The sequence below is a fragment of the Gymnoscopelus microlampas genome (genome assembly GCF_963454915.1).
Source record: "Gymnoscopelus microlampas genome assembly, chromosome: 8".
Lineage (NCBI taxonomy): Eukaryota > Metazoa > Chordata > Actinopteri > Myctophiformes > Myctophidae > Gymnoscopelus > Gymnoscopelus microlampas.
This window is the reverse complement of record NC_139945.1, coordinates 51603944-51676032: the sequence shown is the minus strand read 5'-3', so window position 1 is coordinate 51676032 and position 72089 is coordinate 51603944. Positions and strand designations below refer to the sequence as shown.

At 42.5% G+C, this 72089-nt stretch overlaps 4 protein-coding genes across 4 annotated transcripts; 2 read left to right on the top strand and 2 right to left on the bottom strand.

The window, feature by feature from the left end:
- Positions 1-578: 578 nt before the first annotated feature.
- On the bottom strand, positions 579-5919 carry LOC311050634 (amino acid transporter heavy chain SLC3A2; the record flags this gene model as incomplete). The annotated part of the gene is made up of 7 exons (XM_084064720.1): positions 579-968; positions 1919-2026; positions 3634-3829; positions 4194-4249; positions 4363-4440; positions 4821-4963; positions 5529-5919. The coding sequence occupies 7 exons, from the start codon at positions 5917-5919 to the stop codon at positions 579-581; spliced, it is 1362 nt and encodes a 453-aa protein (XP_083920846.1).
- A 6780-nt stretch (positions 5920-12699) lies between these two features.
- On the bottom strand, positions 12700-21698 carry ppm1na (protein phosphatase, Mg2+/Mn2+ dependent, 1Na (putative); the record flags this gene model as incomplete). Its single annotated transcript, XM_084064719.1, has 7 exons — positions 12700-12808; positions 13848-13852; positions 14258-14321; positions 14440-14554; positions 14737-14854; positions 17924-18495; positions 21293-21698. 7 exons carry the CDS (start codon positions 21696-21698, stop codon positions 12700-12702), a joined length of 1389 nt encoding a protein of 462 aa, XP_083920845.1.
- Positions 21699-25505: 3807 nt separating this feature from the next.
- rtn2a (reticulon 2a) lies at positions 25506-53830 on the top strand. Its single transcript, XM_084064343.1, has 10 exons — positions 25506-25551; positions 26992-27045; positions 28286-28861; positions 34578-34865; positions 43008-43215; positions 46209-46347; positions 51236-51305; positions 51479-51525; positions 51610-51668; positions 52051-53830. The coding sequence occupies exons 1-10, from the start codon at positions 25521-25523 to the stop codon at positions 52124-52126; spliced, it is 1548 nt and encodes a 515-aa protein (XP_083920469.1). The 5' UTR covers positions 25506-25520; the 3' UTR covers positions 52127-53830.
- A 2637-nt stretch (positions 53831-56467) lies between these two features.
- Positions 56468-64977, top strand: rhoub (ras homolog family member Ub). The gene is made up of 3 exons (XM_084063811.1): positions 56468-56928; positions 59311-59369; positions 62461-64977. The coding sequence occupies exons 1-3, from the start codon at positions 56697-56699 to the stop codon at positions 62914-62916; spliced, it is 747 nt and encodes a 248-aa protein (XP_083919937.1). The 5' UTR covers positions 56468-56696; the 3' UTR covers positions 62917-64977.
- Positions 64978-72089: the final 7112 nt, after the last annotated feature.

The window sequence follows — 72089 nt, the reverse complement described above, 5'->3', positions numbered from 1 at the left end:
GGGAAAAAGGAAGCACAAAAAAGAACATTGATGCATTATTCTGAACTACAGCACCCCCTGCTGCTTAAGTCTAGAACTTACTGTCAGAATCTGGACATGAACAGGTCTCTGAAGCTACTGTCATCAACACTGATTATTAATGTGTGAGAATAGTCGCAGAATAGTCGTTTTCTTGACCACTGCGCTGGTTCTTTTGATTCTCATTCACACATCCCAACTACAGTACATTTAGTTAAATTCACACTAATCTCCGTCCGATTATTTAGCCACAAGATATACAGTATACTACTGTAAGATTCAACATAAAGTTCTCTCTCCCCCACCACCCTTTACCCTCTACACCAAATGTCATCATTGAATGTTCTCCCAGAATAGTGTTCATGTGGTTAAAACTAAATAAAATACACAAATGACTGTACCAACCCAACTTAACATAATATTGATTTTATTATTTTCCTAGACAGTTGAATCTTTAGAATGTGATCCATTATTAAAATGTGTACATTTTCGTGGCTCACGTCTCATTCTGTTATAGAACTGTTATTCAGCACCTGTTATCTCAACACAGAGCAACAGCTCTAGGAGTAACTTCCCGTCTCAAATAGTTTAATGACTATTGCCTCTTGGGGTTGTACTGTCAGTGTGTCCAACGAGGTGGATCCCAAACGGTCCATCCCCGTACTGGCCACAAACACCCCGCCTTCTGGAAGACTGGGTGCCCAGGCTGGGTCCAGGGCATGGGGCGTGGAGTCCAAGTTGAGCAGAACCACGAAATGGACGCAACCCCAGGAGCGTAGGAAGGCCAGAATGGGGGGAGACGAGAGAGTGGAGTTGGAGGACGTCGAGAGGCCGGTGGTGTTGAAGGGGAGAAACGTGAAGCTTCCAGAGAGCAGGGCTTCCTCTCTGGCTCTTGAGCGACTGAGGGAGTTGAAGAGAGCCAAAGCAGAATACCTCGCCTTTTCCTCGTCCTGAAGGATGGATGGCAGAATGTAAATACAGCCGCACTTAATAGCTCGTCTCCATTAGTCGTGGTGACCCAGCCGTGGGCTAGTTGGCTAACCCGAGAACTCCAAGATATAAATGATCCTGTCTGGTCTACCTCAAACGAACCCAACAAAAACTGAATGACTGTTTTGTTCTCACAATTTGCTTGCTTTGTCAACCTATACAATTTTTTTTTTTTACAAAATTACAGGATTTTGTCTGTCAATTTTAACATAAAACCAGCTTAGACAAATATGCGAGACAATTCGGACTCAGTCACGTTCTTAGACTATAAATGCTACTGGCTGTGAGCCAGAGTAGAGTAATCAACTAGACAGACAGCTCATAACTTTATCACTTACTTTATCACTTACCACATAGAAACTCGATGTTTCATGCTGCTGTGACCAGTCCATTTTCACTGTTACATTCTGTATGGCAGAACATCTTCATTTGGTCAATTCAAAAGTTTATAAAAAATGTACTATAGTCATTAACCACTTAAAACCCTCCCATATAGTTGGCCCGACTAGGGGCCTATAATTAGCCCACTACTTTTTCCCTCTACACCACAAGCTCACAACATATCACGTTGTGAGCCTTTAGATCTGCCATTTCTGCGGAATGTTCGTTTACTATGACATCCCCAGAATAGGAACACTAAGGTTCATGTGGTTAAATCAATATAGTACAGCAACGATTCTCAACTGGGCCATGGTGAGCATAATTGCAAGAGGAACCCCGAATATCTTCTTTAAAACCTTGAAAAAAGGTTTTAATTGTGATACCGATAAATAGGAACTTAAAGTATATTATGTTAGTTCCATTGCTCCAAGCCTGAAGATGCACGCAGCCCACCAAGTGTGTTCAGGTGGGTGGGCCGCGACAGCTTTCAAGATTTTCAAGTGGGCCCTGAACCACTGTAATACAGTACCTGTGTAGGAGTGAGTTCCTCTCCATATTGGACTGCAGGTGATCCTGGTAGGGTCATTAACAACACTAGCAGTAGTTTCTGCAGATCATGGGAAGCTTTACCACCAACCTACCAAGCACACAATTCATACAAAAATATATAAAAACCCATAGAACCAATGATAACCGCTCATATCAGTCATGTAGGTTAATCAAATGATCAAGAAGCAGGTTCTTAAAAATCAACACGAAAAAAAATCTAATCGTTTTTTTTATAATCGCCTAAATCGATTAGTCTGATTAACCACATAGCCCTGTATGGTACTTCGCTGTACGTGTGCAAAAAGAGTGATAATAGCTGATCTACAAGCTCACACCGCATCAAGACACGTTGTGAGCTTGTAGATAGCCATTTTTGCTTTTTGATTTTAAAAAATCATCCATTAATTGTAATTAAAGGCAAAGGTTTGAAATTATTGTGATATTGATTTGAAGTCATATCGCCCAGCCCTATATGGAGCAAAAAAACCTGTAGGCTTGTGACAGACGAGACATTTTTAATTTGATAAATTAAAACGATTGGTAATCGATTCCTATTTTGGGCATGTTATTATAGGCGAAGATTTTCAAAAAACGTTTTTCTTTCTCCAAAATAGTGAAAATAGCCAATCTACAGGCTATTTTCATGCTTTTGCACGAAGCTGCAACGTGTTATAAAATAGAGCTTGGTTAATCGATTGATAAATAAAAATCACACCCAGTGTGAAGTGGGCGCTGTGTGGTCATCACAACATGATTTACTTTAAAAAATATATATATATACATAGGCCTACTATATTAATTTTAGGATCATTTATCAAAAAAATATATATATTCTGTTTTGCATTTCTAGTGTGAAGTAGGTGGTGTGTGGTCATCACAACATGACTCACTTAAGAAAAAGGATAAATGACTTTTTTTTAAGTCCATACTGCTATTCATAGGGCTGCACATGTGTCATGTGTTTCGCTAGCCAATCACAGTCCTGAATTTGCAAAGTCAGCCAATCACATTACAGTTAGTGGTGATGACACTAGCTGTAATGTGATTGGCTGACTTTGCAAAAGTATCGATTTGTACTAACAATGGAAGGGTTAGGGGTAAACAATGCGTTGTAGACTATTGGCCAATCACGGTGCAGGATTGGTCAGTGTCCAAAACTCACTTATAGGGGGCGGCTACACCGCCCCAAAAAATCACACCCAGTGTGAAGTGGGCGGTGTGTGGTCATCACAACATGACTCACTTAAAAAAAAGGATAAATTACTTTTTTTTTAAGTCCATACTGCTATTCATAGGGCTGCACATGTGTCATGTGTTTCGCTAGCCAATCACAGTCCTGAATTTGCAAAGTCAGCCAATCACATTACAGCTAGTGGTGATGACACTAGCTGTAATGTGATTGGCTGACTTTGCAAAAGTATAGATTTGCATTGACTGTGGAAGGGTTAGGGTTGTAGACTGCGTTGTAGACTATTGGCCAATCACAGTGCAGGATTGGTCAGTGTCCAAAACTCACTTATAGGGGGCGGTTACACCGCCCCAAAAATTATATAAAAAAACCTGCTACTCCATTATTCAATTAATCGAAATAGTATCGAAAATAATCGATAGTTCAAGCCCTGAATAAAAGTAAGTGATTATCCCTATAATGGAACATAAGTACATAGGAGTCCCCATGGAGAGACAACAGCTTACTGTCCAACTGGGCCATATATCTCCTTTAAATGTTTGCAAGTGTGTCTCAATAGCAGCAGCAACTTCCTGTGCAGACAGGATGTGGGGCGTGGGTGGCAGGATGGCTCTCATGACCACCTCCACCAATGTGGTGTTGATGGAGCTGGAGGTGTTGAGAGCAGGCAGAACATCCCCCGTCTGCTTAACCACCACTATTCTGAGGAGACATTGGAATAGAAATAAATCACTGTAATTATATTTAATCAACATGTCTGACATACTGTACATCAGACTTAAAATGACTTCAAATCAGTCTCACGATTATTTCGAACTTTTGCCTAGATTACGATTAAAAAAAAAGCGAAAATAGCCGAACTACAAGCCCACAACCTTTCACATTGCAACACGTTGTGAACTTTTAGACCAGCAATTTTCTAAATTTTCATACGACGAGGTATAATAGAGGGTTAAATAAAACATTATACAAGAAATCTATTCACTTGTTTTCATGTTGAAGAAAGCTGATCGGTTTCTATATATTTTCAGTTAATTTCCCTGCCCTAGATCCATCCATACATTACCTTTCCTCATCTTGGGTGCTGAACTCATTGATCACAAGTCTCCAGTCCATTAGAACCTGAAAGACAAACTTTCGTTTTTAATCGTGAAATAATTATTTACAGTATCACTATCAAGGTAAATTACACAACTGAAGATGCAAACCATTTGCAGCCACCATGGACTTCTCACCTGTTCTGAATACGCTGCATCCGTGTCACAGACTGAAAACCCTGCAATTCCCTGCTCCAGCCAGAACCGAAGTGCATACTGTAGTGTCAAATGTACACACACCATTTAGTAATTTAGCAGACGTTCTTATCCAGAGTGACGTAACAGTGCAAGATCAGAGTAAATGGCATGAACCCTAGTCAACAAACGACAGGGACCCATTGTTAATTTCACCAGCAAATTTAGTGAATTTCCGTGAATCATCCCGACCCGTTTTACCTGTACTGTGTCCGAGTGCTCGGAAGGCACATCTGTGTGATTTCCTGCAGCATCCTGAGCTCCAAATAGATCTAGCTGACATAAGTCTAACACTATTTTGAGCCCTGTGAATCAGTAAAATGACCAGTTAAAACATACACACAGGTCAGCCAGACAAAAGCATGTACGTATGTCAGAAGATGAGGCTTCAACTTACCTACTTTGTTGCTCTCTGTGACCAGATGTTGGATCTCAGGCAATGTCCCTACACTTTCATCGATCATTGTGAGTTCTGGATGGGACACTCCCTTATGAAATAGACCCTGCAGGATTAGGGCCCCTATTCCCAGGGACTTCAGATAGCCTAGATGATCACACACCACTAGAATCACACCAAACACAAATTGCATTCATTGAAGGTGCAAAGTGATATTTTGTGTTAACATAAGTGTTAAATAGCTCTATATTCCCATAGTTATCATAGCTATAGAGTGGTTGTTCAGTAACTGGGGTCTCCCAGCTATAGTGAAGAGAAAATGGCACTGTAACAGGCAGATTCACGTTTTGGCCTATTATAGGCCAAAACGTGAATCTGCCTGTTACAGCGTCACCATCAGGCTGATTTGAAAAATGTAGGGTGGCATTTCTTCCTTGGCCTAGTGGGGATGTGCGTACAAAGTTTCACAGAAATCCGAGGCTGCGTTCATGACTACAGTATTTACTAATGGACCGAATGCCCCCGCCTCCCAGTTAAAAATCACTAAATCATAAAAAAAACGATAGAAAGCAATACATGTTTTTTTTTTTAACACTCATCTTTTAATCATTACAAACTAATAAAATAACCCAAACAAAGTCGTCCTTTAAGTTGTGTATTATTGCAATGAATGACTCAACTGGGCCTGGAACACATCAAAGCTATAATTTACCACTGATCCCGCCTGGTCCGTCTTTTTGGGCGTCCAGAAACAGGGCAGGTTGCAGTCGGTAGAAAAGGGATTTCTGCCACCACTGCAGAGGCGCAGCAATCGGCCTTGGGCTTTGTATAATGATGGCTATGGAGGTGCCAAGCATGGCCAGCCACAACAGCCAGAAGAGCAACACCAGGCGTGAACGAATCCTCCTCCATCCTGGCCCCCCTGCAACGACCTCCAGCTCCTCCTTGGACAAGGGCCTCCATCGAACCGGTTCCGAATCGGGCTCCTCCTCCTCCGGGATCAGCAATGGGGCCGACTCTGCCACGCCCACGCTGCCCAACAGGCCGGGTCCTGCGCCCGCAGTCACACTGCCATAACCTGGGTCTCCGGCGTTCAGGGGCATTTTGCGTGGCTACGGACAGACAGACATTTATCGATCCCATGGGGGAAATCCAGTCACCAGAGGCAGCACAGCAGTTAAGTTAAAGATATAGTAAGAAAGGTACAGCAAGAATATATGGGAACAAGGGATCAGGAGAAGAATACCATCACAAAAGGCACCATTCAGGGGTCAGCCACCTTTTTGACATGAATGCCTTTTTTTTTTTTTTTCTAGTCTGTAGCCCTGGTTACACATATCAACATTCCATTTAGTTATGACACCACATCAAAATTAAATAGTTCCAACAGATTTTGATTTTCCATATTCATAACAATCCTGATTTTTTTCTTCTTCTTTTGAAATATTTTCCTTCACATCAGGACATTGGAATGATTAGACAAACTCAGCCATCCCTCCCCAGGCAGAGTTTGAATGAATGTAGAAATATGAGCAGGATGCAATTTTCACACTGATGTGAGGGGACTTAATTTAACTGATGATAAAAAAAATCTAAAAAGATATATTTTATTTAAAAAGAAAAGTCCTCTCTCAAACACTAAGAGGAGCCAGTGATCACCCTCCCCTGCCCTGTGCCAATGTTGGCATGCCTAAGGTTGCCTACACCTAGTTTACAATAGGCCTATATACACAATACCCTGCACTATGCAGAACAAAAACAAGTCTGACTTCAGTAGTATCCCACCCAAAGCACAATCTAGCAGTGGTGGAAAAGGTACTCACATTTTTTACTCAAGTAAAAGTATCAATACTGCAATGTATAAATACATCGTCCAGAATTCAAAATTTACTTAAGTAAAAGTACTGGTATCAATATGTAGGCTACCAAAGTACCAAAAGTAGAAAGTAGCCTACTCATTATGCAGAATGTCCCATTTCACAAGTTTTTCAAAAATAGCAGATCTACAAGCTCACACACAATGTAGCGCAAAGCGACGTGTGCTTGTGAATCTGATATTTTCACTAGTTTGGGTGCTGGCCTGCCGGGCAAACATCTAATTTCTCTTTTGACTGTTGAGCTAAAACGTTTGGGAACCACTGGTCTACATATAAAAGCGCACTCCTGCATGCTTGTACCCAAAATAGCCAATCTAAAGCATTGGTTCTCAATGTGGGGTCCGGGGACCCCCAGGGGTCCTTGAGGGAGTTCCAGGGGGTCCCCAGCTAAATGATAGATTAGGCACCAAATGGACCCTTATGGGTCCATTTGGTGCATTTGTACACTCTCAGAGTTAAAGGTAGGGTAAGTGATATTTTTGGGTTAAAACAAAAAGTATTTTGTTAAAAGGTTAAAGCACTATATTCTGATAGTAATCATTGCTATAGAGTGTTTGTTCAGTAACAGGAGTCTCCCTGTCTCTCCAGCTCTTTAATAAACAGAAAATACATTTTCCGGTAGGTGTCAAAATCTCAGCCAATCAGGAGAAAGTACCCATTTTAAGCTTCATTTTTATAGTGTTCCAGTTCCAATTTTGCCTGCTCATTTCTTAGTGTCATCACTTCCAATTTCACTTGTTTAATCTATATCCTGATTGAGTTCTCTATCCTGATTGGATAAAATTGGAAATGAAACTGAAACGAAATTGCATTTTCTGTTTTATAAAGAACCGGAGAGATAAGGAGACTCCTTTTACTGAACAAACACTCTATAGCAATGAGTACTATCAGAATATAGAGCTATTTAACACTTATTTTAACCAAAGCAAATCACTTACCCTACCTTTAAATGGACATAGATTTTACAATATAAATTGCGGTCCAAGTGATAGAAATGCCATTAAATGGGGGTCTGTAGCCCTAATGCATGTCAAACTGGGGGTCCTTGAAATTAAAATGGTTGAGAATCACTGCTAGAGCCGTAAAAAAAAGTCTTATCTTATGGGGGTCCCTGGCATATCTTTTGAAATGGGGGTCCGCGGGCTAATAAGTGTCAATTTGGGGGTCCTTGACAAGTTGACATGAAAAAGTTTGAGAACCACTGATCTAGAGAATCTACAAGCTCACAAGTCACAAAGTAGGCCATGTTGGTGCATGACAACAGCACTCAACCCCACTTCGAACAGGCTGCACATACACCCGCAGCCACCATTAAATCCACATTGATTGATGGTTATTATTTAAAGCTTTCTCGGCTAATTATTATCCAAACCGTTACCGTATTACCCACGCTTGTTTTGGCGAGCAGAGCCTCGGCCTCAGATTGCTCCATATTGAATGAATGAATGCTGCTCAGCCTCTTTCCACAACTGACACAGCTTTGTGTTCAGAAAGATGTTTCTACCAATTAAGCTCAACCTGGACTGTAGAAGGCTAGCAGCTGTTTGGAATTAATCAATTAACGGACTCAGCTCGGCCTCAGAGTGCTGGGGTAAGACAGTGGTTTTCAAACCCTTTTCATATCAAGGTCCATTATTTATTCTGCATTTGAGCTACGGACCACCATTTGATGAGATTTTAGACTCTCAGATCCAAAACTTTGAATATGTTCTCGTTCTTCTGGATACGATTTTGTCGTGTTGATGTGGTATCATCATAGGAGAGTAGCCATGGGGTTCACATGACGCTTGTATACAAGCGGCATGGTGCCGAGTCCCCCTGGTTTATTAGTGGTGTTCGATTTTTGTTACATTGTTGCCAACTCTCACATGTACATAAACGTTCAAATTTCAAATATAAAGTGCTTACCCCCGAGCCACGGATGTTACAAGGCGACCCGGACCGCGATAGGTACCCGTATCTCCCGTATTGTTCAATAAAAAGCATTTTAATCCATTCGCCGGCCATTTTCTCCAAATTGTCTCCGATACGTTCAAGCATGCGACACTAATGGTTGGGAGGTGTATTGCACTCTGATACATTACATTAAAAAAAAAAAGAAATGGCCGGCGATGGGATTAAAATGCTTTTTATTTAACAATACGGGAGATACGGGTACTTATCGCGGTCCGGATCGCCTTGTAACATCCGTGGCTCGGGGGTAAGCACTTTATATTTGAAATCTGAACGTTTATGTACATGTGAGAGAGTTGGCAATGTAAAGAATTATATTGAACACCGCTATAAACCGGGGGGACTCGGCACCATGACAGTCATGTTTCAGGGCTACATAGGAGAGATAACAGGCAAACGTTGATCAAAATAACAATTCTTCTACATCCTCTAATTGTGTAGACTTCTTGTAGTCATGCAGTCATGCAGATGTTTAACACTAATTTAACTCTTGAGAGCGTAACGGGTCCATTTGGTTTCATTTTTACGCTCTCGAGAGTTAGAGATCTATAAGGGTCCATTTGGTTACCAACTCTCCATCATTTAGCTGGGGACCACCTGGAACCCGCTCAAGGACCACTGGTGGTCCCCGGACCACTGGTTGAGAAACAGTGGGGTAAGATGATCATGAGCTACCTTCACATTTTGCATTATCCAGTGGTGGAAGTAAAATATGTGAGTAGGCCTACTGGGAGCGTGTCTATGTTGCCAAGCTGTTCCCCGCTTTACCTAACCCTAACCCTATAACCCTAACCTTAGTGGGGGAACATAGAACCCGGGGAACATAGGGATGACCCCAGCCTACTCACATATTTTACTTAAGTAAAAGTTGCATTACCACATTATAAAAATATACTCTGTTACAAGTAAAAGGCCTGTGTTCAACATGTTACTTGAGTAAAAGTACAAAACTATTGCCATCAAAATATACTTAAAGTATCAAAAGTAAAAGTGCTAAAATGTTTGCAAATAGCAGATCTACAAGCTAAAAGTGGTTAATGTATGTTTTATAATAATGTATATCTGCAAAGTAATTAGTTAAAAGTTTTCAAATAATTGTAGTGGAATAATAGTATAATATTTGCCTCTGAGATGTAGTGCAGTAGAACATTGGAACCACTCCAGTAAAGTAGAAAATACCTCAACATTTTACTTAAGTACAGTACTTGAGTAAATATACTTAGTTACTTTACACCACTGTGTAAGATGATCATAAGCCACTTTTTACATTTTGCAATATCACCGCCAGAATAATACAAGGTCCGATAAAATAATGTAACTTTACAATAGGGCTACAATAGCTACTTCAGGTTATGTGCACCTTATGTTGTGTAGTTAGGCCACTGTCAGCAATGTCCTTATGTGCATGACATTTTTAACCCAGCTGTTTTTAACCTTTTGGGATTGATTTTATGCTTTTGGCTATTATGCAACACTGTGAGACTCCCTGTGAATGAAACTTGCTATACAAATACAATACATTAGTATTATTATTAGGCTATTATAATAATAATAATTAATGTTATTATTAGGCCTATTATTATTATAAACAGTGCGGTAAATTGAGTGTTCAAGAATCTTATTCTACAATCTCCCATTCATATCTTCAGCAAATTCTTTAAAAATAATTGTACACCTATAAGGCTTTATTTGATGCTTATCGTTTATGAAGAGAGACAAACTGTCTTTTGTTAATTTTGACAACATCTTTTTTTTATCTTACTTATCTCCATCTGAACAAATAAATGGTATACAGCATTTATACCACCACATCTGATTATAACTTCAAGTTGTAACTTGCATACACACTACATCTGATTGTGTGACCTTACAATTACTGCTCCCCCAAAACATATAAGGATCATGATCAGAAGCAGTAAAATCACACAGGGGAAAACACACAAAAGAAGACATTTTGGCTCTAGTTCATTCACTATGTACACTTGCATAATGTGCTTGGCAAATACCCCGACAACTCTATGATTTAACCATCACGTGGCTGCTGTAATGTTAAGATCAACCTATACTTGGAACTGCACATGTTTTTGGATTTCTTGAGACATGGGGTGGCTCATCATAAGCCTAACTTATACTAAATCAACCCCCTCTGTGAGCCAGATTCTTGGCTCATGGATGTGATTTGGAACATCTCACAGGCTGTGAGCCACTTGGCTCAATCCTCCTGAAAATTCTAGTGGCTCACGCTGTGTCATTAATGACTCACAGCTTTGACAGTGAGCCGATTTATTGAGGATAAATGCCCAGAGCTATTAGACATGAGCCCTAGCTTGTCTTGGCTCGACCTAAACTGTCCCCCCCAGATTGTTTTCAAAGACTATATAACTTTGAACAAGATCTCTCTAAATGGTGGTCATTTGGGTCATTGTACTATCCGGATACATGGAGGAAAAACACATTGTTACCTCTCAGTTTAACAGATGTGTCGAGCCATGCGCAATAAGGCAGACAGGGGAACGCCTACAGTATATGTATAGTCTGCATAATGTTTAAACACATGCACATCAAATGACTCACCTGAAAATGCAGCAGCTCCTCTTTGCAGTCTCTTTCCTTCCTCTCAAGTCCTTCTGTCTTATTTTCCCGTGTCCACTTTCCACTTTCACTACATGTATTCTAATGTCTTCCAGAGATGTTTATTTGAAGTGTCTTGCTTCTCTTAGTGGTTGGGATTGAGAAGGTGAGAAGGACATGCTGTCCAATGACAGCTTTGCTGGATCAATTAATACAGAGGTGCTGAGTCTCACCACAGCCTGGCAACACATTCTACAAGACCTGTGACCTCAAAATGGACAAGCGAGCCTGCTTTCCAGGTCTTGGCACGGCTACAAGGAAATGTGGCTGCATCTCATTTGTTATTGTCACTTTTAATAACTTTGACAGTACAGGAACATCGAGGAATTGTTTATTGTTTATTATTGTGGATTAAATGGATGAATTATGCCGTTCATAGATTTTCTTCTATAAAATGTTCATGTCCCAAAAGAATGTCTCACAGCTTTTGATGTCACTGCACACACTTTGAAAATTAAATCCTGCTCTACAGTTAATTGAGAGTTACATCTCTCAATTTTATTTCTTACACCGAGTTGTATTTATTTAGCGCTTTTAACACCCAAGATACATTTTTCCAAGTGTTTAGAAATGAGCAAAAACTACTATAATACAATGTCAAGAAAATAATATACCATAGTCATTACCTTTCCATGTCAGAAAGGGTAAGATCATTGCATTTTATACAGGGATCACCTTCTGTCACAGAACAGATCAAATAGTCCACAAGGTTGCACAAACCTGTCACCTGAGTCAGTTGACATGACAACAGCTAGAGCTCAGTGCAGTTCAACATCACACTTCCTCTCTAAACGGAATGTTTAATGAGGTATGTGTGTGTGCTAATTCCGAGTTCTCTACCTCCCTCTCTGGTCTATCTTTATGGCATATGCTCTGCTGTATAGCTTGCATAACATGCCACTGCTATCTATATCCCTTTAGTTCCATCACAGGACTGTGCAAACTAATTATTTACTGTCAGATACTGGGTTCCATTGTTAGTCTTTCTGGGGTGATGCACGTGTGATGTACATGTGGAGCTCATAACTTTACCCCATGCCTTTTACACCTTTTATACTAAAAGTCATATTTTAGTCACGTAGATTTGATTTCATTTGATTTTTTTCCTTCTCTTTCTAGAGCTATGATAACATTTTGTTTTGTGAATTGAGCTGCCTTGAACAGAAGCCAGAAGCCTTGATCCATCGGTATCTATCTACCCAGGCACTGTAAGGTTAGTGAAAACACTTCTGCCATTATAAAAAGACAATTTTGGAAGCCGTCACCCCCTTGTTCTCACTGCATGACTGTTATTTACCTTTTGAGAAACCAAAGTGCAGATTTACAGTTGATGTCCATGTTGTGCAAGAAAATATTACACCAAGTTTACTTTCCAGGCGAAATGCCACCCCAACTCTACAGCTTTTTCTTCTCCATCAATAGCTAGTTCCTCAGCTGAAGAGTCGAGTCCCTTTTGTTCAAGATGGTCAACATGGTGTTGGTTTCCAAGGCCACGACTTTAGGTAGAATCCTCTTCAGATACTCCAGTGTCCTGAAATGCCACAGTGATATAACCCCCTTAATCCCAATTCATAATTCGTCACACGTCGAATATAGCCGACCTACAAACTCACAACGCACCGCGGATGTGACGCATTGTGAGCTTGTAGGTCTGCTATTTTGTGTGTGTGACGGAGCATAAATTAGGCTTTGCTGACCTCCAGAGTTTGTATGTCTAAATTTCTACTCCCAATAATGTGCTAACCACATGAATTCTAGAGTTCCTTTTTCTGGAGAGAACATTTGGTGATAATAGTAGATCTACAGTACAAGCTCACAAAGTGTTGCAAGATCCGCAATTTTCTGCAAAGATATTTAATGTAAAGTGAAAACAGGAAGGGACCTAGTATAGAGCCGACTCTGGTCAAGTATATATTCATAGCTTCAGCCATATACTATTATGCATACATATTGCCCATTTTCCCATTATTGCCTTTATTTTCAGATTTTGCACAATGTCTATCTTGTCCAAAATCATTAAAATGATACTGAACTTATGTATGTACCGTATGTATGCACAAACAGATTAATAAGTGAGTAAACATTGGTTAAACCGCACTATGCGGTTAAGAAATAATGGACATTTTAATTAAATTTGTAAATCAACCTCTTCCTTAGGGACTATTTATGACATACATAGGCCATGACTGTATCACTGTCGTGCCAATAATGACAGTAATCCTCTTGTGTAATATTGCTTAATGAAAGCAGGATGATAATGTCACTTTGACTAAGCATTACATTTGGAGTGGTACATTATCTAGCTCAGGCAAGTCTCTCTCTCTGCAAGTTGATTTTCATACCACACTGATATTAATGGACTCCAGTGGCTTATTTGAAAATGAAATAAACTGTGGTATATTGTTTAGAAAATGAAATCTAACCTGCAACTACATAACTGTAGTTGCAGGTTTCCAGAAGGTGGAATACCCATTTCCTGTTCCGGTTCAGTTTCCCATAGCTGCGCTTGATTGGCTCGGCAGCAGATTTAAACCAGAACCCGGTTCAAATCTCTACCGAGCCGATCAAACTGAAACTGTGGAACAGAAACAAGACAGGAGACTGGTATGCCACCTTCTGAAAACCTGGGACTACAGATATGCACAAAGCCTATTTCAGAACTTCCAGAACACTTCAGAAGTGAAGTGCACATTAACCACTTAGACCATATACTTAGTTGACCGGATTCCTCCAGGGGTCTGTATACTAGGCCCGCTCAATTTTACCCTCCACAACAAATCTCTTTGCCAGAAATAGCTAATCTACAAGATCTCAACCCGTCACAACGAGAGGCACTGTGAACTTGTAGATCTGACATTTAAACCGAATGTTTGCCTCTAGAATAGGGACGCTAGGGTTCATGTGGTCAAATGAAAAGGAGCAAAAGTCCTACCATCTGGGGAACAAAATCATTACATGCAGTGAATTATATGGGGCTTACCATCAGCTCTTGAGCACTGGGAGACATGGCATATTTCTGATATGCAGCGATGATACAGTCTCGCCTGCAAAGACAGAAACAAAGGCAGATGGTCAGCGGAATTTGTTTCGATTTTTAGAGCCATGTGGCTTTAACTAGAGTTGTACAGACTACAAATCCCTTCTGAGGTGTTTTAGGCTCACTTGCTAGTAACGCCGCCCCCTGGTGGCAATCCTGGTATATCCTCTGAGGTCAGGAATTTAATCACATACAACAGATCAGGTTCTTCGTTTCTAGACTTCAGCAGCTGGACAATCTCTATGGAGACAAATAGTGAACACAACAACGTAATGAATCAGGGAGATGGCATTGACCTCATGGTTTAGTACGTTTACAGGGCTTTTGTTTTAGTAAAAAACACTTAGATTATGCTTATTCATATTATTTAATAGTTGTCATGTTACTGCAATGGTTTAATTTACTCTTCAGTAGCAAATCACCTTCCACTTTGAGATCAATCCGTTGTTCTAACTCGGCCTCTTGTTGCAGTGCCTCCTGTGACACCTGGGGGGCGCCAGGGAAACGTACAATGATCATACTCATGTTGTCCACACTTCCCTATGGAGAGGGAAAATGGAGACAAGATTGCAGACTTATTAGAGTTCTTATGCTGCAGATGATGATACATTATATTTATTTCAATGGTTTGCTGGTGATGGTCTCATTCACTGATTAATTGATTGATTGATTGATTGATTGAATACTTTATTTGCCAGACATGCAGATGCTAGATGTACAGTGATGCAACAAAATTAGTTGAAGTTATTATGACTTTACAGTAAGGTGATAATTTATTTGATTATGGTTTTGTCAATTCACAATTGAATGATGGCTTGATGATATGTTGCAGAACTAATTGATAAACACTATTGATAAACAATTTGATAATAAATATCTTGTGAAAATGCATTTGTAAGGCTACTGTACAGATTTTGCGGCAGGCAAACTAAATATTGAATATTGATGTCGCAAAGGAATAAGGCCCACAAGGTCTGCGTATAAATACTCCTAAAATCCTGATTAAAATCCTGTTAATTTAATTCAGAGAGATCGAGATGGGCCCATACAGGCACATTTTTACACACTCAATTACTACTCAGGATTTTCAAAACCTCTTCTCAGACGGTGGGTAATGCCTGTCCATCTGGTGTGTAGTCAACACACACATGCGGGCTAATCCAAGTCAGTAGCCAGCTACAGTACATAGGCCTCCCTCTCTTAATACACCTATTAATAGTGCAGGCTATTCTCTCCTGTACTTTACAGGGCATGCTGGTCCAGTCTTAAGACATGCTATGTTGGTACTAACCAACGTAAGAAGACCTGCAGGAAAAATCCACTTACATAACAGTGAAGTAACACATAACCCAGGAGACTCCAGTTAGATAACAGTTAAATACTATTCATGGTCTACTGCCCCTTTTCTCTTGACATACATCTATCTAGCCATTCATAATTCCATTCATTTGGAGCACTGCTGTTTGTGTTGCTGCTAAATCCATTGAACCCTAACCCCTAACCCTAAGGTAAGTGAGGAACATAGAACCTGGGGAACATAGGGATGACCCCATTTTGGAATAGTGGAAGGATTTAGAGTCAGCTAAGGCCACAGTGCCAATATGTATATGTGGTTGGACTAAACTAAACCCCATCCTAATGGAGAATACAGCCTATCTTAAGAATGTACATGTAATGTCAGTGGGTCCATCCATCCAATACTGTACTTTACTCACAAACAACATATCTAACCATAACAACATATCTATATCCCATAAGGACCACTTCACCCATTTTCAACATAACTTTATATATTTGCTCCTCACTAATGCTTATTAAAAGATGACACCATTTTTGTCTATTAGGTCTGTGTCTCAGAGGAGGAGGGCTGTGGACGGTTCAGAAACCCTACTACCAGTGACATCATCAGTAGGCAGGTTTGGTCATTTCAAACAATATTTAAAACTATTTTCTATTATAGCAAGAACAATGGCCTCTATTTCAGCATGCTAACTTTCCAGGAAGAGGAAAGGCTGTAATTTCTATTAGCTTGGAATCCAAATTGATGATGTCACTGGTAAGCAGGTTTCTGAACTGTCCACAGCCCGGTTCTGAGACACAGAGAGAGTGACAGAAATTGTGGCATTTTATAATGAGCATTAGTGAGGCCGAATTATATAAAGTCAGGTTGAAAATGGGTGAAGTGGTCCTTCAACTTAAATTCCATGGCAATCCATTCCAGACAGTTAATCTCATAATGTAATTGTCACATTTGGCAGCTTGACATGAACTTTGCTGTGGGCACGTAGATGCCGTGACTTGATTTCTAGCGCCACCCTCAGGTAAAACTTTACAATGTATCAATAGGCTCTATGCACAGCAGCCACATTGGAAAGAAATTGGGCTTCTTCTTACTTCCTTCACAGGTGTTACCAATGACACTAATGAAGGCTCTGTTCCATTTAGTGTAGCACGGTGGTTCTCAGACTTTTTAATTTCAAGGACCCCCATAACTCTGAGAGTGTACAAATGGAACCAAATGGACCCGGGAGGGTCCATTTCGTTCCATTTGTACACTCTCAGAGTTACACCCTCTCAAGGAACCATGAGGGTCCCTGGACCACACTTTGAGACGCACTAGTAATTCTAGTGAGCCAACATGCACAATATCAGCACCCTGACTCGTGTTTGACCAGAATGGAACAGAGCCTTCATTAGTATCATTGGTAACACCTGTGAAGGAAGTCAGAAGAGGCCCAATTTTTCTCCAAAACGGCTGCTGTGCTATTGTTCATTCAGGACATTTGATCAGTTGTGGGCCCCTGCAGGATTTGTTCGGTTCTCGCTTAACCCTGCCCCCTTTGTGGGGCTTCTATTAGTGTAGCTTTGCCCCCATTTTCCTCCTTAGCCAATGTTAGACAGTTAATCACTTTTGAGCTGCTTGTTATTCAACAAAAACCTCTAGCAATTAACCAAAATGGAAGTACCCTGCTAGTGTGGCTTTTAGACTAGTTTTGTTGTTGTTTTTGTGTCTGGAAATGACGCTTCTTGGAAGACCATATAGACTTATACAATATTTAGAGTCGTGTAACATCATAAATAGTCCACCATGTGTTCTTATAAACCAAAACCTAATCAGCAATTAAAACATGATATACTTAATTGACCGCAGTCCCCTGTGGGTCTACTGTATACCTTTTGTCCCTAAAAAATAGCCGATCTACAAGCTCACAGTTACAGCACAGAGCAATACATTTCTACAACAAACCCATCATTTGGCGCTTAGGGAACAGCCACTAAATAATAATACAAGAAGACCTCACTGTTGTAGGAGAAACAAATGAAAAATGTAAATGCAAACTGTAGCAGGAATGTTCCATTCATCCACTTCCTTCCTGCCATCAGTAGAAATGACCTCTTATGAGTGTCTGAACAGTGTCATGGCCCTGAAGGCAATACGATTCCCCCAATGAGATACCACCCCCTCCTGTAGGTTCGAGCAGCACAGGCGAAATTGGAGAGGAGAATTTTTTGATAAAAACTAAACTATATGGTGTGCTGTGCATTGAACTAATTCTTATATTTTGAATTGTACACCAATATTCTTGAACAATCCTGCTGATCTCTCACCTTATAGAGGCAGAGGTCAATGACCTGTGCACAGATCTCTCTCAGGTCATCGCAGACCTGCATACGGCTACGCACAAACGCACACAGTGCCTCGTTGCTGATGGCGTCCCACACGCCGTCGCACGCCACGATCAGGAACTCGTCCTCCGTGTTCCTCTGCAGCTCGTACACCTCTGGCTCCGGCGACACCAGCTGTTCCGTCTGAGACCTCCATTCTACCTCCTTGAAGTCAAAGTCCCCCAGGGACCTGGACACGGCCAGAGAACCGTTGACTCTCTGCAGGGTCACCTGGCCCCCGGCGTTCTGGATGCGCTCCTTCTCTATGGGGTTGAAAGGCTTGTGGTCCTCCGTGTAGAAGACGACCTGGCCGTTACGGCAGAGGAAGGTCCGGGAATCTCCACAGTTGATGAAGTAGATGTAACGAGGCGAAATCATGACTGCCGTTGCCGTAGAGCCACTGCGGTCCCAGTTGTCACGGCGAGTGAGCTCGTGCATATGGCGATCGATGGCCAGGAACCCCTCGTGGATACCTTCCTTCACCTCCTCTCGGTCCTCCTCCACTTTCACACCACCTGCACACAGTAAAATACTCATGAACCCCTAGTGACCCTATTCTGCAGATCCACAACCTCGCAAGTAACACAAAGCATTGTGAGCTTGTCGATAGGCTCTATGCACAGCAGCCATTTTGGAGAAAAATTGGGCCTCTTCTTACTTCCTTCACAGGTGTTACCAATGATACTAATGAAGGCTCTGTTCTATTCTGGTCAGGGTGCTGATATTGTGCATGTTGGCTCACTAGAAACACTCCATTTTGGTTCCCAAATGGCCCCTTATGGTGGGTGTGTAACTCTGAGAGTGTACAAATGGAACGAAATGGACCCGTAAGGGTCCATTTGGTTCCATTTGTACACTCTCAGAGTTATGGGGGGTCCTTGAAAATAAGACAACCACTATGCCACACTAAATGGAACAGAGCCTTAATTAGTATCATTGGTAACACCTGTGACGGAAGTAAGGAAGGGGCCCAATTCATTCCCAATATGGCTGCTGTGCATAGAGCCTATTATACAACCCTGGGGGAACACCGGTCAACGAAGTATACTGCTTAGAGAGAGTGTAAAAATGGATTGTTAGGTTTTGGGTTAGATTTATTTTCCTGCGCCAACATTCCAGAGCAATGGAGAGTGTGGAAAAGAGGTGAAGAAACGAGTGCAAGCAGGTTGGAACGGGTGGAGAAAAGTGTCAGGTGTGATATGTGATAGAAAAGTATCAGCAAGAATGGAAGGAAAGGTGAACAAGACGGTGGTGAGACTATGTTGGTCAGGAATCCACAACTATGTTGGTCAGGAAAGCACAGCTGGAGGTAGCAGAGACTAAAATGTTGAGGTTCTCTCTGGGAGTAACAGGGATGGATAGGATCAGGAACGAGTACATCAGAGAGACGGCGCATGTTAGATGTTTTGGAGATAAAGCCAGAGAGGCCAGACTGAGATGGTTTGGACATGTACAGTACAGAGGAGGGATAGTGAGTAGGATCGGTAGGAGGATGCTGAGGTTGGAAATGCCAGGCAGGAGGCCTAGAGGAAGACCAAAGAGGAGGTTTATGCATGTAGTGAAAGAGGACATGAAGTTAGTTGGTGTGAAAGAAGGAGAGAAGAGGAGGCAGAGGACAGGGTAAGATGGATGCAGATGATTCGCTGTGGCTACCCCTGAAGGGAACAGCCGAAAGGAAAAGAAGAAGTCCCTGTCACTGCCCACCCCTTATGTTGTTTTTGGGATGGATGTAGACGACCATGTTTGTGTTTATTAGAGTGCCCGCCAAACCAGAGACACCGCGCACCACCCCCTCAGATCTTTTTTAAATCTATTTTTAAATGTTGCATTTATCTTTATTATAATATATACATTCTCAGGTCACTAATAGCTAACTTATCCATTCAGGACTTCTACCCTCAGTAATACGTGGATTCTAGACATCTGTTTAGGGTTTAACTGTTGTGGCTTGATCCAAAGCCTTTTCACTCTCACTGTGCTGCCTGCTTTAAATCGGGAATGTTTCATGTTATCCATGGTTGGTTATCCTTGTTCTATTACTAATACATTGCAAATTGGAAGGTGTTTTTACATCTTGTAGCTTTCCAATCTGTAGACATCAGATATAAAAACAAATCTTCCCTTAAACTTGTAGAACAAGCTGTTTTTCTACTCTGCCCTGGGCCTTAATCCACTACTGTCAGGTACTTTGTGTTCATTAGACTTCAGTAGACTGAAGTAACTAGTCTTACGTGATGACCTGCCCCATTGAACTCACAATCATCTCGTTAGGGAAGCAACACGTCTTAACTAGAAAAAGTGCTCCTCGGAGCACAGGTCTCCGCCAGGTCAGTTTTGGGCCAGCAATGTTTGGAATTCGCCAATCAGGATGGAATATGAAAAATCAGACAGATCCGTCTTGATAGCTTGACTATAGAGATAATGTGTACCAATTTGCGTGATGTTTGGACACAATTTGTAGGAGTAATATTAGATTTTTTTTGCAAAAATCAGCCTCCTGGTGGCACTATAATAGGGCATTTGTTCCTCAACGTAGTGCGAATGTGCGTGCAAAGTTTCACCGCAATCGGACACTGCGTTCATGATTTGCGACATTTTGTTCAAAACGGGGCACTCCTGTAAACTTTAGATGCCAATGTTAGCCAATAAGGATGGAATATGAATAATTAGACTATAGAGATACTGTACCTGTGTACCAATTTGCGTGATGTTTGGACAAAATCCGTAGGAGTACTGTCAAAAAATGTGTTTTGTGTATAGCAAAGATCGGCCTCCTGGTGGCGCTATTTGGGGCAAAGGTTCTGCTCTGGCATCCAGGGAGTGTGTGTGCACAGTTTTGCTGCCATCATGCCAACGGTGGCGGAGATTAGCTGTTCACAGACGGACACACACACACACACACACACACACGGACACACACACACAAACACACACACACACACACACACGGACGGACGGACGGACAGGGTGCAAAACATAGTCTCGGACATGCCTTAGGCCTGGTGGACACTGAACAGACTTAACTTGAACTTTGTTGGAAATGTATGCATTGAAAATGTACCCACATAGAATGCTATGAAGATGATTATCATTCAATTAATGAAATAAATTCTAAGAGAACAGTTAAAAATTCACCCTATTAAGGCTAACTTACATTGCACGATGGCATTGCTCAACCAGGATGTATTCAGATGTAATTGTGACCAGTACCTGTATTCAGGATGTTAGTAATTGTGACCAGTACCTGTATTCAGGATGTTAGTAATTGTGACCAGTACCTGTATTCAGGATGTTAGTAATTGTGACCAGTACCTGTATTTAGGATGTAATCCAGCAGGTATCTAGAGCAGTATTGTGCTACTGTGTTGCCAGCATGTCCATCAAAGACAGCGAAGTAGCTCCACTCCGCCAGCTCTCCTTTCAGCCGGGGCATGCAGGTGTGAGCATCCTCCATCTGAGCCCTCCATCCCTGCATGCTCGTCACGGCGTAGCTCACCCCCGTCGGGGAGCCCCCCTCCGCCGTGTGCTTTTCCAAGATGGGACGGTCCAGGTACGGGCTCGGCATAGAGTCCTCGTCCCAGACATCCTCCTCGTCTCCACTCTCCTTTTCCCTGGTCCCCCCTTTGAAAAAAAACGTGAGCCTCTTCTCCGTCTCTCTCGCCAGCTGGCGGAGGAAGGAGGGCATCTCCACGTTACTCGCCCGCCTGGCAGTCCTCATCGCCCCGCGGAGTCGGCGTTCAAGCTTTTTGCCTGACCTGGCCGCAGCGTGTCTCCGCCTGGTGACTCGCTTCCGGCCCTTTGTCTTCCGCAGGAGGTCCAGTGCAACAGTTTAGCTGTGCTACTGCAAAGGGGTGAGGGACTAAGTAGAGAAATCTGATTTATGCTTATATGGAAAATTGGGTCGGTCCACTTCCAGAAAGTATCAAATTCATCTTCAAATACATCTTCATCTTTCTCAACTATTAGGAGAATCTAAAAATCCATGTATAGCATGTATTAGATGACACAATGTTCGGTGTCTTCTCCTCTCTTTCTTCTTCAGTGTGCGTATACGTCTGTCCCTCGTCTCCCTCCCTCTTTCCTCTGTCTGTCCTCATGATGCCCTGGTGCTTCTATTGGTCCATCTATTTCTGTTGATCTATCCCTCCTCTAACCCCTCCCAAGCTCATTGTGGATTAGCTGTGGATGCCCTACCACATGGATTATGAGCAGGTCAGAATTTCATAACAGTTTGCTGAATTCCTTTCATCCATGGTAGTACAGTACACCTTACTCTATTGTGCCTAATAATGTATCTGTACGACATTATAAAAACAATATTATGTCTAAGTAATTATTCATTATGGATCAATCTATCTTCCACTCAGGCCACCAGGCCTCTCTATCTGTGTATATACACACAAACTCACAAATTGTCTCTCCAGTCATGCAGTTCACTTGGTAACAGTTGATCTTTTGCCGTTCCGTTAGGACTGCTCTGTTTCTTAAGCTCATTAGCCACTTTGTATTTGTAGGCCTTGGTCTGGTTTAGTTGCAGTAATTATGTAACTGAAGTGCTAAATGTGCAGTAAGTAAGAGTTGTTCTTATGACAAACTTAATGGTTGTTTGTATGAGATCAATTCAACCCGAGGGTCCCTATACCCTATACCCCCCAAAATAGGGATGCCAGGTTGAAAGTCCTAAAGAATGGATGTATATATTTTCTGTCACCACAAGTTGGCCCACTACACACTGCCCCCCACCATCAGTCATCCCTGTGACTCCCATCATCCATTATGAGAAAGGAGCCTATGAGACAGACAGGGTATTTGCATTATTTAAAGATGATGTCTGTTGCAGCCTCTCTACAGTATGTTACACTTTTTTTTGCTGCAGTTCATTGTGTTAGACCATCAGATAGACATGGATTATTATTATCTCTTATCATTATTTATGAATATCTACTTTATTTCTGATAGAAAGAAAGGAAAAGCAGGAGAGAGAGATGGTATAACATGCAGCAAAGAGGGTCGGTCGGATTTGAACCCAGACCAGCTTTGGGAAGGACAGAGTTGTTTATGTGGTATAATTAGTATAATTTATATGGTGCAGATTTTCTATTTTCATTCATGTTTTGTGATCATAGGATATTATAGTTCTTTCTGCATTTTCCCTTGTATATTTGAACTAGTTAGTGTAGAGACAAGGCTAGACCATGGTATGGACTGAGAATGAAAGGGAGGAGGCTTTTTAACACAGTGTGAGTTGCAGGGTGGGACACTGGGGCGGTCTTTATGGCAGGTTTGTGCTCCGCGCCAAAAAAATAGCTGATCTAAAAGCTCACAGCGCATCACAACCAGGCTTTAGGCCGTGGTTCTCAAAATGTGGGGCCTGACCCTGTGGGGCAAACTTTGGAAGTCAGTCATAGGCACTTGGAATGGGATCTGAAAAATCTAACTCATACATCTTGATCACATGACCCCAGAAATAATGTGTACCGGTTTGTGTGAGTTTTGGGAAGAATCTGTAGGAGGAGTAGAAAAATGTGTGCTTTGAAGAAAACGCAAAATGTCCAGGGCTTATATGGAGAATACATAGAATCCAAGGAAAAAATATATATTTATATTGTACGAGCTACGGTTCAAGAGTCATTGGCCGAAACATTAATTGGGCTGTTGTAGCGCCACTGTGAGGCCGACGTGAAAACTTTAAAGTTCTTCCTTGGCCTACTGTGAGTTTCACGGGAGCTGCGTTCCTGATTTGTCATTTTGTGGAAAACAAGACAGTAAAACGGTAGGAATCATCAGGAGCATGGTCTTGGGGGTGACTGAAACGGGTGCAAAACAACGTGCATTTGTAAGACTTTGTTTCAACGGCATCTCCCGGTGATAACGAGGTCAACGTATAAGATGCTGATGTGAAACCATTTGAGGAAGAGAGAGGTGGACACATGAAGGATCCACAACATGATGTCTAATGCATTGGTTCTCAAAGTGGGGTCCGAGGACCCCCAGGGGTACTTGAGGAGGTTCCAGGGGGTCCCCAGCTAAATGATGGACAGGGACCAAATGGACCCTTATGGGTCTGTAACTCTGAGAGTGTACAAATGGAACCAAATGGACCCGTTAGGGTCCATTTGGTTCCATTTGTACACTCTCAGAGTTAAATTAACATTGATTTTACAATATGAATTGGGGTCCCAGAGACATACATGCCATTAAATGGGGGTCCGTAGCCTAATGCATGTCAAACTGGGGGTCCTTGAAATTAAAATGGTTGAAATCACTGCTAGAGAGGGGGTCCGCGGTCTAATAAGTGTCTATTTGGGAGTCCTTGGCACGAACAAGTTTGAGAACCACTGGTCTAATGAATGGAGGACAACACACACACACACACACACACACACACACACACACACACACACACACACACACACACACACACACACACACTTTGTATTACTATACTTTCGAAGACATTAACATTAGGACTGTGATTTTGTGAGCACCATTTAAAAGACAATTTGTAACACCTTAACCCTAAAGTCGTAAATAGCCGATCTACAAGCCCACAACGCGTTGTGAGGTTGTAGATCTACTATTTTCGGTGCGCGACACAGGCACACAAATAAGTATGAATCAGACCCCTAAACCTAACCTGTAAAGCCTATAACCTAACCTGAAATCTTTTTTTCACTATAGAACAAACACCACCGGAAAATGATCCTCACAATGTCTATTTCTCAAAATCTTCTATACTTAGCGCACACACACACACACACACACACACAGGTTTGTATTACTATACTTGTGAGGACATCAACGCTTTAGGACAGCCATTTTATGAATGTCATTTAGAAAATATATATTTTGCCATTTTTAACCGTAAGCCTAAAGCCGAAAAACAGCAGATCTATAAGCCCGCGACGCGTTGTCAACTTATAGATCGGCTGTTTTTCGGTGCATGACACTGGCGCGCAACTAAGTATGAATCATGTTTAACTCTAATTCCAATCCCTAAACCTAACCTCTAAATGTCTAATCCTGACCTGAATGTTTTTCAAATTGAAAAGGTATCTCTAAAAATGATTTTTTTTAAACTATAAAACAACCATTTGTCTTGTGAGGACCAGGAAAACGGTCCTCACAATGTATATTTCTTCAAATTCTACTATACTTGGTCCTCGCAAGTATAGTAATACACACACACACACACACACACACACACTCCTTTGCCCCTGTTGTCATTTCCCTGCAGCTATGATGATGTTATCCTAGAGAGAGACAGAGGGAGAGAGGAGAAAGAGGAGAGCAGTGGAGGGAGGAAGAGGAGAGGAGGGGAGGGGCTGCCGAGCAACAGAGAGGCGGGGTGGGCACATAGTAGATGAGGGAGGGTGGAAGGAAGGAAGGGGACTCGGGGACCAGAGAGAGAGAGAGAGAGAGAGAGGGAGAGAGAGGGGGGAGGTAGTGAGAGAAATCCACCGTCCGGAGGAGAGAGAGAGCCGGCAAGGGAAAGTGGGGGCTTCCAGATTGGCTGAGCCCAGCGATGCCTTGATGGAGCATGGGCCAGGTTTTAGGATTCTCCCACTGCCGTGAGTCTGTCTGTTTGTTTGTCTATCTGTCTGTCTGTCTGCCTGCCTGCCTGTCTGCCGGCCGGTCTGTCTGTCTGTCTGTCATGTCTGTTTGTCTGTCTGTCTATCTGCTCACCTGAACGAGTTGTGTATTTTTAGATCTGTCTGCAGCATCCTCATGTATATATTTCTGCTGAGCATCCTTTTCTTGCTAGCTGAGCTAGAGGCATCGTATGTGTGCTACAGTCCCTCTGCTGCTCTCTCTTAAACACATGGTGGAAGGGGCTGTATGCGGCGCCGTAGTGGAACTGCAGTTGTTGTCGTTTCCATTGAGCTGCAGATGTGTGTGTGTGTGTGTGTGGGGGGGGGGGGGGGGGGGGTTACAGTCATGTTAGGCCAAGATTGGTAGTGTATTGCTGCTTTTGTGTGAAGTATTAAAGGCTACAAATATATATGACATCAAATATGAAAGCACAGATACTAGTTTTTGTTTGTCTGTGTGTTTGTATGGTTTCTGTAGTCATTATGTTGATGTAGTAGCTCCCCTCATGCTGGCTGCTACACTGTAGCTAATGTAGTGAAGGCCTTTACTCATATGGCAGCATAGTGAAGCTGTTTCCATATGCAGTTAAATACGATTTTAATAATTTATGCTGGACTATCTGTGCTGTAGGTCAATTTATTGATCAACCTTTTGGAATGGGATTACATGAAATATACCCGTTAATGTATGAAACCAAAGAACAGCTGTCTCCCATAGAGCAGTCTATCAATCTGTCCACAGCTCATGAGGGTTAGGGGGTTTCCCTGTTCCCCCTCTCTTTGCATGCCTGTTCTTTCAGAGTCACTATTAATCTTGACATGTTAATTAGATGCCGAGTACCAGCAATGTCATGTCATTTTTTTCATGTAATTTATAGTCCTATAGGTATCCTTTTGTTATGTAACAGTGGTGTAAAGTAACTAAGTACATTTACTCAAGTACTGTACCTAAGTACAATTTTGAGGTATTTTAACTTTACTTTAAATATTGTTCTTTTACTCCACTACAATTATTTGAAAACTTTAGTTAGTTACTTTGTAGATTACTTCAGCCCTATATGCATTTTGGCCATTTGAAAATAGCAGATCTACAAGCTCACAATGTGAGCTCACTGTGAGCTATTTTCAAAAGATTCTTGTACATTTTATACATTTGAAAACTTGCAAAATGGGACATTCTGCATAATGACTACTTTTACTTTTGTACTTTAAGTATATTTTGATACCAATACATTTGTGCTTTTACTCAAGTAAATTTTGAATTCCAGACTTTTACTTGTAACAGAGTATTCTACATTGCAGTATTGATACTTTTACTTAAGTAAAACATTTGAGTACTTTTTCCACTACTGCCTGCAAATAGACTTTGACTGCATTTTACCGAGCTCATATTGAAGTCAAGCTTTTGTTTTCTTCCAGAGGAGTATGGCTCTGTAGCTTCCACGCCAGACTCCACACCTCCCTGCACTGATGGTAAGAGTACTTAAAAGCACTTAAATCACAATTAAACTTTTGTAGAGGTTTGGGTTGTGTAAATCCCGGATTACAGCTTCTAATGTTTATATGAAACAAAAAAAAGAGTTTGAATGCCCCTGCTTGAGGACAGATCCTGGCATAAAGCAAGTAGCCTCTGGAACCAGTGGTTCCCGAGCCATGGGATTGAACCACGACCTTCCGGTGTCAGGACGGACGCTCTAACCACAGGGCCACTGAGCTGACCTGGCATGCATCTACACAGTATATTGAAGTTGATGATGTATTGTTATGTTGAGGTGGATTTGCGTCATTTGTTGCCTTTTTTATTACATTTTGTATAATTGTTTGATGTTAGGAAAGGAAGTGCTTATCAAAGACAGTTTTATCTTTTGATGCTTCACCTGTTTGTACTGTCACTCAGCTCTCTCACACACACACACACACACACACACACACACACACACACACACACACACACACACAGGTGTGCTTTCATCTCCTACACACCTGTTCATCAGAGATCAAACCAAACTAATCCTTTTGGGAACTCATGCTACAAAGCTAACGCTATTAACCACATGAACTGAACTACTAGTGTCCCTAATCTGGGGTGAACATTTGGCAAAAGTATACCAAATTGTATATAGTATCTACAAGCTCACAAAGTGTTGCGACGCGTTGTGACTTCTGAGCTTGTTATTTTCTGTAGAGGGAAAAAAAGGACGGTCCTAGCATAGAGCCCTGGAGACTCTGGTCAACAAAGTATACAGGGTTTAAGTTGTGTAATGTACAGGTAAAGAAAAATAAAGGTTTCTAATGCAACTTAGAAATGTGTTTGTTTTGTTTTCCGCCCCAATTTGCTTGGTGCATTAGCTTGTTTATGTTCAAATTGTGGTTCTATCTCTCTCTGTCTCTCTAGTGAGTATATCGTCTTTGTCAGGTGGAAACCTGACAAACTTTTCAGGATAAAAAAAAAAACTGCCAAATTAGAAGATGTACAAGCTCAAAACGTGTCGCTCCGCACCGCATTTTGAGCTTGTAGATGTGCTACTTTAGATACTTTTGTGTATCTAAAACACGTGTGACACTGTAGTATGATCAAGTAGGGCACTAATTTACGAAAAAACACAAAAAGTTAGAATATGGAGATACTGTAAGATGTTACTGCCCGACTGTAGCTATATTCTGTGAGGCAAAATGATAATGGGGTTTTCCAATTGTTGTCACATTGGTCCAGGTGGAAACGACGAGTCTGAGCTGTACGAGTTGCAGACCGCCAGAGAGTGGTCTGATGACGGAGACCAAGACGACGACGACGATGAAGGTCTGGCTTCATCTCCGTCTTCCTGGTTCACGCCCCGTCAGAACTCCCTGGAGCTGACCTTCTCCTACATCGCCATCGCCGAGGCCGAGGCGGTGGGAACCTCGCGGCAGCTCCGCGATCGACGCCGGGGCGGCGCCCGAGCGAGCCGCGCCTCCCCCTTGATCCGCGCGGACACCCTGGAAACGCTCTTGGACCTGCCCGACGTGGAGTGGAACCCCCACGCCTTCCTCAGTCGAGACGAGGAAGAGGAGGCGGCGCGGAGGAGAGAGCAAGAGCGATCGGAGGAGAGGACGGCGGCGTGGGAGGTGGAGCGTCACGGACAGCCCGTGACCGGTACTCCTCCCCTACACCCTGAACTAGAACCCCACCAGGCCAATGAAGAGATCCAAAGAGAGGAGACGGACAGCTCTCGGCCTCCGTCGCCTCCCCAAACCCCCCATCCGTCCGCCGCGTCCCCCCAGGAACACGGACCCTCACAGAGCCTCCAGGGTGAGAGAAACGGGGCAAGTCACAGGGAAACTTGGGTGATTATTATCCAGGGGTCAGAAAGGTCTGGATAGGCTCTATTCACAGCAGCCATATTATGAAGACATTCACGGGTGTTACCAATGATACTAATGAAGGCTCTGTTCCATTCTGGTCAAACAGAGTCAGGGAGGGTGCTGATATTGTGCATGTTGGCTCACTGGAAACACTCTGTTACACCAGTGGGTCTAAAGTTGGGGTCCAGGGACCCTCATGGACTTCCAAATGGCCCCTTACAGGTGTGTAACTCTGAGAGTGTACAAATGCCATTTGTACACTCTCAGAGTTATGGGGCTCGTGGAAACCACTGTGCTAGACTAAACGGAACAGAGCCTTCATTAGTATCATTGGTAACACCTGTGAAGGAAGTGATAATATGGCTGCTGTGCATAGAGCCTATTGCTGTTGTTCATGCAGGAATATATTGGGAGGGGCTTAATTCTAGTCCTCTGTGTGTGTCACCATGCTTTCCGGGCCTCGATATGACTGGGTGCAGAGTGTGAGTGTCACCTCGGGGGCGGGCGGGCACAAACCTAATGTGCTTTGACAGATTAACTGACCTTGACTGACAACTGGGCACACGGCTGAATTAGAACAGTGGTTCTCAAAGTGAGGTCCAGGGAACCCCCGGGGTCCTCGTGGGGGTTCCAGGGGGTCCCCAGCAAAATGAGGAAAGATTTTCGGCTATTGAAAATAACAACAACATTTTAGAATAATGTTGACAAATCTAATGGGTGTCCCTGGCATACAATCTTTTCAAATGTCTGCAGCCAAATACATATCCATTTGGTGGTCCTTCCCATGAAAATATAATGAGCGCACACAGAGAGAGAGAGAGAGAACGACCGGAGTTGGTCACTGCTGTCATTTCATTTTCTAATAAACATTCATATAAGGCCAGAGAGAGAGAATGAGAGAGAGAACCACCAGAGTTTCTTAATCAAGCTCTCGGTTTTATCTTTGGCCACTGACCGTGTGTCAACAGCTGTTGCTGGTCAGGTTGTCTGCCCGCTCGGTATGCTACATCGCGATCGCGAACCTATTTGTTTCACACGCTACTTCCATCTGGGACCCCGGTAGCAGAATCGATGCAATCCCTTTTTTTAAGCTACTTGGCAAGTGATTGGATGGGACCGACAAAATAACTACTGCTGGCGCAGCTACTATACGTCATGTAGACACGTCAATATGATTGGTTGATAGACGGTGATAGACAGACGTCTATCACCGTCTATCAACCAATCATATTGACGTGTCTACATGACGTATAGTAGCTGCGCCAGCAGTAGTTCTTTTGTATACTATTCAACCATGATGAATCGTGAAAGAACGACAACGCAATAAGCGCTTCTCGATGGCGTCACATCCACGTCTCGCCAAGATCCCGCCCCTAGCAGCCGCTGATTGGTTAGCACCAGCCGTGGTGCGGAGTAGCTCTACTCTCTGAGCGAGCCCAGATGGAGGTTGTATTGTCAACCTGTGAAGTCAATACCGCCCCCATCTGGCGGAGTCAGGTTAAAATTGAATGGTTTGTTGACTCAAGTGCTGATTTTCCAGGTTTCCAGTTCTATAACTTCCATAGACTGATGTGGAATTATTTAGGGGAACTACTCCTCTGTGTGTCCAGTGACGCGACGCGTTGTTAGCTTGTAGATCTGTTCTCCAAAATTGTGACGTAAATGACGTCGGACCACTTCCGGTGCTAGTCTGGAATATTATTGCATAATAATGGAGTTTCATACAAACTGTGCATCGTGCAAGTACATTGACGGTGCGGAAAGCAGCTAGCCCGATAGGCTCTATTCACAGCAGCCATATTATGAAGACATTCACAGGTGTTACCAATTATACTAATGAAGGCTCTGTTCCATTCTGGTCAAACAGAGTCAGGGTGCTGATATTTTTTATGTTGGCCCACTGGACTCTGTTACACCAGTGGGTCTACAGTTGGGGTCCAGGGACCCTCATGGGCTTCCAAATGGCCCCTTACAGGTGTGTAACTCTGAGAGTGCACAAATGGAACCAAATGGACCCGTAAGGGTCCATTTGGTTCCATTTGTGCACTCTCAGAGTTATGGGGGTCGTGGAAATCCACTGTGCTACACTAAATGGAACAGAGCCTTCATTAGTATCATTGGTAACACCTGTGAAGGGCGGTGATAATATGGCTGCTGTGCATAGAGCCTATAGACCATATTCACACGGCGGCCATATTGGAATTTAACATTGAAAGTGCCGCCACCCGGGGTGGCTACTTTCATTGACTTCATAGAAACATGGCCGCCGTGTGAATATGGTCTATAGCCGGAATACTGAGCAATATGTGTGCAAGATGTGGAGTTATTTGGAGCACGCGTTTGCTCTGAGACCCCGGACAACGCTGACTCTGAACTCCATGGGTGTCGTCCTCGATTAGGGTAGAAGGATACTGTGTGTGTGTGTGTGTGTGTGTGTGTGTGTGTGTGTGTGTGTGTGTGTGTGTGTGTGTGTGTGTGTGTGTGTGTGTGTGTGTGTGTGTGTGTGTGTGTGTGTGTGTGTGTGTGTGTGTGTGTGTGTGTGTGTGTGTGTGTGTGTGTGTGTGTGTGTGTGTGAGAGAGAGACGGACTCTCACACTCTGACTGTCAGGGTTAGATCATCATCTGTAAGGATGAGATCATTCCTCCTTTGCTATACTGCTGATCAGGTCTGTTAGGAAACCAGACAGGGAAATTACGTCTGGTGTCTGTTACCTATAAACCATGGTGGAAAGTAACTAAGTCAGGGGCGTCACGGCCATTCACTGTGCGTACGACGCGACACCCTCACTCTCACAGATCCGTGATTTCATACCCCCCCAATTTTTTTTTTATAATAAATCGGTAAAATCAGGCAAAAATAAGTATTAAATAACCTAACCCTAACGCTAAAACCGAAATAATGTAACCAAAACACGAAAAAAACTAACAAAATCTGCCCAAAAAATGCAAAATTTTGACAGTTACAAATGTTTTTCACGATTTTTCAAAAACAGCAGATCTACAAGCTCATAGCGCGGCACTCGGTGCCGCGCTATGAGCTTGTATATCTGCTATTTTTGAATAGCTAAAGTGTAAAGTAAGGGGTGTAGTCCACCGAAAGTCCATCCCCGGCCCCCACCTTCTGAGAGTCCGTGACGTCCCTGAACTAAATACATTTACTGAAGTATTGCACTTGAGTATTTCCATTGTATTAATATACATTCTGTTATACTTCTGTTAACTCCACTACATCTCAGAGGCAAAGATTGCACTTTTATCTCCACTGCAATTATTTGACAGCTTTAGTTACTAGTCACTTTGCAGACGTAGATTATTAATACAAAACATACATTAACTGATAAGTGATGCATTATTATAGATTAAGCTACCCAGCAACACACGAGTAATTAAAATCTGCCTCGCCTCAACCAGCTGTAACAGTGAGGAACTCATTAATGCATTACTAATTACATTCCAAATGGGCCGTTATGCATGAGTGCTTCTATGTCTGGTGCTGCCAGTACATTTTGATGCCAATAGGCTCTATGCACAGCAGCCATATTGGAAAGAATATTGGGCTTCTTACTTCCTTCACAGGTGTTACCAATAATACTAATGAAGGCTCTGTTCCATTCTGGTCTCAAAGTGTGGTCCAGGGACCCTCATGGTTCCTTGAGGGGGTTCCAAATGGCCTCTTACGGGTGTGTAACTCTGAGAGGGTCCATTTGGTTCCATTTGTACACTCTCAGAGTTATGGGAGTCCTTGAAATTAAAAAGTTTGAGAACCACTGTGCTACACTAAATGGAACAGAGCCTTCATTAGTATCATCGGTAACGCCCAATTTCCTTCCAATATGGCTGCTGTGCATATAGCCTATTACTTTTGTACTTTTAAAAATGTGGAATACAGGACTTTTACGACTTTAACAGAGACTTTGTTGTATTGCTACTTTTTCTTAAGCGAGTACTTCTTCCACCACTGCCTATGTGGCAGTGGTGGAAGTACTTAGAGTGGTATATCTAAGTATTTGAAGACCAAGAAATGTCTTTGTTTTCTATTAACACATTGACCATGAGGGTAAAGTGCAGACCGTCAGTTTTGTTCAGCTATAGCAACATTTATAACGAGTGATATAATACCTTATAAGCGCATTACAGTGCGTTATAAATGCGCTTATAATGCATTTTAGACCCGACCATAATACAGTCTTACTGTTTATTGTTCTATAGAAACCATTATGCTGCGTTCACACTGTGCAGCTAGACACAACACGCTTGTTGACGTCAAGCATGCAAAACATAATGAAGGAAAGTATAAAGCCTGGGGTTAAAAACAACATGGAACTGACTGATGGAAATCATTTGTTTTCCCCCATTACATGCAGGAATAGGGTCTATGCACAGCAGCCATATTGGAAAGAAATTGGGCCTCTTCATACTTCCTTCACAGGTGTTACCATTGATACTAATGAAGGCTCTGTTCCATTCTGGTCAGGGTGCTGATATCTGCATGTTGGCTCACTAGAAACACTCCATTTTGGTTCCCAAATGGCCCCCTATGGTGGGTGTGTAACTCTGAGAGTGTACAAATGGAACCAAATGGACCCGTAAGGGTCCATTTGGTTCCACTCTCAGAGTTATGGGGGTCCTTGAAAATAAGACAACCACTATGCCACACTAAATGGAACAGAGCCTTAATTAGTATCATTGGTAACACCTGTGAAGGAAGTAAGGAAGGGGCCCAATTCATTCCCAATATGTCTGCTGTGCATAGAGCCTATTGTGTGAAGGGAGAAGGTGAGTGGAAATGGTTAAACAACACTTGGAGATGTTGTTGCGTATAGCTGCAAACACCAGGCGTCACTTTGTATCTTCATGTCACTTGCTTCCATTGAAAATGGAAGCCTGTGGTTTTGTAGCTGCCATGCGTGAACACAGAATTAACAAGCAACTGTCCCTCTTCAGAGACCCCCCCTTGCATCCTCAGGATGCTCAGACAGATGCATATGGACGGATTGATTTTAGGCATCACTACTGTATGGTATGTTCTGATAATTGAGCGTATTGTCTATTTCTCTGCCTTTTGCAGAGCAATACCAAGTATGTCCCTGCAAATACTTATACTTATATTTCTATTATACACACACACACACACACACTCACACTCACACTCTCTCACACACACACACACACACACACACACACACACACACACACACACACACACACACACACACACACACACACACACACACACACACACACACACACACACACACACACACACACACACACACTTTGTAGATTTTGAGTATTACAAAACATTACCCACTTCAGCCCTATATACATTTTGGCCATTTGAAAATAGCCGATCTACGAGCTTGTAGATCTGCTATTTTCAAAAGATTTTTTACATATTTTTTGAAAAAAAATATTTGAAAACTTGAAATGGGACATTCGGCATGAATGAGTACTTTTACTTTTGCACTTTAAGTATATCTTGATACGAATACTTTTGTACTTTTACTCAAGTAAATTTAGATTTACGGACGTTTACTTGTAACAGAGTATTTCCACATTGCAGTATTGATACTTTTACTTTAAGTAAAGACATTTAGTACTTTTTTTACACCACTGACTGTAGGTCTGAACATCTGCCCTAATCTGACTCCTGTGTCCTTTAGTATTGGGTCAGACCGAGCCTGCTCAGCCAGATGAAGCCAGTGGCAGCAGTTGCCCAGCAGCCGTCGCAGCCACGCCGCCCACCGAGCCGGAGTCTCCCGTTGCCACGGAAACCATTTCGGTCACACTGCTCACATCCGCGCGACCGAGAGGCGGAGGCAGTGGAGACACAGCGTCCGCTTCCTGCGTCGTCGCCACTGGTCAAAACACTCAGGAAGAGCTGGTCAGCGACCACTGGTTCTCAGCCCTGAATCTACCAGAGGATCCAGCCTTATGCGTCCATATAGCAGGTACAGTCCTTATTATTGCACAAATATCATGGAAGTATGTTAGAAGAAGCCTTCGGGCCAGGGGTTCCCCAGTATACGTCCGCAAGTTGCCCATTTTGGGCAATTTGGGACCCGTTTTTATATCCCATATTTTGTATTTTATTTTTACCTTTACTACAATACCCCACTCCCCAGTTTGTTTGTTTTTTCTTTTTTTTTTACTCTTTCTAACATTTTTTCATACATACCTATTCCTTTTAACCACTTACAGTGTATTAGACTCTCTATGCTACCGTCATTAAAACAGACCTTGTTGCGCTCTGTTGTCCCTCTACACCTGAATCTTAACCGAAAATAGCCGATCTACAAGCTCACAATGTGTCGCATTGCAAGCTTGTAGATCTGCTATTTTCGGCAATTGTCCCCCTCCCAGAATAGGGATGCTATGGCTCAAGGGTTTAACTCTGTCCTGTGTCCTGTGTAATGCTTCTTATCAATCAACCGTAATCAATTCTTGGGCTAAAAGAAATATCGGGTTTCACAAACGCCCTGGCCACACACCAGTGCGTTGGCCCCCAGAATAGATCTTCTCTGGAAGCCCAGAGTATTCCATTATGTCTCCATGGTAACATGCCCATGGGATTGTATGAGTGATGGGCTAATCGTAGGAAGAATATTCCTGGCCTGGCTGGTAACTAGGATTTATAGCATAAATGCAGACTTCGTCTTCGTTTGCCATATAGGAAGCAAGGCAGGTGTCTGTGTGTTTGTCCAATGTGCATTGTCCAAGCACACAGCACTCTAATAAGTGCTAGAGACAGAGAGAGAGAGAGACATAGAGAGACATAGAGAGAGAGAGAGAGAGAGAGAGAGAGAGAGCGAGAGAGAGAGCGAGAGAGAGAAACATGACCCGGGGAGTTGAAATCCATCCTGTCTTCCAATTTGGTGCCAACACTTGAAGTGGAATGTCACTCACTGTTCTTATTTTAGTGGCCCAGGGTTGGATGCACATTCCAGCCTCAGTTTGTAGTGATTTATGTGTGGTCTGGTTGGTGACAGGGAGTCAGGGTGGATTGAGTAACTAGTAAACTCAAGTGAATACAGTTTAATGTATGTTGGGCAAGTTAGTACTTTAAAATAGTAACTTGGTCACTTTACGAGTTACTGCTCTCAAAAGGTAATGGCATTCCTTTACTAGTAACTGCATTATAAAAGTAACTATTTACGTTGCTAGTTACTTTTGCGTTACCTTTTTTTCTTCAATATTAAAGGAGACACACCATGATTTTCACTTTTTTTTTTTGGGGCTCCCCAGTGTCTCTTGTACCCCAAAAAATATTTTCTTTTAACATTCAGTCATTCATTCTCATTTCAGAGATTTTCAGAATGGGCGTGTCTGAACAGGCCATTCTCAGAATGGCATGTTTGCTTACATCACGAAACTTTCTGCCCATGTATTTTGACAGACAGAATTGCTCAGTAGCACCCCTCTGCCCAACAGGACGTTTTGGTATTGCAGCTGAAAGTGCTTTATAAGCCTGAGAGAATTGACTTGGGATGAGTATATCTGAGTGTTGATTTAGGCTCAAACCTTTTGAAAATGGTTTGAGGGACATACACCATATGATATTAAATATCAAATATTTTTTTTTAATTCATGGTGTGTCTCCTTTAATGTATTTTTTGTGTGTGAACTCCACTTTCATCTATTTGTAGCTCATTGTGATGAAAAGTAGTAGATATAGGAAGCATGTCTTCAAAGCAAAGCAAAGCAAAGTTTGTTGTTTACCCAGGGTGTTGGACTAAGTGCGGAACTTATTTACAGCCAGACCCTGCATGGAAGCCTTGCTCAAGGGCTATTCAGCGGTGATTCATGATTGATGTGATGAATTGGGGAATCGAACTAGGGACCTTCCGGTATCAAGGCCGCCCCTCTAACCACTAGGCCACCGCTGCCACAACAGCATACCTTGAACACATCTTTCTGCAGCAGATGGGCTCAACATGATCGGGAACGTGCCTCCATGTTAAATCCATCGATTCATTTTGCCAGACTGTCGGAACTTCAGATATCTGTAGAATACCAGGACTACCTTTACACTTTTTATATGATAACGAATGTAAATCACTGCTGTTTGTTTATTAACAGTTAAACCAGAATTCTCTGTTAATAAACAAACAGCAGTGATTTACGTTTGGACATTGATGTTATGTGAAGTACACAACATGGTCACATATTTTGGTAGGTCACCAATTTCATTGCAACACTGCTATGGTGGAGGACAGAGGACGGTGGAGGCAAGGAGGTAGAAATTTGAGTTTTTGAATTTGGCCACTACATCCCATAGCCTAGAGGGATGATTGCTCTGCAATGGGCTAGATGGTTGTTAGGCCAAGCAAGGATAGACTGTATCTCATAGCCTGGAGGGACGATTGGTCTGTAATTGTTTAGTCTGTTATTACAGTAGGCCCAATGGTGTAACTTCATCATTTGATCAGACAGACAGACAGACAGACAGACAGTCATATGCATCGAGTATCGGGCTGGGCCAGCCTAAAACCACACGAGTAGTAATAGTATCTAAAAGAAAGGCTTAAAATACAATTGAGCATACTGTAGTTAACTCCTTGAACACCTTGGTAGTAGCATCCTCTGCCCCCCCTCCCCCACCCCTCCTCTTTCTGTAAATATGCCTTTTGATGCTACTGAGTTTTCTACCAATATGTAATTGTATTGTATGTATTATATGTGTTATATGTATTACTGATGAGTTGAGTAAACAAGTCCCCTGGGGCTTTGACTGTACTAGCTGTACTGTTAACAAACTTGTTCATAAAGTATTCAATCAATCAATCGATGCAAACCAACCACATAATAAATATAGTTCAACCTGGCAGTATAGAAATAAAGAAGTAAAGAAAGAAAGGAGATATGCACCCTCTAAATTTGTATAGTAGAACTACTACTCATATACATCCATAGGTTCCATAAAGAGCAGAAAAGAGAGAGCAAAAAAAGAAGAAACAAAAACAAAAATGGCGATATATATGATACACAGACTTACAAAACAGGCTAGGGAAACAGATTTTGTTCCTCATTAAGTCCTTTTAAGTAAATCTACTACTGAATATAAGTGAGGATAATGCCAGCATGGAAGTAGAATTGTCACTCTACTTCCATCAGGAAGTAGAGTATTGTTTGATATCATCACTGACGTCCTTGGATGCTCGTTTCTGGCTTTGGGAGAGACTTTATCCAAGATCAAAGGAATACTGCCCATGAGTGATTGATTGATTGATTGATGTACTTTATTTAGTAAGACATGAGAACAGTACATGACAGTACATGGAAGTACAAATTCGCAATACAAGGTATACTAAACTGGATAGCTCAGTTAAGCACGTAGCTTGTTTGATGCCTTATTTCAGAGTTTAGCTTTAAAGCATTCTGATGCAGTCAATTTTATTGTCTATTTTTTGTAGTGAATGGTATTGTTGCCAGTGATGTATTCATTTCTTAAGCTTGAATAGTTGTATTTATTTATATGTTTAGCCTTTGTTAGTGTTGAAAGGGGGGGGGGGGGGGGGGCTGGGACGGGTGGCGCGGTCCGGACTGGATTATTTTCAGCTGTCAATCCTTGTGGACTGCTGACAGAGCAAGGGAGAGCCAAAAACAGCTCAGACACGGGCAGCTCAGCGGGCCAGTGACACAGGCAGAGAGAGAGAGAGCGTGACTGTGTGTGTGGGGGTAAACACTGGAGCACAGACCACCAAGATGGCCAGTAAAGGTGAGACTCTGGGCTTAAAAGAGATATTAAGGAGATTATTTGAGACAGTGGTGTCGAACATGAGGCGCTTGTATTCAACATACACTCGCTGTCGGCGCTGGCTGGTGAGAGCAGAAGGGCAGTGATCGATGTCACTAAGACTGAGGCTATAGCAACCAGGGGTGTAACCGCACTTCTGTGGTAGTGGATTGTTATACTGTAGCTTTGGGCCTTTGTTGTGGTCTAATAGTATTGTCTGGCAGTCTTAACCCTAGCATCCCTATTATCGGGCGAACATTCGGACGAAAATGGCAGATCTACAAGCGTTTTGAGCTTGTAGATAGGCTATTTTCGACAAAGAGAATTGGTGTAGAGGGAAGGAAAGTACTAGTTTGGACCACTGGGAGACACCGGTCAACAAAGTATGTAGGGTTTAAGTGGATAAGGGACTGTTTGCAGAAGTGTGAGGGATTTCCTCTCATTTGTAAAGTCCCTGGAAATATAGCATCTTCAGCCAGCTAGAGGTGTGTTTGTTTGTTTTCAATTTAGTAGACTACGTGTGTCTTGTGTACAACTGTGGTGTAATTGGCCGTTGATGTGTGTTTTGATATGCTGTTGTGAGACTGCTGTAGTAGCCTGTTAGTGTAATGAGTTGACCAGCTGGTTTCTCGCATTTTCGCGCTTCCTCTTTGGGTTGTGGAATTGACACAACAGTAGAGAAGTACTGAAGAGTGTCCTACTAGTTATGTTAGCTCCTCATTGCATCCGATTAGGCTCTATATGCACAGCAGCCATATTGGACAGAAATTGGGCCCCTTCCTTGCTTCCTTCACAGGTGTTACCAATGATACTAATGAAGGCTCTGTTCCAGTTAGTGTAGCACAGTGGTTCTCAGACTTTATAATTTCAAGGACCCCCATAACTCTGAGAGTGTACAAATGGAACCAAATGGACCCGGGAGGGTCCATTTGGCAGAGTTACACCCTCTCAAGGAACCATGAGGGTCCCTGGACCACACTTTGAGACCCACTAGTATTTCTAGTGAGCCAACATGCACAATATCAGCACCCTGACTCTGTTTGACCAGAATGGAACAGAGCCTTCATCGGTATCATTGGTAACACCTGTGAAGGAAGTAAGAAGAGGCCCAATTTTTCTCCAAAAGGGCTGCTGTGCATAGAGCCTATTGGCCGACTGGTGTTTTGGTGGAGGAAATAGGTGTTTGTTCTGTACTGAGGCAATGTCTGTCAATTAACCCTCAGGATCTTTCAGTGAGTGTATAGAGGATTATATTACAGATGTAGCCATTGTAGACAGCAGTGGCATTGCAGAGCTGCTACACTGTTGTTCTGCCTCCAAGACGATTTGCTTAGAAAATCCTGCAGTGCCAATTCAGCATAAACGGAGGGGGGAGGATATCTCTACAGTACACAACAAATGTTAACGTGAAAACAAATTAACCATTTTTACACTCTCTGGACTAGATTAACACACTGGGATGTTGTTGTGTACAATGTCTACCTCAGTAGATCCAAATGTAACTGTATACAAATGTATGCTTTGTTTTCTGTCTTTTATTTTGTTATATTGAATCCAAGAGTGTCCTACTTTTGAATATTTGTATTGAATAACTCCTGACATGTGTGGGCCAGTGTTTTGAAATGACAGCAACACAAACAAATACCCATCCAATCAGCATGCAGGATACTGCGTGTGTGCATTGCATCCTATCGTGACAATGGACAGGTGTGTGCCAGAGACGTGACACTAGGGTATGAATAGAATGTTTATAAATAGGGCACCTGCTGGTAGGAATCTCTTGTCAGTGACCACCCCCCCCCCCCCCCCCCCCCCCCCCACCTGTCAGTGCTGAAACTAAGGCCTGTACAGACACGCTGAATAACAATGACCACAGACAGACAAATGCCTGCCCGCCATTATTGGACAGCACCGCATTCACAACAATAGACATACAGACTGTAATAAGAGAAACCAGCACCACTGTCATCGTGTGCCATAATTACATGCCATATCATTAGGTATAAGGCTGGGTGGGTGTTTGTACTATGGGAGGCTATTGTTTGGAGATAACGTTGGGCTGAGTCACGCATGTCTCAATGAAAGCTATCCGGTCATTTACATTACAATATATAATGACAGTTATGGCTGGGCAATATATTGATTTTATATATGATATTGTGACATAGTTATTGTCTGGGAATTTGGACTTCATAATACTGTGATACTGATATGGCAAAAGTGTTTTTTTCCTGGTTTTAATTACAATTAATTAATTATCTTATTCTGTCAAACATTTTCAAAAGTAAAAATCGCTTATAAACAACCTCACAACACATCGCATCTCTACGCATAGTGAGATTGTAGAGCTGCTATTTTTACAGTTTTTTTTACATTTCTGGCGGGTGGGGGGTGGAATTATATTATTGTCACAATACGATTTAATCATTATCATCATATTATCGATATTGAGGTATTGGGTCAAAACATATAATGATATTTTATTTGGTCCATACTCCCGAGCCATAATGATGTTACATAGTGAGTTATTCATGATTGTCGATGAGGAAAATCATTCTAGATTAGACTAGGACTGTAACTATCAATTTCTTTTGTTTGTGTTTTGCAATTATTCTATCGATTACTTTTTCGATTAATCGGACAATGGAGAAGTGCGTTTTTAAAATATTAAAAACTATATTCATATTTGATTAACCGGACCCCTACATTCTAGATTGTCCTTTATTAACATGCTAGCAGTGGCTGGAGAGAGCAGGCTATAGACACCACCTTGGAAGTTGGTTCTATGACATTCCTGGTGGCCACAGCTACAGTTATTGGGTGACAGAAAGTGAAGCCAGCCCGGGGCGTGGACGAGGAGGAGGTTGCAGAGGAAAGACTATGAAGTCTGGCAGCAGGTGTTACAAGATGTAACATTTAAATGAGTCCCTCCTCCTCCTCTAAGCCCCCCCCCTTCCACCCTTCTTTCAGGGGTCTATATTTAGTTCATGCCCAACACTCTCCACGGCCACCAGCCTGCGTCAGTCTGTAGCCTAGAAATCCCTCTCCCTCATAACTTGCGTGTCATTGACCTATGATGACCTCCGTTTGATCGCTATTGATGGCCTTACTTACTTTCACTTTGACAGCTTCAGTACCGCCCCAACACACACACACACACACACACACACACACACACACACACACACACACACACACACACACACGTTTGTATTACTATACTTGATGTGAGGACATCAATGTTTTAGAATGGTGATTTTATGAATGGCATTTTTTTTATACAAATGTTTGGCATTTGACTTTTTTTTTCTTACATTTTTTTTATCCCGCGATTTGACAGTGGCACATCTACAAGCTCACAACATGCGTTGCGTCGCGAGCTTGTAGAACTCTTAACATTTAAATGTCTAACCCTAAACCATTCCCTAACCTGAATTTTCCTAATTGTAAGCCCAACTCGGGCTTTGACCATAAAACAACAGTTTCTCTTGTGAGGACCAGGAAAATGGTCCTCACAATGACTATATCTCAAATACTATACTTCAGGGCATTTGTCATTTACATACTGTAGTATATAGTAATACAAGCACACACACACACACACACACACACACACACACACACACACACACACACACACACACACACATACGAAATGTCCCCCTAATCTGCCTGTTTTAAAGTTGTGTCCGTTGATACCATTTGTTTGGTAGTCAAGGTGATTGATTGTGAATTAGTCTGTATGCAGAATGAAACCAACGCAGTCCAAACAGACACACATAAATCACATCAATCACATCGTTGCTGTCGGGTAGAAACCTTGTCTGGCCAAAACTGTTACTTTCCAGTAAATGGAAAAAAGAACGAATAAAATCCAATGCAGTTTGTATTTAGTCGCAAGCTCTTATTAATACTTTTCATTGATGAAATATCTTATATTTCTTACATTCTACACAGCTGGTTTACAAGCAGATCTATAAACGACTTTGTAGATGGCAATTCTTTCACCACTTTTGCGTGACATTGACATAACAAAGTATTTAATAGGGAACTCATGTATGAAATATATAGATGCAAGTTCTATGCCCAACAGTGACAATGTTGGGCATACTGTAGGTCAAGGTGACTGATTGAGAATAAGCCTATGAGGAATTAAACTGACACTGTCCAAACAACCACACAGTAATAGTATTACATCAATCCTGTCCTTTTCTTTCTTTGACTGATCTTTCCGTGTGTGACACAGCTTTCAGTGTTGATCTGTGTGCCCTTTGTGTTGGCTTTTTATTCCTCTCTCAACCTTTTCAATTCCTTGCCACTCCTCCGCACCCCTCCCCCGATTCTGTCCCTCTTTCAGTGATGGATCTGATCTATTGGAAGGACACGGAGCGCTCAGGAATGGTGCTGACAGGGCTGGTAGTGGGCTTATTGTCGTTATTCCAGCTCAGCATCATCACCGTGGTCTCCACAGTGTCCCTGGCTGTCGTGTGTCTCACCATCTCAGTGCGCATCTACTACCAACTCCTCCACGCACTCAGCTGGGGTGACGGAGAACACCCCTTCAAGTAAGAGAGCACACCTGTATTTGATTTATAATCTCCAGCAGGAGATCATGTTTTCACCCCTGTGTGCGTTCGTGCGTGCGTGCGTGCGTGCGTGCGCGTCTGTCTGTCTGTCTGTCTGTCTGTCTGTCTGTCTGTCTGTCTGTCTGTCTGTCTGTTGCATGGACCTAAATTCTAAAATATGTTTTAAAGGCTAAAATATAATTTAGATGCCAGGTCATTGTTGACCTGGCATCCTATACAGTGTGTATAGTTTCAATGTACAGATCATTTATTTATTTTTTGAGGTGAGTGTAATGATTATAATTTTGCAGTAATAACTTTTATCTCAAGGTATTTTAAGGCAGTTGGTACAAATAAACAGATCAGCCAAATAGTCCGGTACACAACATTATACAATCAAAAACTAGCAATACAAACAAATAATAAAAACATAATAACCATTAAATTCACATATACGTGTCTAAAGGATCAAGTGATACCAATAATTTAAAATCAACTTATGAATACAGGAATTACTTCAGTAAGAAGTTAGAACACAGCCATTATGGAGCAGATGGAGGGCAAGTAAGTAAAGTGTACATGAGTGTGTAAGCACTCATGATGAACCCCAGGAAGAATAGCCATGCTTAGGCAAGTGCTAATGGGGATCCATAATAAAGTAAAGTTAAGCTCTGTGTGTGTGTGTGTGTGTGTGTGTGTGTGTGTGTGTGTGTGTGTGTGTGTGTGTGTGTGTGTGTGTGTGTGTGTGTGTGTGTGTGTGTGTGTGTGTGTGTGTGTGTGTGTGTGTGTGTGTGTGTGTGTGTGTGTGCGTGCGTGCGTGCGTGCGTGCGTGCGTGCGTGCGTGCGTGCGTGAGACTGGAGAGTGAGAACAGAGCAAGGTGACTTTCATCCAAACCCATCCATTCACAACACATGAACCATTCATTCAGCTCAGTGACAAGGTGCTCCGTTGCTAAACTTTTTATTATTCTTCTGTTTGCCTGTTGGAGAGGCACTTTAAAGTTGTAATTCACCTTGAGCATATTATTACTTATAATAAATAATGATCATATCAATAGAATGTATTGTGACTGAAGCTGGATATGAGCCTATTGGCGCCGTAACGTGACGCTGAGAGATGTATATCAAAGTCATAACAGCTCCTCCAGAGAGTCTTGTTAATAAGAACAGGCTGCATCATGTTGCCACATACAGCACAGATCTCTGGGTCGACTTTAGGACATTTGGGACTTATTTAAGACTCATCATGTGTCTTTTCTTGTGTAAAATATAACTGTGTCAACAGTTTTAAAGTCAAAAGTGTTTCTTATTTTACACGATTAGCCTGCCATTAACAGTAATAAATGCCAAGGTTGTTGTGTCACGATCCATCGGTAATCCAGGATAATTGTTTAGAATGAACAAAGACAAAAAATAACCATAAGAGTGTAAGGATACTGACTCTGTGATACTGTGTGTGTGTGTGTGTGTGTGTGTGTGTGTGTGTGTGTGTGTGTGTGTGTGTGTGTGTGTGTGTGTGTGTGTGTGTGTGTGTGTGTGTGTGTGTACACTGTATGAAACATTATCAAAATAATACATTTTCTGAAAGTTCAACATTTCACATAGCCTTAACATTCTCATAATTAATACAGTAAGTGTTTTGTGTGTTAGCTTATGTTGCCTTGGAAACATAATGCAGGGAATGAATTGAGACAAGACACTTTAACCCTGACGTGTCATTATAGGCAAAACAAATCAAATCTTGTAGATCAGCTATTCACAACACATTATACAATGGAAAATAGAAAAAATAAATGTCATACATTTTCATTTTGTATTACAGACAATGGTTTGTTTGTAATGTCATACATTTTAATTTATGAAAAAAATATATAAGATGAAATATGGAGGTTTCCACCCGACAGTAACAATATTTTGTTTCATAGCCTTATATTGGAGAGCACTTACTCACATCCAGACTCCAGAGTGGGAGGAACTGTGTGAAATATAGGTGCACCTGATGAAGCTCAAAAGTTAAATGTGTTGTGCTTTAAAGCCATGAGGCATTGAAGTAAGTCGGTCCATTTGCACATTTTTGACAACGAGTGTGCTGTCAACCCCTTTTTTTTAGGGTTACTTTAATGCGGTTAATTCGGTTAATTTGGTACAAAAAAATGTACTCCATGCAGTGTAGATGTCGGAGGTTTTTTCTTTTTCTTTTTTTGTGATGAGTTTGTGAAGGGTGCTCGTCATTTCTCCTGGGTGCTTTAGCCCTGAGGCACCCACAGTATCGGCGGTCACGGTCTAACTACTTCTCCAGAGTTCGAGACCGCCATGGGCATAACACCAGAGAGAGCTCCTCTGACCTTGCTTGTTGAATTCTACGCAAACATGGGGAACAATGCATTCTACTGTACTGCCACCAAAACTGTGGAATGCCCTACCAACAGCCATGAAACTTCTTGATACCCCAACCAAATTTAAATCTGACCTAATTGAACTTAGATAAATGTATCCCCTACTTGCTTGCCCCAGAGATGCGAACAATGCACTCCCTGAGGGAGCACCACTGAAGTAGCCCTGTGTGACTGAGTCTGCCCCCCCTTTCTTCTGTAAATATACTGTATTTATTGTTTCTTTTTGTATTGTTGTTGATATGTAATATATGTCTGTCATGATGATGAATTGGTGATGAAATGGATGACCCCCCCCCACCCAAGACATTAGTGGTTTGGCAAACGCTTTGTGGCTCAACTGATTAACATACAACTACCTGCACAGTGAAAATTATGCATCTCTCTGTAAATGGCCTAGCGTAAATGAATCAAGTTGACAAAGACAGCTGAAAGTCCATGACCCCTCAATGACTAAACTGATTATGCCATTGTCAACAGTGAGCAAAGGATGATTTATGGGAGTGTTGTGGAGAAAAAATACACAGAAGTGAATCAGCATAAGACAGACAAAGAAAGAAATGTTGTTGATCATTGAAAATACTGTCTCTCTCTACCCAGAGCATACCTGGACCTGGATATGAATCTGAGTGGAGAACAGGCTGTGAACTACACACGGAAATCCATTGTTATGTTCCTGTCTGCCCTCGACACTCTGAAGAAACTCATCTTTGTTGGAAATGTCTTTGACTCCCTAAAGGTAACCCAACTATATGTTTGTGCTTGATTCAAGTTTCAGCTTATTGTTTATAGATCTTCTATTTTCACCAAATGTTCGCCCCAGAATACTTACGCTAAGCTTCAAGTGGTTTTAAGACTCACCTTGTGTCCCTGTTCCATCTCTCAAGACAAACTACAGACTCTGTAAGACTGTTGACTGGATGAGACTACATCCAGTCTCATACTTACAGGACTTTGGCCTGTCTGTGGGGATTGGCCTCTATCTCTCTCCTCTCTCCCTCTCTCTCCTTACTGCAGACATCTCTCTATTCCTCCCTCCCTATCCATTGCCCGTCATCTAGCATAACCCATCATCCCAGCTCCCTTGTTAGGCGCTCACTGCAGTATTGCTGTGCTGTTAGTTGCCATCATTACTTTATCTTACAAATGAACACTCCTCTTAGACTTTAGACTTAGGAAACTTCAATGTCCTCCGGGAGGCAATTTTCTGGCACAGCACAGAACACTATAGTCACATTAAAAGCACATCAAATAAACAAAAACGACAATAATCCAATATAATCTGTAGCACCCATCATAAATATCATCTCAGTCGGGACACTCATTTAACCCCTTAGGCCGTGATCCATCGTGAGCTTGTAGATTTGACTTTTCTAAATGACAACAATAATCTCACCTATTGGTACAATGAAAACACTTGTATTCAAAATAAGTGAATTTACTGCTGTAGTTTGGGCTTTCTTCTCTGCGGTGCATGTGAATGCCTCTATAACCATTGAGGCAATTCACAGAGGACGAGACATGTGATATCACATGCACCGCATGAGTCTCTCTCTGGCCTAAATGAGCCGGTTGCATGTTTCCTAGCATGTCACTCTCGTAACACTACACTGGTCGCACATGTGCAGTACTTTTAACACTCCCTTGACTGACATTATAATGTCAAAATGTTTTTTCTGCTTTATGTACACTTGTATTAAATCTTTTATGATATATTATAGCCTACTGTAGGTGTCAGTCAGGGTCTTTTGGTACAAAGAAAACAATTAAGTGGATTTTGTGTCTTAATGCAGCAATACTATTAGTACTGTATACCGGTATATAGTATTTGTACTACATACTGTATACATTATACAGTTTATGATCAAATACAATAACACAGATATATTGGCTAGGTCCGTCATGGTTCCCAACCTTTTCGGGATCAGGGCCCACTTAAAAAGCATTTTCAGAGCATTTTTATTTTAATGATCAATCAATTGTGTTCCAGCTTGGATCAATGGAACTAACATAGTATCCTACTATAATTCTAGCAACCTCTGTCTGTAGTGGGAGGAGGTGAAGCTACCCGGTTCTCCTCAGTGGCTGGACCAATTGCTCTGATTTTGCACACAGCCATTGACCATTACCATCTGAACTTAACTGTGGAGCCCGTTTTTCAATTTCATCAAATCTCTAGCGTTTATGTGTCAAACAATGTCGCCTCCCGGGTTGCCAGATCATGTGCGCATATCCCCCCACGGATGCGTCGACCGGGTATGGTCTAGTACTTTAAGTTCCTATATCAGTATCATAATGACAATTAATGTTTCAAGGTTTTAAAGAAAGAAACGCCATGCCTTTTTTTTTATATGTTTGCATAATGTTTTGCATGAATAGTTGGAAGTAAATCTTTACTTGAAATGATCCTTAAAAATGTAAGTTAGTCATGGAAGTATTGAGTTTGATAAACCTCTAAACAATAGGACCATCTTTAGTAATTGGCTTATAATGAAACAAAGATTGTGCTGGGGACACATTTGCACTTGGGAAAGCCATCCCTAGAATTCTTTATTTGATGTTATTAAGGGTTCCCATTAGCTGGTGCCAGCAACCAGCTAGTCTTCCTGAGGTCCACACAAAAAGCATACAAAAACAATTAGTACAGTTGCAAATACAAAATGATTAAATGTCACACAATACATCAGGGGTGGGCAACTTTGTAGATGGTGAGGGCCACAAAATGTCCTCAATCACTCTGGGGGGCCGCATTGTGTCTCCCCCCCCCCCCCCCCCCCCCGTTGGCAAAACGGTCCGGGGGCGGTGGGCCGGTTCGGAGTAGTACCCCATTACTCAAAAGGCCAATAATAGTCACATATGTGATAAATAAGGGATATTAACTATTATTATTTGTTATAACTTTGTTTTTATTTAGCATTTAGTAATGCTTCTATCAACTTACTACTAGCCGCATGCGGCCCGCGGGCTGCCAGTTGCCCATCCCTGCAATACATAATGAAACTAACAAATAAGATAGCTGAAATGACATGTGAGCAAAGAAAGAAAAAAAAAGAACTAACAAAAAAAATTCTTTATGGTGTTAAATACAATTTAAGATTATTTTTTAAAGTAAATTTACAGTAAATGCAGCAGAGGTTTCGAGGCAGGTTATTCCAAAGAGTCAATGATCTATAGATAAAAGACCTCCTCAAAGTGTTGGTTTTTGGACCAGGTAATTCAAGCTGCCCATTACAGGAACCTGTAGTGTAATGATCATGCACAGTATTACTATAAACAATCTATGTATGTATAAAAACAGGAGTTTTACAGCTCATGACTGACTTGAACAGCACAAGTGTATTAAAAGACAACCTATTCTCAACTGTAAGCCAAGAGAGGCAGGCATGCATACGGCTCACATTAGACCTTAGTGAGCAGCCCAGTACCAACCGTGCTGCCCTGTTCTGGACAACCTGGAGCTTCTCGAGGTCACCACTGGCAGCAGATGACCACATCGTAGAGCAATAGTCAAGATGACATAAAACTATGTCTTTGAACTATCTGACATAAAAGGCGACGGGCAACAAAAGAAGCACATTTCCTGGAAATACCAATTGCTCTTCCCATTTTCAAAACAATATCCTCCTATAATTCTACAAACCTCTGTCTGTCTGTCTGTAGTGCGTGGTGTCATGGAAAGCTGCCCGGTTCTCCTCAGTGACTGGAGCAATTGCTCTGCACACAGCCATTGACTGTTACCATCTGAACTTAACTGCGAAGCCTGTTTCTCAATTGCATCAAATCTGAGCGTATTATTAGCGTTTATGTGTCAAACAATGGGAGCTAACGTTGACAGGTTTCGCGCGAGAAACAAGCAGCAAAGTCTATGAAAACAATAACCCCACGTTTGCAACTACTTTCGCCTGCGCCCTTCACCGGGTATGGTCTAGTAATTAATGATGAGACCAAGACAGAGTGCAATCAAGCATCACTCCAAGGAGTTTAGTACTTTCACCTTGTTGAACTGCCAAATTACACAAGTTTAAATTAAGCTTTGGGCTTGTAGATAATAACCTGTGCCTTGTTCCCAGCACAATAAAATTAGTCTTGGAGATGTTAAGGACAAGTCTATTACATATTACCCAGTCATGCACAACTTTAAGTTCTCTTCTCAAAACTTCAGTAAGTACATTGCATGATGGTGCAGCGTAATACAATGTGGAATCATCCGCATAAAAACTGTTGTGGCACATTTGGTAGCCCAAGATAGGTCATTAGTAAATACTGAGAAGAGCAAAGGTCCTAGGCAACTTCCTTGTGGAACGCCACACTTTAGACCTCTGCTACTGGACAGGCTGCCATTTAGATACACCTTCTGTGATCTGGAGGACAAATAACTTAGTATCAACTTTAAAGCAGAAGAGTTAAAACCATAACATTTAAGTCTCTCAACCTGTAGAGAATGGTCCAGCACCATCTAAAATCTAGCAACACAGCTCCCACCAGCATAGAGTTATCTATAGCTTTAAGCCAATCATCAGTCATCTGTATCAAAGCAGTAGAAGTAGAGTGACCAGCTCTATAGGCATGATGAGAATCTGTTGCAAGCTTGTTTGATACAAAATGAGTTTGAATTTGTGAATGCACCAAGTTTTCCATGATTTTGCTAAAAACAGGTAAAATACAGGTCTAGAATTCCGCCCAGCTTTGGTATCCTTAGGTAGAGGAATAACCTTAGCCTCCTTCCACATCTTTGGACATAGGCCCACATCCAAACATCTATTAATAATATGATAGATAGGAGATGCTATCTATGTCTAGCCTAGAAGACACTTGCGACATCCTCACAGCATCACAGGTTGGGAATCGCTGGGACAGATACCTGCTGTATACTAATAATGTGCAAAGAAATGTGTATATATATATTTATTTTAGCATGTATGTGTGTTATAATTAATAGCAGCAGTGTGTGACATAGCATATTAAATGTTATTCGAGTCATGACTCAACGTGCGTTTCGACATCATCTCCAGTCTAATCCCCTTAAGTCTCAGGACCTTCTGGTCTCACTCCTGATTCCTGATCTGGATGGTATTTGACATGATACACAAGTGGCTCTCTGCGGAGAGACAGGCGATAAGGTCAGGTCCCTTTGCATCCAAGAGATGGGTGTCCTGTGTCAGAGCAGTATTCTGTGGTTGAAGGGATATACTGTGTCACATACACACATACCCCTTGCAGTAAACACATTTTTGTAGCTACACTACACAAACCTCTGTTCCTAATCATGGTGAATCTGGATATTATTATGCCTATTTTGATCTGGGCCTTTATATGGTATCTGGAACCTAGTAGCTATTGTGCAGACACCACAGAAATAATAACTCATGGCCGTTCCCACAACCTGTTGCCAAGTATCTGGCTCTTTGTTACTCTGCTTCTGCAAATGTTCTGCTTTCTATAAACCAGTGACATTAAAACCCACACAGAACAATGGGGGGCATGAGTGCATATTCACCCTTTTCCAAGGCTAGAGAGAGCTCCCATCGCCAGCCGGGCCAACAACCACTGCTTTGAAGTGCTGTTATAGGCTGCTAATCAGAATAATGATAACTACTTCTTCTTCTTCCTCCTCCTTCTCCGCTTAGTTCCTGGCTCTGATGTACCTGATGACATTCTTGGGGAAACTGTTCAATGGCCTTACTCTGGCCATCATCGGTGAGAAACTCACACGCAGACATGAAAACAAAACATATGGAACCCATTGATTTATTGACTGCTTGTCATGTAGCGTTCAACTCAAATGATAAATCTAGTTTTAGATGACCAGCAAATTTCATGCAATAAATTGCGATCCAGTGCTAATAAAACACTCTTTCTTTACTCCCCAGGTATGATCGCTCTCTTCTCTCTGCCACTTTACTACAGACAACGCCAGGTAAACTGCTGTCACCTCGACTGCACTAATGCCTTCGTGTTCACAAGTGTGCCTGTTATCTTTACATCTTGTCTTGTATTACAGGAACAGGTGGACAGTGTCTTGGCAAAAATCCAGGCCCAGGTTGACAACATCTTGGACATGTAAGTGTGGCGCCATCTTCTGGCACAATAGTTCCATCAATTGAGTTCCACTGGACTTTTTCCACTGAAGCAACTTTGCTAAACTGTAGTCCTGGGTTCCCAGAAAGTGGCATACCCGTTTTCTGTTCCGGTCCATTTTTACCATAGCTTTGTTTAATTGGTTCTGTAGCACTTTTTAATTGGAAACACACATGAGGCCTCATATTCGTTTCGGGTTCAAATTGTTGCCGAAACAATCAAACAAAGTTAGGGGAAACTGAACAGGAAACTGGTATGCCAGATCCATGAAACTCAGGACTATAGTTGCGTACAGAGCGTATTTCTGTTCATCAATTTTGATATAACGACCAGTCATACAGTATGTCTCTCTCTCTTTCTCCAGTCTCCAGAGACTGGCCCATGGTGGCAGCCGCCCCCCTGACCCAACCCCTGGTGGAGCCAAACCCGAATCCGAGTAAAAGCAAAGACAAGCACGTTAACAGAGGAGCGCGGAGAGCGGAGAAAGATACCGGAGTTGCAGGCTGTCACTCAGATGTCTTACCCAGCAGTCTGTGCTCACAGAGCTCCAAAGAACAGAGCTCATGAGACTGGGGGAGGGAAGGGAGATTACTTACAGGGTTTTACGACGGGACTTAAACACGGTACTGTACACTGTAAATGTACGCATACGGAACAGGAGGTCGGGGATGAGCAGGGTCTTAATGCAATGAAACCAAGGCATGTGTGTCACGGACGAGAGGTGTGCTGCCATCATGAGAAAGAGACATTCTAAAGTGGAAGATTTTAAAACCACAGCTGTGATATATATACATATATACTGTATCCTTGTAAATTATGAACACAATGGTTTTACTGTTTACTGAAGCTTGTGAAGAAGTGGCTTAGATGATGGGCAGCTGCAATCCAAATGAGGTAGTGTGCCCCGGATGGGAACCTTCGCAGGGTGCCTGAAAACAGGGAAGTATTTTAGTCTATAATCAATGCAGTGATTTACGGCTGGAATGGAGTTCAGGTGTCCCCAACAGGTCATCTTCACCATCATCATCCCTGTGGCAAAAAGGAACGGTCAATGACAAGCTAGGGGGTCACCATTATCCACGGCAGCATCACATTTGCAATCAGAATGCATGTGTTCAAAGCATTGTATGTGAATGCACACTCATCTTCATGACTGCTTGTAAGTGTGTGTGTGTGTGTGTGTGTGTGTGCGTGTGTGCGTGTGTGCGTGTGTGCGTGTGTGTGTGTGTGTGTGTGTGTGTGTGAGAGAGAGAGACATTTGACATCCAGCTTTCTGAACTGAAACTGTTCCCTTACAAGCTATTAAAATCACATCTGTTCTTTAATTTACAAACATTGGTTGTTTTTGTCTGTGCATTCATTCTGTGGTTTCTGAAGTGTTCTGGCTCTAGTTATCTCATTGTCATTTCACCATGCTGCTCATAGCTGCAGACTGACCCTTGTTCTGGGGACCTACGTCTAGCCTGAAGAAACACTGAAGCCTGAGTTATACGTGGCTGCACCATGTCACGCACCGAAGATAGACGATTTACAAGCTAACAATATGTCGCACTGACATTGTAGATTGGCTATTTTCGGTGTGTGACACCGGCACACAACTGAGTATAAATCACCCTTAATTTATACTCCATAATATGACTAAACATCCAGAGAGAATGAAAAGTGAAAGAGTTGAAGGCTTGGAAGTTGACCTCAACTATTCTATGGATGCTTTAAAAAAGTCCTCACCAAAATGTGTCTCTCCCCTATGCCTTATTATTGTTTGATTTGTGTTCAGCGACTGAAGCCTTGTTATGTTAACAGATACAGTCTTATAGGATATGACACCAGAACAATATTATGCGTTCTCTGCTGCCTGGTAATGTAAGCTTTAGGCTACCCTACAGTAGCATTTTTTTGAACTAACATACATACATTTCTCAACAGTTCTCCACTGAGTAGAGGTAGTGCTGCAAAGTGTAAAAGGACGTTTAGGGTTCTTTATTTTAGGAGTGGTACTGAAGAAGAAACAATCAAATGAAGGATTAAGCAAAATGCTTAAAAGTGACAGTCCTGATTTACAGCATTACATGTGTTTTGTATTCTGGAAAATAACGTGTTTACCCAAACTTTAAATTTTGCAATAATAAAGAGACCTTGACAAACTAACATTTCTAAAATAATGTGTATGTTTAAATAGATTGAGGTAGATCAGGCCACTACTTTAAGTTTCCACAAGGAGGAGACAAAGACCTAGCCATAACATTTGTCTTTCCTGATCCCAGTCAAATGATAGGCCCTATTCACAGCAGCCATATTATGAAGACATTCACAGGTGTTACCAATGATACTAATGAAGGCTCTGTTTCATTCTGGTCAAACAGTCAGGGTGCTGATATTGTGCATGTTGGCCCACTGGTAATTGCTACTTAAAAGTAAAGGAAAGAAATCTGAGTAACTTTTCAGTTTCTGCTTGCTGCAGTTGCTGGGCTGTACCTTGAGCAGTGGTGGAAAGTAACTATGTACATTTACGTGCAACGCCTACGTGAGCTTGTAGATCTGCTACTTTCAAAAGATTTTTTTGACATTTTAGACATTTGAAAACTTGTGAAATGGGACATTCTGCGTAATTAAGTACTTTTACTGTTGGTCCTTTAAGCATAGTTTAATGGCAATACTTTTGTACTTTTACTCAAGTACATTTTGAATAGCAGACTTTCACTTGTAGCCTAACAGAGTATGTCTACATTGCAGAGCTGGCGAAAACTTCTGGGAACTCAGATTAACATTGCAGTAGCCTATTGATACTTTTACTTAAGTAAAAAATGTGAGTATTTTTTTCCACCACTGACCTTGAGTGTGCACTGAGCCATGGTGTTTGAAAGGTTATCACTTTATGAGTCATATTCATGACAGCTGAGCAGAGAACAAGTCTAGACCTGTCCTCCTTATACAATATTATGAATAGGCTCTATGCACAGCAGCCATATTGGGAATGAATTGGGCCCCTTCCTTACTTCCTTCACAGGTGTTACCAATGATACTAATTAAGGCTCTGTTCCATTTAGTGTGGCATAGTGGTTGTCTTATTTTCAAGGACCCCCGTAACTCTGAGAGTGTACAAATGGAACCAAATGGACCCTTACGGGTCCATTTGGTTCCATTTGTACACTCTCAGAGTTACACACCCACCATAGGGGGCCATTTGGGAACCAAAATGGAGTGTTTCTAGTGAGCCAACATGCAGATATCAGCACCCTGACCGGAATGGAAGAGAGCCTTCATTAGTATCCATAGAGTAGACCATATTCACACGGCGGCCATATTGCCATTAAGTCAATGAAATGCCACCCCAGTTGCCACAGCAATGCAATGTTAAATTCCAAAATGGCCGCCGTGTGACTATGGACTATGGTAACACCTGTGAAGGAAGTAAGAAGAGGCCCAATTTCTTTCCAATATGGCTGCTGTGCATAGACCCTATACAGTAACATGCAGAGATAATACAGCCTATAACTCACCTTATCAAGTATAGCTGACTTTAGGGTGAATTTGGTTCAGGTTACTGCATGTATTGTGTTTATAGGTGCCAAAGTGGAGCAGAAGATTATATTATATTATATTATATTATATTATATTATATTATATTATATTATATTATATTATATTATATTGTATTATATTATATAAACAGAAAGTGATTCTGGCTGAGATAGGCAATAAGACAGGGTGAAGCCATAAGCAGCAGTAGGAGCAGTCTAGTTAGAGTTAGGTCATCTAGAGTTAGATATAAATAAAGGCAGATCAAATATGACTTAGGAAATTACGAAAAATCACTTTCTGCCTAAGTAATTTTAAGACAGGGTGAAGCAGCAGTGTTAAGAGAGTAAAGTCACAGTTAGGCAGATATAAATAAAGGCAGATAAAATATGTCTTTGACAAAAAAAGCACTCACTTAGGCAGAACATACCTTAAAATATGACTTTAGCCAATTATAATATGCTAAGAGGCTATAAAGATAATGTAAGTTGTGTGTGTTGGGTGGGATGGAGGAGGAGTAGCTGTAGAATACAACCCTCGTAGACGTATTTATGATTCTGACGTTTTCAATCTACGAGAGTTGTAGGGTTCACGCCCCATGGAGACATGGACTTTCTGCACTTTACCCCGCAGATACTCCAAACGTGTACAAATTGAAAATAAAGGTGCTTACCCCCAGCCCCAAATGTTAACTGTCTCTACGTGGTAGTAGTTTAATGTAATAATGCATATCTTTCAATAAACAAGTGTTTTAATGCCATCTGTGGCCGAACGCCATTTTTTCACACTCGTTGTATCCTGTTTACATTGAGTATAATTCCGGGTTTCACCGGATGCGCCCCTTCACTACCGCCCACTGGGAACTTCCGACAGAATCGGCCACAGACGGCATTAAAACACTTTTTTATTGAAAGATATGGATTATTACATGAAACTACTACCGCGTAGAGACAGTTAACATTTGGGGCCTGGGGGTAAGCACCTTTAATTTCAATGTGTACACGTTTGGAGTATCTGCGGGGCATAGTGCAGAAAGTCCCTGTGTCCGTGGGGCGTGAACCCTACAACTCTCGTAGATTGAAAACGTCAGAATCATAAATACGTCTACGAGGGTTGTACTAGAGGAGGAGGGAGAGGGGGAGGGGGGTGCATAAAGCATGAGGTCCCGCCCTCAGGGCGGGACCTCATGCTTTATGTACCCCCCACCTCGTCGGCGCCCTGTCGTATGCCATAGAGCTCAGAACAGTGTTCGGTCCTCGGAATGGTTATGTGCTACAGAGGGACCAGGAACGCTGCGGACGGGAGGATCACATCTCCAGGTTTAAACGGGTCCTATACATGGTGGGTCTACACACTTTGATGATCTGACGCACCGGGGGTCATCATCATTATAGAACATTATTATTCTCATAGTGGGTCCTTATCATTGCGCCTATATAACCTGTGCCCTGGGTGGCTGGGGACTCGTTGCATTCTCCAAGTCTCCACTCCATGGATTACAGCGGTAAGCCCATCATGGCTCCACCGGTCCCCCCGCACAACCCCCACCACCACCAGACCCCCCTCAACCTCAACCTCAAGCCGGGACAGACGCCTCACGAGCGGCTGCTGAAGTGCGTCCTCCTCGGCGACGGGGCGGTGGGGAAAACCAGCCTGGTGGTCAGCTACACCACCAATGGATACCCCACCAGATACGTCCCCACTGCGTTTGATGACTTCTCAGGTAAGGCGATATAAAGTCTAAAACATGGCATATATGCTATACGTTTACATAATCAATTCTAAATAAAAAACTAACTATTTTAACTTAAGTTTAAAGAACGCTGAATGGGCAACATCATTCATACATAGCCTTAGAATGAACATAATTGTTCTTTTTACATTCATAGACAAAAAAATAACAATAATAATAATGAAAGACATGTTTTATTGCATGTATTAGGCCTACTACCTCAAAGCGTTATCTTTTTTTTTTCTTGTTATGTTACTATTCTTTATTATTGTTGTTGCTCCTTCAATGTTGAGGAACTAAAACAAAAACTATTTTACTCTTGTGTAGGCTACTTGTATAGCCTATATAACATGTAACAAAACAATCTTGAATCTCTTCTTTACCTGTTGCATTCTCAGCAATCTTACTGACTGTCATGCATTAGAACAGATGTATGTGTGTGTGTGCGCCCACCCAATCTGCAGAACCTACCATTATTCTACTGTTATGACAGTGTGTTTAGATTTCTTATCAACTGTCCACATTTGGGATTAATTGACACACCGTGTCATCCCTGTTGGAGCCCAGTTTCCATTTGGCATCATTCCATTTTCCAAGTACTACTTTGTCCCAGCAAGCTTTCCACCATGTATATTTCAGTACAAAAGGGAGAGAGAGAGGGAGAGAGAGAGGTTTGTTTAGAATGATCTGTGTTGGCAACTGATGGAAAATCCCATAGATGGGCCTTAGCCTATCACTTTTATCACTGATGGACTTCAGCCTTTACATGTGTAGGAACTCCCTGCAAACAGTAATCTGAGCAAAACGTCCTGTTTGTGCAACTCTACAGTCATGATGATTGGGTTATCAAAAGGACATTGTATGCCCAACAGTAAAAGACACTGGAAAAAATAAAGTGTCTTTAAAAAGTTATTTACTGTTTACTTTAAGATATAGACTAGTAAAACCTCTATCCTGTGAGTAGACCTGTAAACAAATGCCAGTGGTACCTGTGTGTATTGAGTCTTTCTCAAACTGCTGACATTGTATTGATGTGCAGTAAAACCGACAGTTTCATAGACCCCTAAAACATATTAATTAGCACCCACCACACAAGTAGTCTGACTTAAAGCCCTGTTATACATAGTTGTGCGCCAGTGTCGCGCCCTGAAAATATGACACGTTGTGAGCTTGCAAATCTGCTATTGTCGTTGCGCGACACTGCGCTGCACTGCATAAATAGTATAAATCGGGCATTAATCTCCCAATAGAACATGACTTGTAGAGAATGTCTCTTGTAGAGGGGGTGGTGTGGTGCGACGCTTTTGGATTGCACAACTTTGTCTATTGTTGTCAGCCTTGACCTGCGAGCCCTCTCCTCTACACTGGAATGGGCACATCTGTTGCTGCGACTCTGAGGCATAGATTGTCTTTCTCCGGGGCCGTCACAGAGAGGGATATTGTGCGTTTGGGGCCCCTTGCTGCCGGTGATGTCATTTCTCGGTGCCGAGAATCAGAGCCAGCCACTGAAAGCTGATTTCTGGTCGGTTATGCAATGCCACAGGTGGCACTTGGAGGCGGGTAACTGAGAGGAGGGCTGGCAGAGGTATAGGATAGGTGGACCAGGGCGAGGAGAATCAAAGGAGTATCATGTGTCTGGGATTTGGAAATGATTGTACAATGCCCTCCCTCTCCCTCTCTCCCTCTCTCCCTCTCTCTCTCTCTCGTTTCTCAAAGCAAAGAGCTGCTATGATTCCTGTGTCCTGCTGGATGACTAGTTCCAGCAGAGTCTTTGATCAGGCACTGTGACCGACCGTGCACTCCAGGCACATAAACGCTTCCATGCACGTCCGCTGTATCGCATTGTGTTCTCTTTGAACGAAAAACGGCCCCTGTAAACCAAAACTCCCTGAGAGATGACTCATCCACTTTTCCAATCTGGAGGAGCTTATTGAAGGAGAGTTATTAAATAAACAAAATCCTCCGTACCCCCCGCCCCCTACCCCCCCAACACACACACATGAGGCTACCTTGGCTCTGTCACGGCATGAGGGCAAGCAAGAGTGGTGCAAGCAGTGACAGTAAAGTGTTATGGTCTGAACAGTAACTAGCAGGGTGGGTGGGCGAGGCAGCAGGCAGTCTCTGAGTTGAAAGGGAATGGGGGGGGGGGGGGGGTGGGCGGGGGTCTAACCAGGAGGTCCTTGTGTGTTCAAGTGGCTTTCAATTTGTTTGTTCCAGAGAATATACTAGCAGGTAGGTCGGTGAAGTGTGTGTGTGTGTGTGTGTGTTTATTTACTGAAAGAGATTGTCAGGTAGAAGCTAGGCAGGCACAATGTAACTGTAGCCCTGTTAACAGCTGTGACTCATACACCCTCTCTCTGTCTGTCCCTATAGCGGTGGTTCAGGTGGACGGAAATCCAGTAAGACTGCAGTTGTGTGACACTGCTGGACAGGTGAGCAAAGCATTGCGCACACACACACCTACATGTATGCACACACACACTCACACACACACACACAAGCATGCACACCGCACAGTGTCCCACATTCCCAACATTGCACCATATTCCCCATCTGCAGTAATGCATCACTGCCTCCACCACACTGCTGTCATATGAATAGCACGATGCCTGCAGGCTGAATGAAGCTGAGCACCAATGAATTTGCACAATGGACCTTCTCATTCCTCCACTGTGTGTGTGTGTGTGTGTGTGTGTGTGTGTGTGTGTGTGTGTGTGTGTGTGTGTGTGTGTGTGTGTGTGTGTGTGTGTGTGTGTGTGTGTGTGTGTGTGTGTGTGTGTGTGTGTGTGTGTGTGTGTGTGTGTGTGTGTGTGTGTGTGTGTGTACTGTATACGTACTTTTATGATATTCTGGTGACAGGCGGTGTCTTCTTTTGTGGTCGTCTGCTCTTGCATGTCGCCTTTGCTCTCCAGTTTCCCTCAAAACTATACATGGGCCCCCCGGTGTTAAAGGGTAACGTTGCCGTAATTTAACGTGAATTCTATTGTTCCCTTTTGTGGAGGACATGTGAAAATCTGACTTTAACATGTCCCACTCCCATTGTCCCGATGCACTCTGTTTCAAGAGCTTGCACTGTAAAATCACACACGTCTACACGTAAAACAGATGCATGCATCGAAGCATGTCCCACTGGTCCGTAAATTAGCAGTGGGGCCCTGTCCCTGGAGATTGCACACCCTCTTTGAGAAAATAGACCCTGCTACTAGTGGGAGTAATGTTCTTCTGTCGACTATTGATCAGGGTTGGGTGGTGGGCTGCTTAGAGAAGATGGAGTACTGTTAGATGTCATTAAGACAATGGCAAATTCTTATTCTCACTCTCTCTTTCACTCTCACAGAGTGAATGGCGTTCCACAAAGCATTATACGCCAGACAAAAACAGTTTGCTCTTTGCCAAGTGTTCACACATTGTTTGAGACCTCTCACAGGTTGTGAAACTGTGGCTATATTTCTCTTGGGCTCTGGGTGGTGGTTTCATAATCACACTGAATAGAGCCCTGCCCCTTGAGGAGAATATTTTTAAATTAACCAGAGGCACTCTGCAGCGGCTCTGCCAGCTCTACTAACAAAATAAACAAAGTTGAACTCTTAATACAACAACATGTTTAAACTGTTGTACCTGAGGTCACTATAGTTCACGACCCGCTGCAAGGATATATCTACATTTTACAGAACCTCAGAACCTATTTAACCCCTCTCGCTCACGCACACTCTCTCTCTTTCACTCCCACACACGCACGCGAGCACACACACACACACACACACACACACACACACACACACACACACACACACACACACACACACACACACACACACACACACACACACACACACACACACACACACACACAGACCGACACACACACACACACACACACACACACACACACACACACACACACACACACACACACACACACACAGTCACACACACACACACACACACACACACACCACACACTTAGGGAAGGAGCTGCCACACGTACAACTACCTGCACACACATATCTGTTTAGCAGCCTGCCACAGATAGGCAAGCCGAGGCAAACATGGGCAGATCAAAGTCGGCAAACACTCACTCAGGACTGATGCACTTTCGAAAGAGAGGTGAACTAGTTCCAGAACATTTGGGGTGTGCCAGGAACAGGGTGAGAGAGAGAGAGAGAGAGAGAGAGAGAGAGAGAGAGTGTGAGACAAAGACAGAGAGAAAACGATAACAGCTGCCGCCATAGCAGATAAACAAAGTTGCTCCACACTCAGAGGTTGATCTATGTGTAGACTCTGCAAGAAGACCCACGTCATCACATAGCAAGCACACTGCAAGAAGCCAGAGTTTACACTGGAAACTCTGTTCATATAATGTTTAAAATGTATTAACTGTAGCTGTACATTGGAGCTACATTTCAAACAACCTTTTAGCCAAAGCGAGATTTTGGAGACTTCTCCCCAAGAGGAGAGGGTTAAAAGAACCAAAGAACGAAAGCAAGCCTTCTGTCAAGTTTCTTCTGGTCTTAATCTGTGTACCCAAGACCCTTGCTAGCCAAAACGGTGTGGCTCCAGAGTGTTAATTTAGGAGATTAGTATGATATAAAAGAAAGAGGGGGTAGGGCTCATGTACTGTATACAACTGCTCCATACAAACAGTTTGGTATAGAGAGTTTATTGGCTCAGTTCCCTTCCCCACGACGCTCTGCGGTTCCTGTTTGCCTTGACCCACCAAGTGATTTCTGAAAGGGGTTTTCTGTGAGGCTCAGGCCAGTCTGCTTAGATGAAATGAAATAATATATCACAAAAATAGAGTTTTGGAGCTAGAACAAATTTAAATGTTGAGTTTTGATGGGGTTATATGTGTTTTTTTTTAAAGTCTGCATGCGGATACTTGGTTGGCTTAGCAAACTCATATTCACAAGCAAGTTCATGTCCCTTGTTTAAACACATCTCTCATTCAGTGTTCTTCTCAGTCTGTTACAATACACATATCTGAACGCACTATGCTGTATGTCAATAGGCTCTATGCACAGCAGCCATATTGTGAAGAATTCACAGGTGTTGCCAATGATACTGATGAAGGTTCTGTTCCATTCGGGTCAAACAGAGTCAGGGTGCTGATATTGTGCATATTGGCTCACTGGAAACACCAGTGGGTCTAAAATTGGGGTCCAAATGGCCCCTTACGGATGTGTAACTCTGAGAGTGTACAAATGGAACCCTTACGGGTCCATTTGGTTCCATTTGTACACTCTCAGAGTTATGGGGTTGTGGAAATTAAAAAGTCTGAGAACTACTGTGCTAGACTAAATGGAACAGAGCCTTCATTAGTACCATTGGTAACACCTGTGAAGGAAGTGATAATATGGCTGCTGCCTGCTGTGCATAGAGCCTATTGCAGGCCATTTCCTTGCTCTACTTATCAATGCTCACTCACTCGCATAACTCACACATAATTCTTACATACATTGCGACAGCTAACATCTCCAACTTCACCACGCCGCTCACCGTCTCTTCTCTTGCTCTCTCCATCAGGACGAGTTCGACAAGCTCCGCCACTTCTGCTACAGTCGGACCGACGCCTTGCTACTCTGCTTCAGCGTGGTCAGCCCCGCCTCCTTCCAGAACGTCTGGGAGAAGTGGGTGCCCGAGATCCGGCGTCGCTGCCCTCTGACCCCCGTCCTCCTGGTGGGCACTCAGTGTGACCTGCGGCAAGACGTCAAAGTCCTGATCGAGCTGGCACGGCGGCGGGAGAGGCCGGTGGCAGAGGAGGACGCCAGGATGCTGGCGGACAAGATCGGGGCGGTGACGTACGTGGAGTGCTCCGCCCTGACGCAGAAGAACCTGAAGGAGGTGTTCGACGCCGCCATCGCGGTGGGGCTGCGGCATTCTGACAAGCGAGTGCGGCGGGAGCGGAAGGTCCGCAGTACGGCTGACAAAATGAGGATGCTGTCTAAGTCCTGGTGGAAGAAGTACGTCTGTGTGCAGTAGGGAGCGTTTGAGAACATTGGTTTCTTAAACGTTTTGATTTCAAGGACCCCCATAACTCTGAGAGTTATGGGGTCTCAGGTCTCAGAGTTACAGAATTTTAAGGGTCCATTTGGAACCCCTTCAAGGAACCCTGAGTGTCCCTGGACCCCGCCTTGAGAACCACAGCTTTAAAAACAAGAAAGGAAAAAGGACTGGAGCGGCTAAGTTGTTCAGTGGACTCTAGTTTTGTGTAGCCAGACAATCAGAGATCTGTGTCTACTGATACCTGGTGTATGGGCTACATGAGCAGTGGGAACAACCGCTGACAAACCTCTCCATCTCTGGCGATCTCTGATCGTCTGGCTACACAAGACTACGGAGACTCTAGTCTGTCAGCGAGACGGATGCCTTCATTTTTATGTTCGAACACATCAACCCCAACTGTTTTTTTTTACGTGAATGACTTTGAACAAGGGGAGCAATAATTGCGCAGAGGTACAACATGCCTGTCTAGACTGTAATGACAAAGAGAGAACAATGCTCAAACCCATCGCCTACTTCCAAGAGTTGATTCATACAGTATGTGACCGGTGTTTGCGCTGGAATGAATCAAAATCTATAGCAGCAAAGTAAGCTGGACTTCTCCTAAATGAACATATGAACTGACTCGATGGTGAGGTGTTTAAACTGTGATGTTGTCGTGTACTCATGGTATACGCCCTCACATGGATTTGCCAAAAATAAGACTCTTCTTTTTAACAAACTGTCAAATATGATGTGCTCTATACTGTAAATTCCAATCATGACGGAATCAAAACATGAAATTACTACATTTTGCTTGGAGGTTTGAAACCACGTGTCCTATTGATTTAAATCTAAACCAGTAATGCACCTTTTGTTGCCTAAATCACATGCATTTACAAACTAAAATGATTTATTTCTTTTTTTTTTACCATTTTAATGGGAAATGTATGAGATTTGAACTTACGGTATTCATCTTTGTAAAGCGTACACATGAGTATGACATAGTATACTGAGCTCTGCAGGATCCATCTGGCTCTGGTTTTATGTCATTTCATAATCTGAACTGGTTGTCTGTGCTGGCCATGGTCCCATGGCCATCAAGATGAGGTTTAATTCCACTGTGTGTCTTTAACCAGCGCACAGAGTAGAGCCACATGTCACAGGGTTGTTGCATCCAGTTGTCACTCTGTCTGTACGTCAACTCCAAGTCAGGGACTGACTCACCAATACATCTAAAGGATGCATCCTGCTGTAGAAATCTTTTAGAGAACAAAATGATCCCCTTATTAATGTTCATTAACCACTTCAAAAACTGCCAAAAACATTTCAAACGATTTTCACATTTCATTTATAAAAGAAGCAATGTACAAGCTTGGTCTTGTAGATCAGCTATTTGTTTTTGGTTGCCCTATCATTTTGACAGTAAACCTTTACCTGGGCTGTTGAGCTACAGAAAAGTCCAGAGGGTGTTTTCAAACCCGCGTGTCGGGGTGTAGCTGAGGTCAAATTGCCAAAGAGACTTGAATGTTTGCTTCTTATTTTTCAGAAGCCGTCTCTTAGTTCTCTTGTCTATTTATCTGTTCCTTTCGAACCTTTAACTACACACACACACACACACACACACACACACACACACACACACACACACACACAGCCTTTGATCAACAACAAATATATGAAATATTGTATGCCATTATGTATGTTACATAGTAATCATTTGATGTTTGTAATGTCATCAGGGTAAATGTGTATATACGTATAAATATATATATATATATATATATAAAGAGAGAGAGAGAGAAGTGAATGTCACTGGCTGTATTGTCCCACTCTGAATGGTACTGAATGAAAACGTATGAATCTTTCAGTTGGTAAATACTGCCCAATTTATGCGCCGTCATATATCGTTGTCGCATGCCGGTCTACAAGCTCGGACGCTAGCGTGCTGTGAGCTTGTAGATCTGCTATGTTAGGGCTGCGACACCGTCAACGGAGTATAAATTGTGCTTTATATTATATTGTGTGAGAGCGACAAAATAAAAAATGTGAAATTTTGAACTCTTGCAGTGCAGCGCATTGTGTTTGCTTTGTCTCTTCCGTAGATCTGTGTTATCTTGCCTATACATTGCAGTGAGCATGATGAATTGAAATGACTGACTGAACGTGCTGTTCCATTGACATGGGAGTAGTGCTGCTCACATGCTTAGTTTCTATAGGTCACAGGTCATTTCCTTCTGAATGCGTACATTGAGAAAACTCAAAATGCATAATACGGCTCCTTTCCTTCTGGAGATGGTTGGATGATATATCGCGCACACAGAAATAGCTATATCTCTCTGAGCATGTTGCGTCTAAGCCAGGCAATCATTCATCAAATGTGTAGCCTTCAGGAAAGCTTCGTGCTTGTTCAAACAACAAATACTTAAAGACTCAGTGAGCAGCGCTACCAGACGCTCAGAGACGGGGCGCCATAACTTCTGTAAACATACTTTGATACATGTTTATATGGCACTGTCCATAAAATTATCTTGTTCAAATTCAATTCATGTTTTGTATTATGTTTACGAAGCCTGAAAGGACCGAAATAATTCTCCACAAACTCTTTCGGCCCTGCAACCTCAAAGTGAACAGGATTGTGATTACAGTTGCTTGAAATAATCTTTTCTTCCCATTTATAGACGTGCGTCTACACCACAGGATAAAACAATTGTGCAGAGAATGACAGTTGGCTAGGTATCCAGCATTTGTTTAGAAGCTGTAATGATAGGATAGGCAGCTAAAAGAGAGTTTGTGTTGTCTGGCAGACTGTAGATGAGTGTGTTGTCTGGCCTCAAAGTGGGTGAAACGAAGGCAGACGTGGTGCCGAGTGGTCTAATTATAATGGTCAGAACGATCCATCCGCTCTCCACTGATAGTTTAGCAGGAAGCCTTATTGTTGTGTAGTCCCAAAGCAACCCTCTGTGTCTGTGATGGTAAGTATTGTGGCTCACGTGGTTAAGGAGCATTGGCTACAGGAATAAAGGGTAAATTAAACATTAATAAAAATGGTTATATGAACTGTTATTTTAACATAGTATTAAGTGCATTACTTACTGGTTACAAAATAATATGACCTTTTGCAGATTTTACTGCAGATTTTATTAAAACCGAGAAAGCATCTGTGTCATTTTGGATTTTTGCGTTGGCTATTCAAAATAGCAGATATACAAGATCACAGCGCGTCACTTTGTGCGTGTTGCGAGCTAGTACATCTGCTATTTTTGAAAAATATTGAAAGAGTCAGAACTACTGATTTAGAAGGCAATTGTAGAATCGGCTTCAGGTCTTAATGGGTTAACTTAAATTTCATAATGGCTGTCAATGGGGCTCAGACCTGAAACCTTGCCCAAATTTGGAGACATACTGTATTTGTCATTTGCAGTGGACACTCACCCACAGGACAATTCCTGGTGACCTAGCCCATTTTACATTATAGTTTGTTCTCCCTAATGTAGTTTTACCAAGCCAAGGTAGTTTTTTCCCTTGATACACACCTCCACAAGGTGTTGACGTAAGGTTCTCTCTACGACTGAGATTTGTATGTGTTTTTTGTCTGAGAAATAAACAGGGTGCTTCCTGTCTCTTCAAAGGCCAATATAAATCTCTGTCTATTCTAATTTATTTTTTAAACACTTTTCCTTTTTACAAAACAGGCATTTTGTTGAAGCAGTATAGTATGGTATGGTATGACATAATTTTTTACATAAAATGTACAATTTAGGCATTCAGCAGATGCTCTTATCCATGCGACTCAAAGTGCAACATTTGAGTAAGTATGTCACAGGTCAATCCATTGCTTGGGAGCCAGGATGGAGAAGAGTCTAGGACGCTAGGAGTGATGGCCAGGGTGTTGTAGGGAAGGGAGGGACAGACATCCTGTGATGGCTGATCAAAGTGTGTGGGAAGGGGTGTAGGAGTTGATGAAATCCCGGAGGTAGGGGGGGGGGTGCCTGTCTTGATTGCCTTGTAGGCCATCACCAGTGTTTTGAATTGGATGTGGGCAGCAACCGGAAGCCAGTGAAGGGATGGCAGATGTGGGGAGATGAGAAAATGTAGGGTGGGTTGAAGACCAGGCATGTTGCAGCATGCAAGAGAGCTTTGGAAAGAAAGGAAACGAGTGATACCGGTCTGTAGTTCTTGACATCGGAGGGGTCGAGAGTTGGTTACTTTCTTGAAGAGCCGAGTAACTCTGGTTGACTTGAAGGGAGAAGAGACATAGCACGAGATTATGTTGATGATGGTGGTAATGAATGGGAGTAGATTGGTCTACAACTGTATTTATTCTTTGATGTCTTATGTTGAATTAACAGGATACAGTAATTCTGTTTGAGTTATGCTGGAGTTGCATGTTTTCAGCCATATTATGAAGACATTCACAGGTGTTACCAATGATACTAATGAAGGCTCTGTTCCATTCTGGTCAAACAGAGTCAGGTCAGGGTGCTGATATTGTGCTCACTGGAAACACTCTGTTACACCAGTGGGTCTACAGTTGGGGTCATGGGCTTACATTTGTACACTCTCAGAGTTGTGGGGGTCGTGGAAACCACTGTGCTACACTAATGGAACAGAGCCTTCATTAGTATCATTGGTAACACCTGTGAAGGAAGTGATACTATGGCTGCTGTGCATATAGCCTATTGAGTTCCACTTCAAACATGAAGACTAACATGCATAATAGCGTCTTAAAGTACAAGGAAAACTGTTACAAAACAAGGAGCATGGCGGCTCAGAGTGTTAAGACACTCTCTACATGCTCCCAAGGTCCTGTGTTCAAATACCACCACGGGTGGTATTTGAGGGGGAGGGAAGCCGGGCGGGGTGAGTGATAATTGTCACTGTAATCCTGCGGGCTGGGGTGGCACCTGTCAGCAGTGAGTGTTGGGCGGGAGTAGTAGGACGTAGACTGTATATCATCCCAGGAGGGGCTCCTCTCTGGTAGGTGAGTCTGTAGGATAAAACACATAAATATGCTGTATTGAGGAATCAACTGGCATAACGACTAAATAGGCTCTATGCACAGCAGCCATATTGGGAATGAATTGGGCCTCTTCCTTACTTCCTTCACAGGTGTCACCAATAATACTAATTAAGGCTCTGTTCCATTTAGTGTTGTATAGTGGTTGTCTTATTTTCAAGTACGCCCATAACTCTGAGAGTGTACAAATGGAACCAAATGGACCCTTACGGGTACATTTGGTTCCATTTGTACACTCTCAGAGTTACACACCCACCATAAGGGGCCCTTTGGAAACCAAAATTGAGTGTTTCTAGTGAGCCAACATGCACGATATCAGCACCCTGACCAGAATGGAATGGAACAGAGCCTTCATTAGTATCATTGGTAACACCTGTGAAGGAAGTAAGGAAGGGGCCCAATTCATTCCCAATATGGCTGCTGTGCATGGAGCCTATTGGGGAGAAAAGGGGGGGGGGGAATATATATACTTAAAGTACCAAAAGTAAAACTACTCATTATGCAGAATATTGAAGTTTTCAAAAATGATATATAAAATATATATATACCGTATATATATGGAGACGAGCTTCTTGGGTCAGATGCAGAGGACTACATTTTAGTACAATAGAAAGTGGACTTAGCAGTGGACAATGAGAGAGAGAAGGCAGAGAGGAGTGAGTGACAGTGGGAGAGGTCATCTGATTGGCCAGTTTTGTGCAGCTTCCTTTCAGCTACTCTGAGACGTTTTCACTCAGATAACCAGGAAGATAGTGGAGACAGGTGTGCCCGCTTGGAGTACGGAGGGCAGTGATCGTCAAAGACAGTTGAAAGAGATAAAGGAGGTGGTTGCAGTGTCAGTTGAGAATGAGGGGAAGGAATCAGACGGGAGAGAGGAGAGGATGGATGACGGGAGAGAGGAGTTCATAGACATCAGGTTCCGTTGAGTCAGATTGAGGCTGGATGGATGGATAGGTGGGAGAGTGGAGAGAGAGATGGAGACGGTTAGGAAGTGGTGGTCAGATACATAAAGGGGATTAACAGAGAGGTTAGAGGGGGAACAGGCTCTAAAACGAAAAAGAAATGAGACAGTCATAGTATGCCAGCTTGCGGCAAGCTAAACCCCTTGAAAAGTATACTGTCAAAAATATATACAGTATATTAAACTCAAGAGTTAAATGAAGGTGCCTTTCACTTGTAAAGCTCACACTATAGTGGATTTATTCATGCACTGTTGGGCACAAACATGTTTTTAAATAACATACTCAACTCCTTTGAACACTGTTTCAGAGACATAGCGTTTGAACGTGCTGAGCTGAGTGAATCAGTCACTCACTGCAGTGATGACGCAACACCGCCGTTCAGAGTATGGGGAGACATTGCGGACTGGTTGTATGACTCTTAGGCACCACTATAAGGATCTGGCGTGCGTAGCACCCTTTTTGCACAGAGACATTGCGGACTCCCTATTGGCTTAAAGGACAGCCAATGAGAAAGTAACGAGAAAGTGACGACTAGTTGCAGCGACTTAATATAGACCAGCTCTGCAAGCTGGTAACAAGCTGGTAGAAAACACCAGGTCCAATACATTACCAGCTCTATGAGTAGGAGGAGAAGAAGATAAGGAGAGATCAATTCGACTGTGATAGGACTCTTGAAATATCAGTATAGACAATTTGACTTTAGGCAATGAGTAACCAAAAGGTATCCAACATTATCTCCCTTGATTACAATGGAATCTACAGTATGTGGAAGTGGCAACATCAGTGTCTTTATTCAGTACTAATCAAGGTACTGTGCGTGCGCCTTCATTTAAATCCCTTAACCATCTGCTTAATTTCACTAACTATTGCTGAAGTCAGGCATATATTTTGCACAAGAGCCTACAGAACATGTAAGGGCACCGCTGTGAAACAGAGGCCATTATAGCTGAAAACCAAGTAAACTCAGTCCACACAATTGTAACCTACACTGTATGTTCCACCAGGAGACGATTGCACAATGGGTGGCCCAGTTTGCTGTAGCAAGAATGAATGGAAACATTACGATGGCACTTGAACCTTTCTCTGTCGAGCACACCCACTTTCTTACGTAACTTCTCGGAACGATTTAAGCAATGACTGAACTCTTACTCCGCATGAAAGCATTAATCCATATAAGTTGTGATTGCTTAAAGTTGACAGATTTCTCAGGTAATTGCTGGTACAGTGACCAGAGCAGTGACTACTGTATATATATATGGTGCCTGAGGCTGATTCTACAAATGCCTTCTAAATCCTAACAGTTATCAGAAAAACTTGTGTTCGTTGCTATATACGTATATATACGCTATAAACTAGCAATAGAATACATGTTCAGAGAAGAATCTTCTATAAAACACTAATGGTCTCGGATATTTCATAAAAGCAAAGGTTAAAAGCCTCCATCTGCAATTTCTTTAACTGGTAGGCTATACGTAGAACAGCAAGGACATCCAGTGGGTTTATATGATACTCCATTTTGTGGCAATTGTTTAGGAAACAGAGCTCTATTGCGGGGGACTCCTTTCACGCTGTTTCACAAATCACCGATTGGGACGGCCTAACAAGCGTTTTCAGACGTGAGATTTGTTTTTGCTTTAATCCCTGAGGGTGGGATTACACAGGTGCTTTAACCATGTGTGTTTGAGCCAAACTGTGTGTGTGTGTGGGGGGGGGGGGGGGGGGGGGGGGGGTTGTCATTGGTTGTTCGGACCACAACCTCTCTGTATAAGATTAAACCATTACTCTAGCATTTGCAATATGATGCAATGTGTCTGGAGGCCCGACACGACACCCCAGCATACAGTAGCTTGAACTGTGACAGATTGCGCTGCATTGTTCTTCACACAAATCTGTATTTAACGTTTTGGGCCTCAGGTCCTGGAGACCTCTCTTTTGTCCTGTAACGAAGTCTAATGACTGTAGTAAATTGTCACATTATTCTACAAAGCCCCATGTAGGTTGAGCTTTGGTCACTTAAGTGATCTCAACAGGAGGGTTTCCGTGATCGTATGTATGTCTGGGGTCCTGGACTCATAATGGACTGATAATCTTGGTCTGTTTTTCCTCACTTTTCTCACTTTTATAACCCCATATCTCTAACAGCTGTTATAAAAGCAGCAATGAGTTCAGTTGGTCCTGTAATGGACTCATGAACTTGTTATGGCTAAAGCCCAATTCATACTTTGTCACACGTCGAAAGTAGCCGACCTACAAGCTCACAATGCCTCACATCCGCGACACATTGTGAGCTTGTAGGTCTGCTATTTCCAGCGTGCGACACCACCACGACGGAGCATAGATTAAACTTAACACTATAGCAGTTGTGGCGTGTCAGACAAGCTGGAGTATGGGGTCAATAGCAGGATTATGGTTTAATAACCTTATATAACAACCCTTCCCCCCACCCCAGTCTCATTACAGAGAGCTAATTGAAGCCTCTCTCACTCTCCGTGTTCCAGGGGTTCTTTGAACAGCTCAATGTTTTGGCCATAAATTGGTCCATCTTTTACTCAAGAACAAAAAAGAAAAATAACATCTGTCCCGTTGTCTGTGCAGCATGTGTCTGCCTTCAGGCAAAGCAAGTGGAAGTGAAGTGTGCATGTGTGTATATGCAACGCACACACACACACACACACACACACACACACACACACACACACACACACACACACAGTGCATGAGTGGGCTCTGCAGGTGAATAAATGTTTGGCGTCAAGTGTTTTAATGCATGGACAGACTGTTTGTGTGTATCATGTGCAGCCATTACAGTATATTGGTATGTCCATTTCTTCTGAAAGGGAGGGTGTGTACTTTCACAGTGTTCACGGTACAGCACTTGCCACTGAAAGGGCGATTCATACTATGTTTACAGTGAAACAGAATGAGATGACGGAAGTGCTTCAGTATCTGGGCCTTATCTCCGGCTCCGCTCCATAACAGCAACGTCTTTCCGTTCAACAAACGTTGTTAATGATTGACTCACTAGGCAGAGATAATAACTGCCCTCCTTGCCATTTCACAAGCGGTCTGTGAGGTGCAACAGTAGGCCAACAACAAGGAAGTCTGGCTAGATATACTATAACTCTAAGGGTTTTACAGTATGTGCCATGGTATGAATGGCATATCACACTGGTTCTCAAGCTTTCCTGGAT

Bases quoted from the DNA above. Each gene is read 5' to 3' on its own strand.
- rtn2a (XM_084064343.1), top strand. From the start codon at position 25,521: ATGGGCCAGGTTTTAGGATTCTCCCACTGCC. The intron at 25,552-26,991 runs GTGAGTCTGTCT...GTTTTCTTCCAG, and splicing joins TTTAGGATTCTCCCACTGCC to AGGAGTATGGCTCTGTAGCT. The intron at 34,866-43,007 runs GTACAGTCCTTA...TCCCTCTTTCAG, and splicing joins CTTATGCGTCCATATAGCAG to TGATGGATCTGATCTATTGG.
- rhoub (XM_084063811.1), top strand. From the start codon at position 56,697: ATGGATTACAGCGGTAAGCCCATCATGGCTCCACCGGTCCCCCCGCAC. The intron at 56,929-59,310 runs GTAAGGCGATAT...CTGTCCCTATAG, and splicing joins TGCGTTTGATGACTTCTCAG to CGGTGGTTCAGGTGGACGGA. The intron at 59,370-62,460 runs GTGAGCAAAGCA...TCTCTCCATCAG, and splicing joins TGTGTGACACTGCTGGACAG to GACGAGTTCGACAAGCTCCG.